We start from the raw sequence: 72,089 nt of genomic DNA on the forward strand, positions 1-72,089 counted from the left end.
AATCTTTGTAAATGTTTTCTGAACACTTTCAAGTTCAACAACATCTTTCCGTCAGCTGGGAGACCCAGACTGAATACAATATTCCAAAACTGGCCCAACCAATGTCCTGTACAGCTGCAACATGAAATCTTATACTAAATGTAGTGACCAATAAAGGCAAGCATACAAAATGCCTTCTTCACTATCCTATGTACCTGCAACTCCACTTTCAAGGAACTATGAACCTGTACTTCAAGATCTTAATACAGCAACTCTCCCCAGGACCTTACTATTAAGTGAATAAGTACTGCCCTGATTTGCCTTTCCAACATGCAGCACCTCATATTTAACTAAATTAATTTCCATCTACCACTCCTTGGCCCATTGACCTATCTAATCAAGATCCCATTGTGTTCTGAGGTAGTTATCTCAGCTGTCCAGAACACCACTGATTTTGGTGTCATCTGCAAACTTACGAACCATACCTCCTATGTTCACATCGAAATCATTGATATAAATGACAAAAAGGCAGAACCCAAAATAGTGCATTTAGATGTGCCAAGGCAGCTAAGCAAGGGGTTGTAAAGACACATTAAGATAGATATCAGAAGCATCTCTTTTCACAGAAGTAGATCAGTAGCTGGAACGGAATGCTAAGAAGATGGTTGAGGACACTGGATTCAATAAGAAACAGATACTGAGCTAAGTAGATTGTCTGGTTAATATTGTGCAAGGAAGGACCCAAATGATGTGACATACTTTCTTCATGCAAAATTAATGACTTGGATGAGGGGATTGAAGGATGGGTCAGCAAGTTTGCAGACGACACAAAGGTTGGAGGTGTCGTTGACAGTATAGAGGGCTGTTGTAGGCTGCAGCGGGACATTGACAGGATGCAGAGATGGGCTGAGAGGTGGCAGATGGAGTTCAACCTGGATAAATGCGAGGTGATGCATTTTGGAAGGTCGAATTTGAAAGCTGAGTACAGGATTAAGGATAGGATTCTTGGCAGTGTGGAGGAACAGAGGGATCTTGGTGTGCAGATACATAGATCCCTTAAAATGGCCACCCAAGTGGACAGGGTTGTTAAGAAAGCATATGGTGTTTTGGCTTTCATTAACAGGGGGATTGAGTTTAAGAGTTGTGAGATCTTGTTGCAGCTCTATAAAACTTTGGTTAGTCCGCACTTGGAATACTGCGTCCAGTTCTGGTCGCCCTATTACAGGAAAGATGTGGATGCTTTGGAGAGGGTTCAGAGGAGGTTTACCAGGATGCTGCCTGGACTGGAGGGCTTATCTTATGAAGAGAGGTTGACTGAGCTCGGACTTTTTTCATTGGAGAAAAGGAGGAGGAGAGGGGACCTAATTGAGGTATACAAGATAATGAGAGGCATAGAAAGAGTTGATAGCCAGAGACTATTTCCCAGGGCAGAAATGGCTAACACGAGGGGTCATAGTTTTAAGCTGGTTGAAGGAAAGTATAGAGGGGATGTCAGAGGCGGGTTCTTTACACAGAGAGTTGTGAGAGCATGGAATGCGTTGCCAGCAGCAGTTGTGGAAGCAAGATCATTGGGGTCATTTAAGAGACTGCTGGACATGCATATGGTCACAGAAATTTGAGGGTGTATACATGAGGATCAATGGTCGGCACAACATCGTGGACTGAAGGGCCTGTTCTGTGCTGTACTGTTCTATGTTCTATAAAACTATCTTGTAACTAATAACCATCATAAGACTAGCGTTATGACTTATTGGAGATAGGGTACTGTAAATCAAGTCTCGTTAATCCCAGAGTCATACCAAATCTTTCTTTTTTAATATGTTACATGCAGTACCCAATTTATCTGCCATTCAGATCAAGGTTGATAAATAAACACCGCCCACATTTGTGTACTAAACATAAATTATTATTTATCAGAAATAATTAGACAAAAGCTACAGGTAAACAGACATAAACGATGGGCATATAATACTAAGTAAAACTCTTAACTCCTTATAATGCATGCGCATGTACGCACACGCGCCCACACACACACATACACACACACCAAATATGGAAAATACATTATTGGTGAAGGTTAGAAAAAGTTGGAAATTTAGTTCAGTAGTCTTTGCATCTCAGTTCTGTTGCTGAACTGATACATCTTCAGCTAACCAGGCCCTTAATGTTCAGCTGTATTTAGAAACTTGCACTGGTTTGTAAGAAGTACAGAACAGTTTCAATTGGAAAATATCACTCTGACTTATCAATACAAACTCACAGCAACTTCCGCAAGAAAGGTAACCAGTCTTCATAGAATCCCTACAGTGTAGAAGCAAGCCATCCAACCCATTAAATAAACACCAAACCCCAAAGAGCATCCCACCCTATCCTTGCATTTCCCATGGCTAATTCACTCAGCCTACGCACTACCCTGGATACTGTGGGAAATTTAGCATGGCCTGTCTAACTAAGCTGGACTTCGTTGGACTGTGGGAAGAAACCAGAGCACCCAGAATAAAACCATGCAGACTCAGGCAGAATGGGCATTTTCCACACAGACCTGAGGCTAGAATTGAACCTGGGTCCCTGACACGGTGAGGCAGCAGTGCAAACCACTGCACCACCCAAAAGTAAGCATTGCAAACTTAAAGTTCCTTCAAGGCAATGGAATGGGCATACAACTCTGGCTGTGGTGGGATTTTAAACATTTTTAAACTGATTTTTCTTTTCCTGCAGAAAACTGGCAGCTTCTGGTAGGGAAAACAACAGCACACCATTCTCTGTCTGTAACTTGTTTCCTGTTCCAAGCTGCTGGGGTAGTAAGAACCAATCACTTGACCTGTAAACAACTCCTCAGCTCCTGAACATCTGCACATTGCAGAATTAAACATTTTTGTCAAAACATTTTTGTCTTGTTCTCATCAGGATTTTTTGCAAGAATTACCAAGCTAAAGGGAAAACGAATGTACTTTTTTTACATTTATACTCTATGAAAGGAGAGAATTGATTAGTTGGCACGTGGACTCTGACTGGTGGAGATATTACCACAAAGAATGCACCAGTTATCAAAGACTGATAGTTAACTACTGAGCTCAGTTTAAATTTTAGACCAGGCAAGTTAACTCTGTTTGGCCAATTTTCTCACAAGTGCCCACATCATTCAGTATCTGAAGAAATTCCACCTTCGGGCCCCGATTAGATCTGCAACTTGCAATCTGGAATTTCTGCAATGATCTTATTGAATCAAGAAGCGGGTTTGATGGGCCAAATAGACTACTTCTGTTTCTATTTCTTATAAGCTAACGTGGAGCCTAACAATGGTGGTTAAGCATGCAGTGAGAAAGATCCTTATTAAAATGATTTAAATTGCTGTACAGTAATGCATACAGTGTCCTTAATAAGACATGAGTTGGGTGGACCCACACAAGGTAGGATTTACATGTTCTGAGGAAAGGTCACTGGATCCAAAAGGTTAATTTCCATTTCTTTCCACAGATGCTGCCAGACCTGCTGAGTTTTTCAAGCAATTTCTATTTTTGTTTCTGTTTAAGGTTTACTTGAGATGGCTTGAAAAAGACCAGAACTGGAGAGTTATTCAAAGTAACTGAAGTTGGAAAGTGATGTTCCATAAGGATCATTGTTGGGGAAACTGCTGTGGTCACAATTTTCAGAAATGATTTAGACTTTTGACTGAAAAACTCACTTTCTAAATTTGCAGATGACACCAAACCAGGGGATCAAACCAAGTGGGGAGGGGATAATTAATGCGGAGGAGGTCTTCATCAGTTTACAGGAGGAAATGACCGAACTTGTAGAATGAACAAACAAATGGGAAATGTAGTTCAATACAGGTAAACATGCTCAGTGTATGCTGGAAAGGAGCACACATTATTTAGAAGGTGCAAGGCTAGCGAGGATAGCGGAACAAAGAAATGTCAGAGGGCAAATACATCAATTATTAAAACTTGTGTCACAGGTTTGCAAGCCCATATAAAAAAACAAACCAAGCACTAGTTTTTATTCACAGAGGTAAGTCATTGAAAAATAGTGAGATTGAAGCTTAATAGACCACACTTAGACTACTCTCAAGTCAAGTGAGTTTGCTTCCAGCATGGTGCTTTGTCTGATGCAGCTTTATTGTATTATCTCCTACAGCATAGGAAACTGGGCACAGAAACCATGGAATTAAGAATACAAGATTTACTGCAGCTATTACATGCAGACATTATTTTCATCAGACACACAAGTATCTTGGTTAACCCTAAACTATTAGATTATGAAGGCAAAAAGCACATTTCCGCGACAGTGTCACATTTCAAGTTATCTAAGGTAAGATAGGTTATGAGGCTTTTATACACCTCAAATCATTGCTATGATATAGTGATGATATTATGGACATGACTCTTAAAGATACACTAAGATGCGAACAGTGAAGTGTAATAGACCATCCCACTTTAGCAAAAGGTAAAAACTTATCCCAAAAAGATAAACCTGATTGTACGTTGACAAAAGCTATTGCTTCAATAATTATACAATGAGGTAAAACAGGTTTACAAGACTAACATGTTAAAGACCATATAATCCTTTGGAGGTTTGACAATTGTCTTGCTTGGTGATCATATGTCAGCCTAGAAAGGTATACTTTATTCTCTGTTGCTCTTGTTTGATAGCTTGGTTTTCATGCTACTGATTGATGTCACCGAACATTATAACTGCACAATTATCATCACAGGAGCACTCATCCTCACCCTCTTCAAGCATGTTTGGTAAGCCATCCAGTGGTCCACACTGTTTTCTGTTCTGTCGCAATGTAGTACCATGATCAGTCATGACTTTGTTTGAGTCGATGCTTTCAAGATCTTTGCTAGTATCCAAGTATTTGGATTTAGGCTTCCAGCTCACGCTCGCTGTCAAGCTCATAGTTTTGGTGGTTCTCTACCTGATCATTCATCATGTATCTCTTTCATTCTGCTGCGTTTCTGAAGAAGAATGCCTCGTGTCTCAGAGTGATTAGAGAATTAGTTGCAGGAAAAGATCTTTCATACTTGCCTTCTGAACATAAGTTATGCTGGGGATGGTAATCCCTTCTTCATTACTTTTGTGCAAAAGTGCAGCAATCCAATATGAACATCTTGTTTTGTTGCTTATACTTAAATGATTATTGGTTTGACTGTATTCGACTGGGCCATTTGAGCATAGATAATGAGATAATATGACACGGTCCACTTAGTACACCTGTCTTAAAACTGTCTTCCAGCATAATGTGGTCCATTGTCTGAGTTGTCCATTCTAGGATAACAAATAGACTGAAAATAGCACTCATTGTGTCAGTGACAGTCATGCTCATGATGTTAAGTTATCAAATGATTAGAATTTTTTACAATTCCTCAGAAGGATTTAATCCAAGCAATGTGAATGCTTACATCTAAATCATGGGTGGAGCATTGTGTGGTTGCAAAGGCTCCTCCATTCCTCCTTAGGACTGGACTGAGATGATCTAAAACCAACTTGTCATAAATTACTGGCCATCAGTATAAACTACAAGTACTCATGGTCACAACATTAAATCCTCTGGCACGCCAGTTTGTCTTCCCCAAAAATGACCCCATAACTCCTTCATTTTTCAAAACTGCAATGTAAGTTTACCAAGTATTTTCAAAGGCCTTTCAGCTACGTTAGTAATACTCCTATCTCAGATTCAGAAAATGATGGATTCAAGTTTCACTTCAAGCTGAGTGCAAAAATCAAAATTAGCACTGCAACACTTTACTGAGGTACAGTTTCACTGTTGGAGGTGGTTGTCTTTCAGATGAAATGTTAAACTGAGGCACCAACTACCCACTCAGGTAGAAATTCTTTAAAAGTTGGGAGTTACATGGGGGTGTCAACAACTGACATTTTAAGAACGGATGATCTGGTTACTACTGCATTGCTATTTACCAGTTACTACATTTCCCACATTATCGCCAGGACCATGCGTTGAAAAGTTGTCTACTGTCTGTAAACACCTTTAGAACTTACAGAGTTTATGGAAGGCATTATGCAATGGAAATTTTAATAGTGTCATAGAGTCATACAGCACAGAAACAGATCCTTCAGTCCAAATTGCCCATGCCAACCAGATTTCCCAAACTGAAGTAGTCCCATTTGCCTGTGTTTTGTCCATATACAGCTAAACCTTTCCTATTCATGCACCTGCCCAAATGTCTTTTACGTGTTGTAATAGTACTCAATTTAACCACTTTTCTTTGGCAATTTGTTCCATACACGCACCACCCTCTACATGAAAAGGTTGCCCCTTGGGTCCCTTTTAAATCTTTCCCTTCTAACTGTAAACCTGGGCTCTCTAGTTTTGGACACCCTACCCTGTGTAAAACACCTTGGCTATTCACCTTACCTATGACTCACATGATTTTGTAAACCTCAATAAAGTTACCCCTCAGCCTTCCACGCTCAAGGAAAGATGTTCCAGCCTATCTATCCTCTCCTAATAACTCAAATGATCCTGTCTCAGTAACATCATTTTATACCTTTTGTGCACTTTTTTCAGCTTAATGACATCCTTCCTATAGCAGAGTGACCAGATAAATCCTTACTAAATAAATATCATTCTTAAGGTGCCCATCAAAATTAATATCTAAATAAAATCTGACTAGTGCTACATATTGTGCAGCACATCTTTGCTTCAAATAAAATCCACCTAAAGATGGATTCTTATGACTTCTGACACCAATTAATCAGGATCAGAAAAATAACATCTTTAATCACATTGTTATCAGCACAATACACTACAGTATGGGGTACAACTATGTTACTTATTTAGATGAACAGAAGTACGTCACTTTAATATGTTTTTGATATGATTCAATTCTGACATTCAGTAGATGTGCTATATACAGTTATATCTTGTTTTAAGGGAGCAAGAAAATAATCTAATTCAGTTGTAGAAGTATCAATCCCACAGAAGAGGTTATTGTACATAACTGTACATAATGTACATATTGTACATAAATCAAAGTACATAATTGTGTGGTTATATATACTGCGTCTATTAGGAATTGGTTGGCAAACAGGAAACAGAAATGAGGGAAAAATTGGATCAGTTTCAGGGTGGAATGCAATGACGGGGTTTTGTATCACAGGGATCAGTGTTGTTCATAATATAAACAGTTTGAATGAGAGTAAAGTGCAATATTTCAAAGTTTGTTTATGGCACAAAATAAATAGGAGTGTAAATGGTGAAGAAGATGTAAGGAGTCTGCAGGAAAATTTGGACAAGTTGAGTGAGTGAACAAAAACATGGCAGATGCCACAAAATGTGGATAGAAGTAACATTGTTCACTTCAGTAGGAAAATCAGAATATTTAAATATGATAGATTGGAAAAGGTGGATACGCAAAGGTACTTGGGTATTCTTGTACACCAGTCATTGAAAGTAAGCATGCAGCTGCAGCAAGCCATTAGAAAGGAAAATTGCATGTTGGCTTTCATTGCAAGAAGTTTTAAGTACAGGAGCAAGACACTCTTCTTATTACAGCTCTGTGTGATGTTTGTGAGACCACATCTGGAGTACTGTGTGTGGTTTTGGTCTTCTAAAAAGGATAGATAAACTTTCCACAGAGTGCAATGCACCTACAGTGAATGTTCATCAGAACGATTCCTGGGATGGCAGGTTTGTCGTAGGTGGACAGATTAGGTTAACTGGGCCCATATTTATTGAAGTTCAGGAGAATGGGAGTGGATTTCATTGAACCTTGCAGAGGTCTGACCGGGCTGGTCAGACTAGAAATAGGGATAACTTTTCCTCTGGCTGGGAAGTGAAGAACAAATGCTCACAGTTCAGAATATGTGATAGGTGTTTTCAGACTAAGATGAGGAGAAAATTCTCTTCTCAGGAAGTGGTAAAACTTTGGAATTCTCTACCAAAGAAGGCTGTAGAGGCGAAATCTGTATTTGAGAAAGAAACTGATAGGTTTGTAAAAGCCAGAAGTGTCAACGATTGTGGGGGGAGCATGTGAGCATGGTGTTGAGATAAAATGCTACCCATGGTTATGTAGAATGGTGGAGTGGTTTTGATGGGCCCAGAAGCCTGTTACTCCTCCCATCTGCAACATTTCAATCCCTTATCTCACTTTTCATATAAAGACTATCTTTTGATTAATGAGTTTTGTACAAAACTAAAATGGATGTGAGTAAGAATATTAGATTATAATCAAATATACAAACAAACATTGAAGTTTTTTGGACAACTACATCATTACAGCTATTCCAGTTACATTTTTACTACTTCAGGGAATCCTGCAATTTTCCATACTAAGAAGAATAAATAGCAGTTTAACTGAACATACTGGCTAGCTTTATGCAATTTCACTGGCCCACTGTATGGCCCCGAAAAGAAATACAGTTCCCATTGTTTGCACACCCAGCTCATCCAGTGAACAGTTCAGATCTCCTCGCCATTTCCATTGTCATCATTTGTCACTGCATGCTAATTTAGGACCATCTCTTCTTTTCCTGTGTCTGGCCCCAGCATCTTTACCAATTTTGATTCAGTTGTCTCCAATTTTAAATGTCGCATTTAAGCCAATAATTTTCAGGCAGCCTTGTTATATGTCATCTGAGCAAATTTAAACTTGATGATTTCAAGAGTTGTTGTTTGGAAGTCACTGCATTCTTTCAGCACAAAAACAAAATGCAGAAGGCTTTAATCAACATGCACCTTGCAATTTTGAAATATTTCATTGATCTTTCTGTAAGAATTATAGAATTTGACATTGTCCTGGAAAATGCCATAATTCTTTAAAGCAGGCATGCACAGAAACTTGTACGATTGTTTTAGCCTCTGAATTGTGCAGCCTGATATTAGCGCTAGTAAGTAATGAAATTGTACAGGTGTTTTTTTTATTTTCTTGTGGGATGTAGGCATCGCCAGCTGGCCCAGCATTTATGGCCTGTCTCTATTTGCCCTTATTGCTTGTCTCTATTTGCCCTTGAGAAGCTGGTAGTGAGCTGCCTTCTTGAATTGCTGCAGTCCATTTGATCATCACAGATAACAGCGAAGGATTTTGGAAATCAGAAATAAAAACAATAGAGTTCCAAAGAAGTCATATTAGACTCATAAGACTCCCTCTCCACCCATGCTCCCAGATCTTTTTCTCCGGCATTTTCCATTTTTTATTCTTGGATTATAGGAGTTGGGAAGTCATGTTGAGGTTGTACGGGACATTGGTAGGGCTGCTTCTGAAATACTGTGTCCAGTTCTGGTTGGCCGATTATAGGAAGATATTATTAAGGTATAGAGGGTTCAGAAGAGATTTACCAGGATGTTGCAGTGGAACATTTAAGTTACAAAGAAAGGCTGGATAGGCTGGGACTTTTTCACTGGAGTGTAGGAGGTTGAAAGGTGACCTTGCAGAGGTTTATAAAATGATGAGGGGTATACATACCGTTAACAGTAGGTTCTTTTCCCTAGGATGGGAGATTTCAAGACTAGAGGGCACATACTTAAAGTGAGAGGTGAGAAATTTAAACAAGACATGGGGCATTTTTCTTTTACACAGGAGATGTGTAATGAGCTTTCTGAGGAAGTGGTGGGTGCGGGCACATTACAATGTTTAAAAGATACTTAGAAAAATACATGAATAGAAAAGGTTTGGAGGGATATGGGCCAGGAGCAGGCAGGTCTGACTAGTTTCGTTTCGGATTATGTTCTGCATGGACTGGTTGGGCCGAAGAGTCTTTTCCTATACTGTATGACTCTTTGATCATTGATGGCGCATCGAAGAAGAGCCTGCCTTTTGCATCATTGATTTTAGTTCTGGCACCCGAACACCCAGTAAACCTTGGTTATTATTGGAAAGTATAAAATGTGCTGAAGATTAGTTGCAGAAAAAAGCATTACTCTGCATTGTGCAAAGCGTTTGGGTGGTTGAAGTCTCTCCTGAGATGCTGCTTGGCCTGCTGTGTTCATCCAGCCTCACATTTTATTATCTGGGTGGTTGAAGTGTAGTTTTCCGTGTCTGTGACCAGGTTTAACTTCCCGGAAGAGAGATGACAATCACATTAAGGATTTTTTGAGGAAAAGAGACAGAGAAGCAAAAGGGATGGGAGAAATAACTAGAGGAGATTATTGTGTTAAACAGGTTTCATTTAGCACCTTGTTAAAATTTTTGTAAATTTTAGACTATTTGACAATCCTTTTTTTCTCCCCCTTAAATGCGTCAGCCCTGTCAATTCAGTTCTCACTCACTGATTGACTGTTCTATATTTTCTGCAGTTTCACTCGACAGAAAATATTTACAAACTTGCAGTTTCTTAAAAAAATGACACTCTTTCCCCTTCGCTGGATATTCCTCGCAGGAGGAAGTAAAGTCGCGGATTTCAACACAAGTTGTGGGGTTTCCATGGGGAATCCAAGAAAGTTACCCTCGGCAATAAATACACGGCCCAGTGCCGTGATGACACCAAAGGTCTGAGCACTCGAGCCCAAGACAGCTCCACACATCAGGATCCGGGAGACCAGGCTTGTGACCCTCAGCATGTCCTCGCTGCACTGTTAGTACAAACTGCTGCTCTCTGAGCTCTGCCTGTGGTCCCTGTCTCCGGGGAGAACCGCTACTGACTGTCTTTGTTTTCTCCATCTCCCTCTGTCTTCCAGATCTCTGCCGTTCTGTCCTACTCTTGGTGATGGGGCTAACAGCCGCCTGGATGTCTCCAGTTGCTATCACCTCGCTCCCCGAATCTTCCGGAGACTCTGCAGACGTTTATACATCTGGAACTCCCCCCAGCGCTGGAAATCTGAATCTTGAACCTTTGGCTCTCTTCGTCCGGAGCGTTGCTGTGGAACTGCGCGACCGTCAGGTGAGACTAGCCAGAACAACATCAAGAAGGGAATGCAAGTGTGGATAATTTTGTTTATTTTTTTTAAAAAACTTCTAAATGACCTCAGTCGTGCTCTCTGAGGAGGTGGACATTACTAATTCATTAGATATTGTTAGATTCACGAATATAACCTTTCTATTTTCATCTGGTCCGTAGTAGTATTGTAATAAGTGTGTCTTCTTTTCTAGTTATGTGGCTTTTTCTTCTTGTGTGACGGGGACATGAGTTCACTGCAGATGCACAACATGCAGCTGCCCCAATTGGTGAAGAGAGACAGGTGTTTCAGGAGGGCTTTCCAAAAAGTAAGATATTTTCATCTCATATTGAATATTATTGTAAATCATGTTCATTCATGTGGTAAATTTCAGTGCATTGATTCATTATTAGTGATGTTCTAGAGTGTTCCTACATACATGGATATGTATTCGTGCTTGGGTCGTTTAGCAGTGTAAGTGATCTTATTTACTTTAGGAGCCAGGATTCCTGTGGTACACTGATAGCAAACCTACCTCTGGAGTAGATGTCCTGGATTCAAGTCCCACTTGCTTCAGCGTTGTGTAATAACACTTCCAAACAGCACCTGCTTTTGGCTGTACTGCTCTGTGATTACATTTATTTTAGCCTTTTAATTCAACCAGTAAATTACTGAAGGTGTTTTTAGTAGATAAATAAGATAAATAAGAATAATAAGTTTTTGTGTATACGAGATGGGCACAGGATATATTAAACTTCAGAAACTCACTGCATGAAATCTTCAACCAGATCCTGGTAGTTGAGTCGGTGATAATATCTAAAAATATTTTACAAATGTACTTCTGCATGCACATTCTGCTCCTATAAAACTTGCTATATATTTGTTAGGCTACACTTTTATGCCAACTTACTCCCATGATACACTTATGGCCTCATTTTTAATTGATGCTGCTAATGTGAACTGTAAGTATGTTCTCTTGCCAATATTGACACTGCAGTTTAGTGAACCCAGACCCTCAGTGTGTATGATGGAGCATGTTGGTGTTGAGTAGATAGTGTTGATTAAAAACAAATACCATTTTTTGTGATCCTGAGCAACAGTCAAAATAAATCAAAAATCCGGGCTCCATTTTATTCATGATAGTACATTATTCATTGATTATCTTACAGACAACCAGTCAGCACCAAACCATTTCTCTGAACTACAAGAAACGTCTACCGCAAATAAAATAAACTTAATATATTCATAAATATAGATTGTCCAACTTAAACATTTCTAATGTTATGCTAAACAATTCATATGTTGCAAAAGTTTAATTTGTCAATTCTTTGGTATAATTTGAGCTAGATTTATGGGAATATTAATTACATAATGGGAAATCACTTACCTGTTGCAACTCTCCACAATATTTTTGAGTCTGTCATTTGATACTGAAAAACAAAATTTTCTATCTTACTGTAGCAAAGCCTTTATCTGTGAAACCACATTCAAAGTATAGAAAGAATTGGAAATGCTCAGCAGGCCATGCTGCATCTGTGGAGAAACACAGAATTAACCTGTCAGATCACTAATGTTTGGGAATTGCTAGGGAATTAACATTTAGTGATGTCAGTAACAGTTTACCCCAGCTTCGTTCCACATCTTGAAAGATAGTAATTTTTTTTAGTTCAAGTATTTCTTGAATATGTTTCTGGAATGTATGAACAAACAACACTTTATTTAAACAAACTTTATTTAAAATCTATCAAACCACAATCTCATTGCTGTTTGCAGGCCTTTTCTGTGCATACATTGGCTGCTGTTTTGCCCTACATTATAATAAGATGATTTTTAAAATGCTTTTAACTGGCATTAATGTTTAGGAATGGCTCGAGGTTCTGAAAACACTATTGAAATGCAAGGTCATTGTTTCCTTTTAAAATTGTCAAATAAATTTCCTAGATTTTCCTTGTTGCAACCAATGGTGCGCTTTGTGTGTTTCTCTTTTTGTAGAAATGTACTAGACCAGCAGCAAAGCAGTGATTCCTTTCAGGTGTTGGTAGCCTCTTTTGTAAATTTTGCTCAGATTTGAATGTATAGATTTCTCCAAGATATAATAACAACATCGTTGGCAGTGCTCAAAAACATTAGAATGCTTTGTGTTTTTTTTGTAGAAAAAATGTTTGGTAAAGATTGTCAAGGGCCTTGATGAATACAAGAAACATTTATTATTTGTGAATGAATGGATTCAAGGTGAAATGCAGCAAGTGGATTTATTGCTGGTCAGCATGAAAAATCTGGCTGATTTGCTCACTTTCCAGGTAATTGCTGTTTAAAGTGTGTGAAATATTGCTAAGCAAGAATATCAAATAGATAACCACAAATCAGTAGATAAGCCAAATTACATTTCTGCAGCAAGTTATCTAGTCTTTATAGCCAATATTCATGCAGGAACTGTAATCACTAAAGAGGGATTAATGGACAAGAATACAAATGAATTGATTCTGCTTGAAGCTATATCTGAATAACTATATCCTGTAGTTAATAGTTTCATTAATGCACGGCAGGTTGGAAATTTGGTCATACAAAGTGCTCTTCGATGTTAAAAAGTCTTACAGGGCTAAATTTGATTAAACAGTCAAGTGAATAGGTATCACTTGGGAGATGAGCTCATAAGTATTAAATTCAGCAGCCAGCATTCACTAAAACTGCATCAGAGATAATGGGAACTGCAGATGCTGGAGAACCCAAGATAACAAAGTGTAGAGCTGGATGAACACAGCAGGCCATGCAGCATCTTTGGAGCACAAAAGCTGATGTCTCGGGCCTAGACCCTTTTCTGATGAAGGGTCTAGGCCTGAAACATCAGCTTTTGTGCTCCTAAGATGCTGCTTGGCCTGCTGTGTTCATCCAGCTTTTCACTAAAACTGCTGTCAGGAAAACTGCTGCTTTTGTGTAAACTTATTGAAATGTACAGAAAAGCAGACATTGATGGATCACAATTTTCCAGCTAATTCCCCCTCTGTAAATAGCATTCCCTGCCAAAAGTGTTCAATTGTAAAAGTAGCTGTCAAGTCTCAAAAGTAAATACTTTAAACTGGAAAACTGGATTTTACAACTTTATTTTGCAAGTAACATATGTCAAGAATCATTTCAATGCAACTGACCGACTCACTGAATACTATTCCCCACTCAAATATGTAGGCAAGCAATAAAAAATGATCTCTTACATAGAAAATAGATTTTTAACTGGTTCATTATTTTTATCATAACTAGTTAGAAACTTTGGAATTCAATGATTGTCTGAAGTCAATATCCTAAGGTTTGCCCTCAGATCTTGCACAGATCCACAATATAAGACTCCGCTTGTAGACAAATAGTCAACCTGTACTTCAAAAATTATATTTCAGTTCATACAAGTGTTTTAGTACTATCCTTAGCAATATCTTTGGCTGCATGCCATGATGAGAATTAACAAACATTATAAATCAGCAATCAATGTAAATCAAGCCAGTTCCCTATCATATTAATGGGTCTATGATGAGGTGGACTAAGTAAAGGGACAAATTTTCACTTGGTGAGCAAGCCTTGGAAATCCTGCTAGATGCTATACTTGAAGCAATGGGACAGCACAGTGGCTCAGTGGTTGGCACTGCTGCCTCATAACATCAGGGACCTGGGTACCTGGGTTCAATCCTACCTTTGGGTGACTATCTGTGTGGAGTTTACACGCTTCCCCCATGTTTACATGGGTTTTCTCCCACAGTCCAAAGATGTGCAGCTTAGGTGAATTGGCCGAGCTAAATTTCCCATAGTGTGCAGGCTAGATGGAGTAGCTATGGGACATGCAGGGTTATAAGAATAATGCAGAGGGGTTGGGTCTATACTTGATGGGCCACATGGCCAGCTTCCAGTATGGGTTCTGTGATGAGAGTCAGACAAAGAGTTTGTAATTTTCTTCAATTCTGTTTGCCATTATCACAGTGTCAGTGAATCTTTGAGGCCTGAATGGTTGGGTTTTATTTTGTTGCACCGTATTGTTAGACTAGCAATTAAATTAATATTGGTTATCTCTGTTTTCTAGAACAAGGTTCAGGAAAATATTACTCACCAGCACAACGAGATTTTTGCTCCAGACAAACTTCCTAATAGTGTCTGGGAGAAGCAACTGAAAATTCACGTGATTCTTAGAAACTTTGCACTCTTCATGGAAAATACTGTTCGAGCCATTCGATTCATGAATTAACTCCCTACAGCTGTTCCTTTATCATGCAGCAATAGTAAAATTGTATGAACGTTTTAGTTCATAGAAGTTCTTGCATGAGATCTGCTTTTATAGTAGATGACAATGTTGTTCGATATTCAGAACGAAGTTTTGGTTAAATTCTGTGAAACTGAAATTCATCACACAGTTTGTTTTTTATAATATTTAAAATTAATATGTATTTATTTAAGAAGACTGTGAATCTACATTTCTTGAAGTATAATGATATTTTTGCACTTTTGCTTTTAAATCTAATGAATTAGTGGTCTTTGTACTGTGATAACTGCTGCTGGTGTCAGATTAAAAAATGATACGGCATCTAAAATGAAATTCCTACATAGAACTTCTTGTCTGAATATTTAAAATAAGTTATTATGCAGTATTTAAAACCTCTGTGTTTGAAACAAATAATAATTCAAAGGAAATAGATTTTATATATTTTATACTCAACACCATGGAACAACTTCTGTATGATGTGACAAACAGAATAAAAGAGATATTTTGACTATTCTTCCACTTGTCTGCCATTCATTCTACTTTTACATTGCTTATTTAAAACAATAGTGTACAAGGAGAATACAAAGTGGTATCAGCAACAGAAAATATTCTGTTAATAATTTAAACGTTTGGAATCAGTGTCTTCTCATGGAAAAATGATATAAAGCATTCTTTTAAGAAATGTGCTTTGCGAGTGATTTCATGGTACAATAGGTTAGAATACTGAGTCCATTTCAGCTCAAACTAAAGGACAAAAATATCTTCTCTCCTTGCTGACTTTAATGGTTGGTCGTAGCTTACATCAGCCCATTGCACAGAGTTATTCTTTATGTAGGGTAGAGTGACATTAAATTTGGCAAGTTTACACAAATTCAAAACATTGCTAATGTGAAATTTTAAAAAAAACTTTCTGATTCAAGAAGTTTGAAGTTTGGATACCTGTGGGGAAAAAACTTTGGTATGAGAAATTGATGTTGGCATGAGGGAGTAATAAATGTTGTAGGTTTCCAGCTCAAATTAACTTCCTTTAATGAATACAAAAACCTCAAAACAAAACAAAAAAAAATGCAGTGGCTTTATATATTATTGGATTACCTATTGGCAGTAATGAAGATAACATTGTAAGATTATTAAATTCAAAAGATATATGTTACTGTATTGTTTACCATTTATAAAATTATGAATGTGCAAACATATTAGCATGGAAGCAATGGGCAGTTTTTTTTTCAGTAGAAGTAGCAGCGAGGGCTAACAGCGTTCACTGTCATTTACGTGGGTTTCAGACAACAAATTCCAGATTTCAAACATTCAGATTTCACAGTTTAATATAGAAATTTGTATGTTGCTGTTCAAGGTGCTCTGCTCTTCCAAAAGCTGGAGAAAATCAGTAACCAACAGACAGACTCATCATTGAAATAGCATCATGTTATCATTGGTTATATCTCATCACAACACAACACAAAAAGTTAGAAAGCTCTCTGATGAAGGGTCTAGGCCCGAAACATCAGCTTTTGTGCTCCTGAGATGCTGCTTGGCCTGCTGTGTTCATCCAGCCTCACATTTTATTATCTACAAAAAGTTAGAACTTGCTCATTTCATTATAAGTAATCTTAACAATAATGGCAAGCCTTACTTACAGTCAAACACATCTCTGATGCTGAAAATAAAATTTTACAAAGGTGGAGTATAATTCCTTCTGATTTTATTGTTGGAGGACCAGTAAAAAAAATCATTTCTGTATATTTTGTTTCTTGCTATTAATCCATTCTTTCTTCTCTATTTCACTTTTGCCCCAAATTGACATTGAATTCAAACAACCTGAACTCTCAATTCTAGTACAAAACATTTCGTCTGGATTGGCTATCATGATTAGATAGGAATTTCATGAAAATCCAGTGTACTAACAGCTACATTAACAACCAGTTTTATTTAATCAGTTGAACTCACAACATTAATTTATTAGCAATGTTCATTCATATTCAGGGATACATTCTTTGCAAATAAAGGTATAAGTTCAAACTTTACATTTTTTATGAATACACAGGCACTTGGGAGCCTAAAGCTCCTCCTTGCTTTCTCCATGGCAATTGCTCAGTGGATTAGATATCTGTTTCTCTTTGCAGTAGTACTTAAATTCATGTAGCAACATTCATGTGTTTGTCACTAACTGGAAGCTGCCATCAAGCCAGAAAGATGTTCTATTTATTGCACAAATGAGTGATGTTGTTTATGAATTTCAGTGCCAGTGTTGCTAGATATGTAAACCATACATCCCAAAGATTGGTTGATTGTATCAAACAGCATGCCCCTTTGACTGTTCACAATAGATAATGTATTGACTATTCTCAATTAGCCACTGCTTGCGGATCTCAAAATGCGACTGTCTAACATAGGGCGTGATCTGTGATTAGACAACTCTTGCTAAATAATCATGAATCTTCAAAGGGTTATGCTGACAACCAATTTAGGATTGTCAGTTTGGCCCACAATGTGGCACATTTGGGCATTCTGGAAGATCCCTATTCTGATGCATAGGATTATGCTCTTTGCATACACAAGTAACATGCATATGAATTGAAATTGTTTAGATTGGCAAAATAAGTGACAGTCATTCACTGGTTCATTTGTCAGAATGATGTCTTCATCAGATATAATCAGCCTGGTTTAATATTTAAACACGTTTGGTAGATAACTGTCAGTCATCATTAAACTGCCATATTCTTCACAGTGACACTTCTATCAATCAGAATCCATTTGCTTATCAATTAGCATTCAACTCTCATAGAGTGTAAATGTTGTTTGTTCTTTCCTTCAGTATTTTTTGCAAATTGTTCTGATGAGCTCAAGATAAAAAGCTTTGAGAAAATCTGATTTATTTTTTCAGTAACACAAATTCCATTGTATCAAGTAACTATTGAGATTCTGCCCGATCGAAGCAACGGTTTCTTGAAATTGTTCATTGGATCTTTAAATTTTACCTTAATAAGCAGATGGAAGAACCCTGGGGCCAGATCAGATGTATCCCAGGATTTTGTGGGAATCTAGGCAAGTGTTTGCTGTCTTGCTGAGATATTTGTAGCATCAATAGCCATGGATGAGGTGCTGAAAGACCAGAGGTTGGCTACCATAGTGTCATTATTTAAGAATGGTGGTAAGAAGGCAGGAAATTGTAGACAGGTGAGCCTGACATCAACGATGGGAATCCTGAGGGACAGGATTTACATCTATTTAGAGAGGCAAGGACCAATTAGGGAGAGTCAACATGACTTTGTGCATGTGAAGTTGTGTCTCACTAACTTGATTGAGTTTTTTTGAAGTGACAAAAAGGATTGATGAAGACAAAGCATTGAATATTGTTTAAATGGACTTCAGTAAAGTGTTCGACGAGGCTAGGAATAGTCAATACATTATTTGTTGTGAACAGCCAAAGGGGTGTGCAGGTTGATTGCCAATCTTTGGGATGCATTGTCTACAGACCTAGAAACACATTGGCTTGGGAAACTGCTTAACAAGGTTAGATCACATGGAATACAGAGAGAACTAGACATTTGTATACAATATTGGCTTGAAGAGGAAGACAGAGGGTGGTGATGGAAGGTTGCTTTTCAGACTGGAGGCCTGTAACAAGCAGTGTACCACAGGGATGAATGCTGGATCCTTTGCTTTCTGTCATCAATGTAATTTATTTGGAATAAAATATAAGAGGTATGGTTTGGAAATTTGCAGATGACACCAAAATTATTGGTATAGTGGACAGCAAAGAAGGTTACCTCAGAGTACAACGGGACCATAATCAGGTGGGCCGACGGGCTGTGAAGCAGCTTATAGAGTTTAATCTAGATAAATGTGAGGTGCTACATTTTGGAAAGGCAAATCAGGGCAGGACTTATACATAGAAGGTTAAGGTTGTGGGGAATGTTGCTGAACAAAAGAACCTTGAGGTGCAGATCCATTGTTCCTTGAAAGTGGAGTCACGGGTAGATAAGATAGTGAAGGCAGTGTTTGGTAAGCTTGCCTTTATTGATCAGTGCATCGAGCATAGGTTTGAGGGGTCAGGTTGTGGCGGTACAGGACATCGGCTAGGCCACTTTTGGAATACAGTGTTCAAATCTGGTGTCCCTGCTAAGGGAAGGATTTTGTGAAACTTGAAAGGGTTCAGAAAAGAAGTACAAGGATGATGGCACAGTTGGAGGTTTTGAGCAATAGAGACAGGATGAATAGGCTGGGGCTATTTTCTCTGGAGCATCAGAGGCTGAGGGGTGTCAGTGATGCTTATAAAATCTTGAAGAGCATGGATAGGGTCAATAGGCAAGGTCTTTTCCCCAGTAGGGGAGTCCATAACTAGAGGGCATTGGTTTAAGGTGAGAGGGGAAAGATTTAAAAAGGGACCTAAGGAACAACTTTTTCATGCAGAGTGTGCTGTGAATATGGGATGAACTGCCAGGGAAAGAAATGGAGGCAGGTACAATTACAACATTTAAAAAGAACCTAGATAAATATATGAATAGGAAGGGTTGAGAGGGATATGGGCCAAATGGGACTAGATTAATTTAAGATATCTAGTCAGCATGGATGAGTTGTACCAGAGGATCTATTTCTGTTTGGTATATCTCTGTGACTTATAATATTCATTTTATTTGTAGTCTGTGTCCATTTTTGAAATGCCAAGCTTGGTAATTCAAAAAGAATTATCTCCTGATCAGGTTTTCATTTTTCCATTGACTCTTGCACAGTCCAATTTTAATCACTTCACTATTCCCTGGAGCTCTCTGTCCTAAGCTCTGGAATTCCCTCACTAACCTCTCTAGTTTCCTACCACTCTTCTAAAATACTTTGCAAAACCTTGTCTTTGGCCAAACGTTTGATCCATTATCCTTGCATCTCCTTACATGGCTTGGTATTAATGTATTTAATAATATTCCTTCAAAGCCTCTTGGAATGTTTTAGCAAGTTAAAGGCACTACTTAAAACCAAGTTGCTGGATGCATGATCATCTTTCAATTATTCTGTATGCCACTAAGTACGGAACATCTAATTGCGGAGGCTAAAACTCCACACCATCCTTGAAAAGGTGTAGGAGCTACATGGAAACCCAGTGTTTGGTTTGCTGTTGAGTTGCTGGAAGTCAGAACAGGGGAGGAGTGTGAAGCAGAGAATCATAGATTGCCCACAATGTGGTAGCAGGCCATTCAACCGATCAAGGAGAATCCCACTCAGACCCACCCGCATACCATATCTCTTACCTACATTCACCACGGCTAATCCATTCAGTCTGCACATCCCCTGGACACAATGGTCAATTTAGCACAGCCCATCTACCTGACCTAATTAAATAAGTAATTCCAGGTTGTGACTTGTTTCTCCCACTCCCTACTGAAGTTCCTTTCCAAATACTGTTTCCACCTATATTAGGTGGGGTGTACAGGAATAATTTTCATTTGGCCCCAAAATGGTAAAACTGCTCTAATTTTCTCCAAGACTTTTGCTGCCAACATTATTATTAAAACAGTGCAATAAAATACTATGTCAGGAAAGGAAATCAATATGCTTTAGGTTATCACATAATGCTTTTTGTATAATCAGTTACATAGATCAATGAGTTTATTGTTGGTTTAATGAAAAGTAATCGAACTGACAAATATCCATTTCACATTTCCATTGCAATTGTCAAATCTCAAAGCAAAACTTATAAGTACGTCATGAATTTGAAAATTACAACACTATTAAATAAAGTATAGAGAAATTAGCACTCTAGGATTAAGTCCATTATCTTAAAAATTCAAAAGTTAGCTTCTTCACCGTATGCAGGTTTATACAGCATAGTTTCACATTTTGAAGATGTGCTTATTTAGCTTTTAAATCAAGGAAACTAACAGATGTACATGATGCAAATTTTATTCAGCTGTTTTTGGACAAGGTTTCTCTTTTGTTTCTTCTCAATAAAAAATATTACTTAATAGGTTACATAAACTGAAACACTGCAGTCACAAATGCAGCTAATTTTTTTATATAGGAAAAGACAGTCCATAACTATTCCACTGGAAATTCTATTACTATAGATCAGCAAAATAGTGAACACAGACATTGAACCATCAACTGCAATGGTCGCTTCTTCCCAATTTTCCTCAGTGTTTCAAGTCAAAATGGAAATGCAGATCTTCTGTACTGTTTTCATCCCCACAGCAAACTAAAAATCAAAAATGCAGATTATTAATTTACAAGAATTCTAATACTTTAGCGTAGAAAATTGAGAATGAAACTAAGTTGTACACAAATAAACAGACTGTTCTGATGAAACAACTGTAATGAAGCTCAGTCATGAAGGACTGAATGTGTGCCCTTTTATTAATAGTTACAAGACAATGGTTAGGAGACATCTGGAGTATTGTCAAATAACTGAACAGATAGAAAATTGGCTTACTATACAGAAAGCAGAGTGCAAATGTAAATCGTACAATTTTTCAGGTTGGAAGGTAGAAAGTAGAGCTCCACAAAGAGGTGCAGGACAGTTCTTTTCAACTAAGATTAATGATTTGAACTCAGGTACAAGTAGTACAATACCAAATGGCAGTATAGCTAACAGAAGAATGAAACAAAAGGACATTAGAAAACTTACAGACTAGGCAGTTATGTGGCAAATTAACTTTCGCAGCTACATGGGAGATAATGCACTTTGGTAAGAAAAATAGAAACATCAGCTGCACCTTTGTAAATAAGAATGCAAATGAGATAGAAGAGCAAGGAAATCTAAAGATAAAGGCAAACAAATTAAACTTGAATTTTGTTCTACAAGTATGGAGGTAGGCCAATTGAAACTTGTGCTGAGCTTTGTTTTAGCTAAGGGTATTCAAATATATGAAAATCAAGGCAGATGAATGCAATTGAGATACAGCTCAGCCATGATTAACTGAATGGCAGAACAGGCTTGAAAAACTGAATATCTTATTATTGAGTTAACTACCATTAGAATGAAGTAATTAACATCTGATTATTTCACCCCACTGTTTTACTTCAAATCAGCAGGTCATGACTGTTAATTGCACAATTCATCCCTACTCCACAGGAGAAATAACACCAAAAAAGATTCTTCAGAATGAGGTCAGAAGCAAGGACATGGCTGTGGGGAGACGAAGCTTAACATCTGGCCCATTCTGCTCAAGTTGTGCTGTATAACTTAGAAGTCACAGAACAACTGATCAATTAATTGATATTTCCATTTTTGTCTGAGGGCATTCAACTGAAATCAATATAAAAAGGCCAAACTGCAACCTCAAAACAAAATTATCTAACATTTTAAGCAAATACAACAGATTTATAAAAACAAAACACATTCAGATTGTAGCATTTTTTTCCTGTCCCTGTACATGTCCCAAACAAGACTGCTTCTCTCCCAAAAGTTTTTACACTACACTGAAGCATCTCCACAGATGTATCCCTTTGTTTTTAGTCCATAGTGATGTATTTAGTTTCTGCTCTATGGTTTCAGAGAAAGGCCAGAGTGGAAAGTCAAATGTACAAAATAGGACCGCTGCTATTCATAATTTATGGTATTAATTTAGATTATGGAACCAAATATAATCTCAAAATTTGCAGATGACACAAAGTTGGGTGGAAGGGTAAGTAGTAAGAAGTATGTAGAGATATTGCAGTGTGACTTAGATAGGCTGAGTGAATGTGCAATATGTACGGCAGATATAGTATGAAATGGATAAGAGTGAGTTATCCACTTTGGTAGCGCAAAATAGGAAAACAGATTGTTATTGGCAATTCACATAACAAGAGAGGGAAATATTCAATGAGGCCTGGTCATCTTTGTGAAGCAGTCGCTGAAAGTAAACAGGCAAGTACGGCACGGAGTAAAGGCAGCAAAGTGCATGTCAGTCTTTGTAGTGAGAGGATTCAAGTAGAGGAATAAGGATGTCTTGTTGCAATTATACAGCACATTGTTGAGGTCACACCTGGAATTGTGTGCAGTTTTGCTCTCTTTATCTGAGGAAAAATGTTCTTGTTATGGAGGAAGTGCAGCAAAGGTTTACCAAATTGATTCCTAGGATGACAGGACTGATTTATGAAGGGAAATTGAGTCAGTTAGGATTCACTGGAATTTAGAAGAATGATAGGAGATTAGGAATCTCAAAGGAGCTTATAAAATTCAAACAATTCTACACAGATGCAGGAATGATGTGTCCAATGTGGGAGAGTCCAGAAGCAGTGGTCACAATAAACCTTTTAGAAAACAGATTGAGGAGAAACCACAGTTAATTTCATTCAGGTTTGCCTCGCCCAGCAGACAACTTTGTGTTTCCTGTGCAAGTGGTCCAATAGGTTATCTTCTCTGCAGCATCATGTGGCTTTTGGACATGTATCAAAAATCTGCAGTTTTATATAATTAATACAAACAACATAATACTTATTAACAGACATGGGTGCTCAATGCACCCATAATTTACAAATGTAATAATTGTCAGGAGATCCAGGGAATTTTCGGCTTAAAAATTTTTGGTTTATATTCTTCACTAAAAATCCCCTGACGAGAATTGCTTTATTACTGTAAAAGCAAAATTAAAATAGGTAATAAAAAATGATAAGATGAAGTGTTTCCCTATTTTGTCCCATCACTCAGTTTTCTTTAGATATTGTCATACCAGGCATATACTCTCTCAAGACTCATTTAACTTTAATATATAAAAGCAAGTTTGAAAATTAAATCTACATTCTTAGAGAAGTCCTGTTTGTTATGAGATGGCAGTTAAGTGGCTAAGTACAAGTTCAGACATTTTCAACCAATTACGTTTCAGGCCAACTGACATTCAAAACAAGAACAGAAATAGACCCTTCGGCCTCTCAAGCCTGCTCCACCATTCAATAAGTTCATAGCTATCTGTTTGTGTTCCAGTTTCACATTCCGATTTACCTCTCAACCTTTGGACCCTTTGCCTCACCAGAATCCATCCACTTGTGTCTTAAAATATTTACTGACCCCAACTCACTGCTTTCCATTGCAGGGAAAAGCAAGCATATCAAAAAAAGTATCCTCACCTCTATCCTGAAAGAGAAGTCCCTAATTTTAAAACACTAGTCCCTAATTCTGAACTGACCCTCAAAAAGAAACATCCTTACCATGTCCACCTTGTCAATACAAGTCAGGATCTTTTACACCTCAATCAAGTCATCCCTCACTGTTCCAAACTCTAGTGGAAATAAGCCTACAACCACCAATCTACCATCATAAGATTCATCTGAGGCCTCAATCTAACCCCTCTGAACCACCTCCAATGCATGCACATAGTATTTAAAATGTGGTCTCAGCAACAGCCTGGACAGCTGAAGCTTAATAATATCCTTACATTTATGTTCACTTCCTCTCATATCAAAGGATAGAATCCATTAAACTTCTGGATTACTGTAAAATCAAGGAGTATAAGTAGTCCATTCAGCCCATTGTCTGATCTGCTATTCAATAAGATCATGGCAGATGTGATAATCCTCAACTCCACTTTCCCGCATTTCCCCCTTAACCTTGCTTCCCTTACTAACTAAAAATTTCAACCTTGAATATACCTAGCCCAGTGTATACAACATTCTGTTTTAAAAAAATATTCCACAGAATCATGACCTTCAGATGAAATTCCTCCTCGTCCCTTATTTTGTGATTATGCCTTCTGGGTCTAGACTCTCCCACAATGGGAAACAACCATTCCGCATCTGTGCTGTCACATGTTATTAAAAATCTTACATACCTCAATGAAGTCACCTCATTCTTCTATACATCAATAAGTACATATGTAACCTACTCAACTTCTCCTCATAAGACAATTCCTCCACACCTAGGAACAATCTAGTAATCTTCTCTTGACTGCTTCCAAAACCAGTAAATCTTTCTTTAGATGAGGAGACCAAAACTGTCCAGAGTATTCCAGGTCTGGTCTAACAGGTGCCTTGGATAATTTTAGTAATACTATGCATTTTATACCCTTTGAGATAAAGACCAATATTCCATTACGTATACTAACCTTTTGTGATTCATGCCACAAGAGCACTTAAATATCTCTGCAGCTTGGAATTCTGCAGTAATCATCCATTTAAATATCCCACTTTTTGTGCCACTTGCTCACATTATTGGAGTAATACATTTTATGACAAGTGTTTTTACAGGATTCAACCATTCCTCAAGACAGCTTGTCAACTACATAATGGGACAAACACTGTCAGAACAAGTTATCTTAACAGCAATACATAAGGCTAATTCAGTGATAAAGACACAACATTATCAATTGGAGTTTGAATTTTTATTTCAACTCTAAGGGTAATGTTTTTTCAAAAAAAACAAAGTCAACTGTTATAGTAACCTAAATATATGATTTTCAAGAAAACATATGATTCAGTTAAGGATACTTGTGGTGTTAATTGGCAAAATGTTTATGCAACTGAGTTCACCATAATGGAAAAAACAGACCAGGGCCACTAGTTCAGAATTCAGTTCAGAAGAATCAGGAGTTCAGATCAGAATAAAAAGTAAACAAGCCACATTTTCAGATTAGGAAACCAATTTTCACACTAGCAAAAGCGTTTTAATTTGTAGAGTGTACAAACTGTGAGAATTTGTACAGAAATTTTCAAGTTGATGAAAGCTCATTCAAGTTGTCTGAACTGAAAGGACACTTGGTCTACCAGAATGGAAAATAAGACATAAAACTATCTCAGTTGTCCAAGGAGAACTAGAAAGAGTCCGTTAAGTAAGAAGTTATGGAATAGTGATATCAGTGTTATTTTTGTCCTGAAAACAATCGTAATACAAATAAGACATCAAAAATAATCAACAGGGGAGATTATGCAGAAACAAAGATTTAGTGATCACAGATAACAAGAGAAGTAGTGAAGTGATTAAACCAAAAATAAGAGCCATGTTAGTCCCAAATGAGGACTCTTTATACAATGCAGGAAATACAAGGAAGACATTGAATGACCTACTGGTATAAATTCAACTTGAAGGGTATGATAAAAATAAATGCGGAGAATAGACAGGCATTAGAACAGGCAGAGAGGTTTAAATTGGAACATTAACTTTCATGGTGATTAGAATAAACAGGCCAGCAGAAATCAAAGTAAACTTGTTGAGAATGTGCCATGGAAGTTCTGAGACATTTTGTTGCTGAAACTAACAAGAGACATTCCACACAGAACTCTGGTTTTGTTAATTTTAAATAACATTACAATGTGTGAACATTTACCAAGCAACAAGCATAACATCAAACTCAATAGTGTTTTACAGGAAGAAACTTAAAACATACTAAAATTCAAGATCTAGCTGAGGCCAAATTTAATATAATGAGATGGAGATTGTGCACAGTAAAGTATGCAAGCTTGCTAATAGGTAATACAACAGATAATCAGTGGGATATGTTCAAGAGAACATCAATATGATGCAGAATTAGTTCATACGCTGAAGGGACAAGAACTCTACTTGCAAAAAGCCACACTAAAAACCAACGAGTAAGAGGGAAAATAAACTAAAATGATAAACAAAAATAAACAAGACTAGGCAACTGACATCTAATTTGACAATCATGCAGACAGACAGGACAAAATTAATTTCTTTTAAAGGCAACAGAAATATGTTTTTCACTTATTTAAAAAAATTTACATTTAAATTTGAAGTAAGAGACCGTAATTACTACAACATACTCAACAGGCTTGAAAGGCAAAAAGGGAGGGTGTCAGTAGTGTCACCGACAGCAGTCTCAAGATTAGTGTTGACATGGTGAAGATGTCTCTGCTTCTCAGATAGAGCAAACCAAGCACCACAAATCAGAAAAAAATCCCATGAGCAGCTTAAACAAACCAACTCTCCACCCAGAGCGATAATAATGTGGAATATGATACAAGTAGTGGTGAGGTAGGTGGCAATGAACTTGAGGGGAATTAGCTAAACATAAAGGGAAAAGGACTAGGACAGTATGCTGCTGCTCAGGTTAGAACAGGATAGTTGGTAGGAGGCTTATGTATAGAATAAATTGAACAGCTGAGCCCAATAGACCATTGCTGTATTGGAGAATTGATACATTAGCAGTTTGTAAACATAATGATAAATTTGTTACAGTGAAGCACTGGACAGGGAAACTAGCTATTACGTCTGTTATAACCTGTACTGACTTGAGGCTGGTAATTGAGTATGAACTTCTAATCTGCATCTCCTCGAGACACACAGTAGGATTGAAAAATCACTGCAAGGAGAAGCGCAGGTATAAAAACTTTTTAACCATTCCAGAAGTATAACCTATGCAACTACAACATTTTGACACTTCATTGAAGATTTAGTGTTCCTACGTACATAATAAATACATACTAATGTCATAATTTTTTTGCAGTGCATGGTCATTCTTTTAAATGCAAGAGCCCCTTGAATCTTTTTATATAGCGCGTACAAGCAACAGCTTAAAGAGGCTGATTTGTGCTTCACCAACACAGAAATTTCAGGGGTTGCTGGGGGCTGTGCAGATAACAATATGTACATTATATCAAGTGACCTTGTCAATTACGGATATCTACCTTAGAAGATTGGGCTCTGGCATGCCTGGGTCGCCACCCCTCCTAAAACCTGGAGGAAAATAAAATAAAGTATTTACAACAATCCAAAAATCAATGACAAACCTGAAATGAAATTAAAATCTAAACACAGCAGTAAGATAGACTTACTGTCTCCAAAGGACAGCAGAAACTTCACACATCAGTTAGTGACCAGTGGACAACAAAAACACAATGTATTATATACACTTGCAAACAAAATTACAGTAATCAGTGGGTTAGTCTCTGCTTGAAGTACATAAGGGTTCATAGCCAAACTTCAAAGTCCACTGATTCAAAACACAAAAATAATTGTTTTATGTGAAACAATATAAATCACTGGCATGGTTTCAGTCACAATGAATCCCTGACTACATTTTTATTTTGTAAGAGTAAGCTGTACAGGAGATTACCGCACTGTACCTTCATTCTTAGGCAACACCTACACATCTAACACAGTGAAGTTTCTTTGCTGGAATTCAAGAGACAGATCCTATATAAAATTAACTTGACCCAAGCCGGTGGATACTCATGCAGCAGCACAAAACAACTTATGTTTTTGAAGAATGCCATCATATTCACTCAGAGGGGCCACAACGGTGCATAAGTGGAAGAATTCAATATTGGAATTATCTCAGTGTCAGGGTGAATTCATAGCTAGAATTTTATGCAGTTCTCCAGGCATGGTCTAACTTAGTTTGAAGCAAATTTACCACACATTCTTCACTTCTCAATTCTCTTTCTTAAAGTAAACCCCAACATCTTTTGATTTTTTTTTAAATTAACTTGTTAACTTGTCACTATTCTTTGTCTTTAGGATTTATACTCAGATCTTTTTGCTCCTCCATCCTATTTGAACTCTTGCCAAATAATAAACGACCTCTACATTTTTTCTAGCCAAAATGTAAAGCGTCACATACATCTAAGCTTAAAATTGCCAATGTCAATTGAAAAATTTAATATCTTTTTGTATTTTATTACAATCCTCTTCTGTATCAAGAATGCCCTCAATTCATTATTATTACAAATTTAGAAAAAGTGTTTTTTGATCCTAAAGTCTAGATTGCAACTACAAATTGTAAATAGTAATCCTACAATTGATTGTGAACTATTTTCCAACTACGTCAAGTTGAGTAACTACATTTTATCTATATTTTTTCTATCTAGCTAGCAACCCACACTGCTACTCTCTAACTCTACATTCTTTGACTTCATTCATTAGTCTATTAGATACTTCAACAGCCTTTTGAAATTTAGATAAAATATATCTATAGTATTACCGTGTTAACACATTCCATTTCTGCTTGAAATATTCCATGAAATTGGTCAAGCAGCATTTGCTCTTTGAAAATTCACTTCTTATTTATTATTGGATCGAGGCATTCTTCTTTCTCTCCTTTAGTAAAGGTTCAGTATTTTCCTTCCAGTGTTAAGCTGACTAGTTTATAGTCCCTGGGCATGTTTTATTTCCCTTCCTAAGTACAGCTAACATTTTCTATCTGCCAGCCTTCTGATGCTATATTTTTTTCAAACCAGTTATTAAAGTATGTAGTAATACCTCCAGCATTCCCTAGGTTATTTTAAAATGTGTGAATGTGTGCCATCCAAACCAGGGGGTTTATCTGTCCTTATGATCACTTTATTCAATACTTCATATTTTTATTTTAAACAGTTCTCATTTCTAATCTCACTGACCGATGTTATGTCAACTTGCCTTGTTCACTCGTAGATAGTGACTCACATTCATTATTTAATAGTTCCACCATTTCTTTGATTGTCTGTGACATTGTCCCAAATGACTCAGCACCTATTCTGACTTTATTTATGCACCAATAAAATATTTTACTGTTAGGTTTTATGCTCCTTTATAATTTAATTTCATACTTCAGTTTTAATTCAATATTTTTGACCTCTAATCTCTTCATCTTTTCCCAGGTCACTTTCTCTCTTGCTGTCCATGTACTTAGTGTATGCCTCACTTCTTATCCTACAGGTGAGAATTTGATTCCAACACCCCATATTCAATGCATAAAACCAGTTCAGTCAGAGATTCAACAACTGAGCTGTTGAATAGGAAAATAGCTTAGTAATGAATCTTGCTCCACTGCTTTGCTGTAAAAGTTGCACAAGTTCGAATAAATCAAAACTGAAAAAAGGCATTCTCGTTCATGTACATTACAAAAGCTGAAGAAAAAAAAGAGTTTCATATGTGCATTTCAAATAAAATTCTACAGAAACCAAAGACAGCATAACATCCAAAATGAACGCAAAACCAACACCAATACATCCTCACTTTTTGAGTGACCTATGTGCCACACTCGAAATTCATTGCTCTCCTAAAACATTACACAGGAAAACCTGTTCACAGACAGAGGCAAGTGGTCCAGTCATTACATCAACAAAATATCTCTTATTAAAAAAGCATCAATCCAACTGCCACTTCACAGAAGTGTTACAGCATGGAAAGGGGCCATGAAACAGTCATGTCTGCACTGTCTCTCGAAATGAGCTATTCTCCCACTTTTCCCTATATCATTGCACCTTAACCCCACTTAAATAATCATTCAGTACCCTCTCGAAAGCCTCAATTGAAACTGTCCGTCCCATTCTTCAAACTAGTGCATTCCAAACTCATACTACTCACGTGGAAAAAGATATTTTTCTCATATCACTTTTGCTTCTTTTAAAAATCATTTTAAATCTGTGTCATCCTGTTTTTTTTAATTCACTTAAAAGCAGAACAGTTTTCCCCAATCTACTGCATCGAACCACCTTATAATTTTGAAACTTCAATCATCTCTCCTCTTGGCCACCATCTCTCCAAATCGCTCATCATAACTAAAGTCTCTCATTCCTATAACTATTCTTGTAAATCTCTTCTGTGCTCTCCCTCTAATGCATTCACAACCCTTCTATAACGTGGTGACCACAACTGTACAAAATACTCCAGCTGAGGTCTAACAAGTGTCTTTTACAGGTACACCATCACCTGTTTGCTCTTGCATTCTTTGCCCCATTAATAATACCCTGGACACTGCAGATTTTATTTACTGCTGTCGCCACCTGTCCTGTCAGCTCTGATATAATCTGCGCACACAAAGACACATGTCCCTCTGCTCCTACAGCATATAATGTAGAAACAATACTCGTCACTTGTCACTAGTCAGTAGTCAGTGATCAAACTCAGCTTCTAATTAATAGGGGTCTCCTGTGACACTTCTGGGCCAGAAGGCCCAAGTTCAAGTTCTACTTGCTCTAGAGGTACGTCATAACATGTCTACATACTTTGATTAAAAATATAATTGACTATTTAATAGGGCTACTGTGCAGTTGTAGTGTCCCTACTTCTGGGTCAGGGGGTCCAGGTTCAAACCCCACCTGCCTTGGAGGTGTTTCATAACATCCAAACAGGCTGATTAAAATCACTAACTAGTTAATACAAACTAATGTTTAATGAATTTATTCATTACAGGAAATATTAATGACTGTAAAGCCAGAAATAGTCATTTACAAAGCACTCAGGAAGTGTTGTGATCAATAATCTTGCAATGATCAAGTATATGGTACAGATGTTTTACATGATGAACTGAATAATGGAATTATGATAACAGAAATTAAAATGTATATCTAAAAAGTAAGAATACAATGCTATTGCTTCAAGATACACAGACCGAATGAAAGATAAAGGTACTTGAGTGTATTCTTTACTGCAGTGAAGAAAGACCAGCAGTGAAAGCATTAACTTCCCACTGATTTGCTTTCTACACTGAATCAGCTTCATGGTTTGGAGATTGTACTTGTATGTGTAAGAGTGTACAGAACTGAGATCTGTTCTCCAACATTAGTTCCCCCAATACTTTAAGAGAACAGACAGGAATTTTGGCAATTTCAAAACATATAAATTAACTACATGAATTTATAAAGTGCCAAAGGAACTTTCTAAAACCCTGTATGACAGAACACAGTAATAATAAATCTAGGCAGTTTCCAAAGCCAACAGTACAGGACTGCCTTCCAAAGGAAGTTTCAGATTTTCTCTGTGCAGTTACACTGTTACACTTCAGCTGGTGCAAAAGACACCCAAAATATAACTACATCCTTCAATGCCATCAGAAAAATATCAAAAACAATACACAACATAAAATTGCATATTGTCATTAACAAATGGGATCAAGCAGTAGGTGCGTTCATTATTTGCGGTCCCAAACCAAAATATCTTAGCAATTAATTTCTGAAAGATATGCAAGTTACCAGAAATTAAAATAAAGACTAGACATTAAATCATGTGTGAGTTTAACAAAGTCATTAAATAGAATAACATTCTTTTAAGTAACAGTGAAGAAATTTATAAAAAGCTACCAAATCTGTTTTGTTCCTGTTTTTAAAACAGCCGATTAAGGACTAGTAATTTGTTTAATAGAATGTCCCATGACATAATGGAGATCACTCCCGTGATGGGTCATGGAATTTACCTAAGAAAGCGACAGCAGACAATATTTCTTTTTCCCCTAAATCACAATGTCACATATCTGAAAGAGGCTACTTCGAACCACTACGCATTAATACAGACTTGAAGGCACCAGCAAATGTGTAGATATCCACTTCTTAACATCTATGGACATGATTTAGCAACAGGTGTATATTGACAGTATTTTACTATAAATATTATCTTTATCAACTAAATTGGGCTGTAAATTGAACACTTTCCTACTTTTGCTAGTGCTTGATTCAAGGGCTCAGATAACTACAAGCCCAAGGAGTGTATCTTTACCCATCATGCATCAACTCCAACATGAGTACAACAACAATGGTATTTATCCACATCCAGGGAAGAGCCGATTAGATTTTAAGCAAAGATGTGGATCAGGTACTGAAATTTATACATTTTTTAAAAGAATCTGATATCCTAATGTTAAATTAAGCAGTAGTCATTTAGAACAGAGGAAAAAAATCTTCATTCACAAGCTTGCAGTTCTTTGGAATTCTGCATTTATGACCCTCTGAGATGTAAAGTTCAATATATTGAAGACATGGAATTAAGCTCAAGGAGCCAAATTAATTATTTCTGTTCTTTGGTTCCTTGTGTCCATATTAACCTGGTCTTAGAAATATGGAATCAAATTGTTTTTTAATTCATTCACAGGAGATGATCTCTGGCTCATCCCTAATTAAGAGTCAACTACATTGCCATGAGTCTAGTCTGTAGGCCAGACAATGCAAAGATGGCAGCTTCTATCCCTAAAGAGACCTTCGAATGCAGATTCATAGTTCATTGAAAGTGGAGTCGCAGGTAGATGGGTCGAAGGTGGTGTTTGGTGTTTGGTATGTTTGCCTTTGTTGGTCAGTACATTGAGTATAAGAGTTCAGAGGTCATGTTGAGGTTGTACAGGACATTGGTTAGGCCACTTCTGGAGTACACCATTAAATTCTGGTCTCCCTGCTATAGGAAAGATGTTGTGAAATTTAGAAGGGTTCAGAAAAGACTTACAATGATGTTGCCAGGGTTGGAGGGTTTCAGCTATAGGGATTGGCTGAAGAGGCCAGGTCTATGTTCCCTGGAGCAGATGCTGAGGGTCACCTTTTAGGGGTTTATAAAATCATGAGGGGTATGGATAGGGTAAATAGTCAAGGCCTTTCTCCCAGGGTATGGGACTTCAAAACTACTGGTGATAGGTTTAAGGTGAGAGGGGAAAGACTTCAAACTGATTGAAGGGATAACTTTTTCACACAGAGGGTGGTGTGTATGGAATGTGCCGCTACAGGAAATAGTGGAGGCACGTACAATTACAACATTTAAAAGGCATCTGGATGGGCATATGAATAGGAAGGGTTTAGATGGATATGGGCCAAATGAAGGCAACTGGGACTAGAATTTATTTAGGGTACCTGGTCAGCATGGATGAGTTGGGCCAAAGGGTCTGTTTCCACGCGATATATCTCTATGACTCTGACATTAGCAAACCAGGTCGGTTTTTCCAAAAATTGACAATGGATTCATGATCATCATTAGTCTTAATGCCAGGTTTTTAAAATCTAATTTAAGTTCCACCATTTGCAGGACGAGATTTGAACACAGGTCCCCAGAACATAGATCTCTGGATTAATAGCCCAGTGATAATACCATTAGGTCACTGCCTCCCCATAAAGTTATGGCACAGAGGTCATTTTTTGTGTACATGCTGAGAAAACCTTAGATTCCTTGGACTTGTAATTTTGTGGTTAGTGTGCAACATGTAGCCTTGCTGCAATCCCAATGTATAACATCAAAACACACACTACTGATAAACCCTCTTAACTCACCATGAAAATGTACAAAGCAGTCAGACTATATTTTCACTTTAAGAATCCATGCTGATTGTCCTTGATTAAGGCATGCCTTTCCAAACCATGATTTCTACCATAGAACTGTTTGCAAATAATACTGCAGCAAAGTTAAACATTTTTTTAATACTTAGGCTATTGCTTCTTCCCTTTATAAAAGAAAACTACAACATTAGTAGTCTCTGCAGTCAGAGAATTTTAAAATATTAACCTACTTCCCATTCTGGAGAGTCACTGGATCTGAAATGTTAGATTTGATTTCTGTCCACGGATGCTGCTAGACCTGCTGAGTTTTTGCAGCCATTTCTGATTTCCAGCATCTGCAGTTCTTTTGACTTTTTTAATTTTGTTATTTTCTCCCTGGCTTTGCAGTTCATTCAAACCAGAACAGTTATCACTTTCTTAGACCTTAATATGTGCCCCCTCAATAGGTTGATAGCATCCATATTACACCCTTGTCTTCCTCAATTACATATGCGCACCATCTCCCTCTCAAGAAAAAAACATGCAAAATATTCATCTAAGAGCAATGCTGTTGTCTTCACCTCTTAATTCAATGTATGTTTTTGGTCTCAACAAAGCCCTATTGTCTGTTTTGTATAGTTATAGAATATCTTTGTGTTTCTTTATCCTACTTGTCAATTTTTTTGTGCACACTCATTGGTTTCCCAAGTTCCTTTTTTAGTTCATGCAACATTTACACTCCTCTAGACTTTCTACTGTATTGAGATCCTAAAACATGAAGCAATCTTCATTATTTTTAACATTTTCCATTGTTACTGCTTTAAAATACAAAGTTGATAATCCACATGGTTTCAAGGCTCATTAGGGCCATGCATTTTTTTTTCCCCTCGTGTGTCGAGTTACAAACAGTGGTATGAGAAAGTACAGCATAACCAGGTACAGGGTAATGCCCTCTTTAGTGTGGCTGAAGCAAACAATCAGAATAAATGCACTGGGGTAAACCCTTCAGGAGGAGTGTGACAGAGAGGGCCACGTGCACTTTTGGGCATCAAAACTTAGAAAAAATATCAAAGCTTACTAAACAAATGTTTAAAATAATGAAAGGATAGAAATTAACCGCTTTCTCTCAGGATTCTGCAAGGGTAAGTGCTCGGCCTACTGCAGTTTACAAACATGCAATTTGTGATTTACACTGACAATCAAACAATTTGTACATTTACCAAGCTAAATTGATGGGCAATAGTCAATACAGAAGTTTACAACAAATTACAAAACAGCCACAATAAACTTGAGATAAACAGACATTTAATTGGTAAAAAAGCTTCAGCAGTTGTGTGATATATTACAGTTTAGTGCAAAACAGTAAGCTTGTCACTTCCTATTTGGAATGTAAGAATATAAGTGAGAGAAAAAAGTACATAAAAACATCACAAAATCTGTTCAGATTAAGACTGTAAATCAAGACAGACATAACAAAAGCAAACCAAATACTAAAGTTAATTTTCAGATGGACAGCACTGAAATCAGATAAAATATCAAAACTTATACCACACCTGGAGCACTATGAAAATTCTGGTATCCAAAAGAGGATAGAGGCATGGAACAGGATGCAAAAAAAATTAAAAAGCAATACTACACATGCAAGTTGCACCCATCGGAGAAGGATGAACTAACTGGGTCTAGTTGAGACAAGTAGCACAGATGCATTTAAGCAGAAGCTAGGTAAGCAGTTGTGACAGAGATATAGAAGGTTATGCTGGTAGACTTAAATGGAGGAGGATGGGGGAAAAGCTCAAGCTGAGCATCAATGCTCCAATGTGCTAATTGGGCTGAATGGCTTGTTTCTATGCAACACCCCGTCATGGAGATTTATCACCACCCCATTGTCACTAGACTGAAATTTTTGTATTCTCAAAAGCAGACTAGACCGCAGCAGTTCAAAAAAGTTGTTCCCTACTCATGTTTCAAGGCAGAAATAGCTCAGATGACACAAAGAAAGTAAGGAAGCAGAGAGGTTGAAAAAGACATGCTAGGCGAGTGGGCAAAGAAGCGGCAGACAAGACACAATGTAGCAAAGTATGAGGTCATGCACTTTTGTAGGAAGAATAGAGGCATAGACTATTTTCTAAATGGAAAAAGGTTTCAGAAGTCTGTAGCACAAGGGGACTTGACAGTCCTATATCAGGAGTCCCTTAAGGTTAACATGCAGGTTCATTTAACTTGCAGGTTCAGTTGGTGGTGAGGAAAACAAGTGCAACATTTGCATTCGTTTCAAGAGGGCTAGAATACGAGGGCAAAGATGTACTGCTGAGACTGTATAAGGCTCTGGTCAGACCAGAGATAATGGGAACTGCAGATGCTGGAGAATGAGCGGGGGGGAAATCCGACTTAAACTTAGAATACTGAGAGGCCTGGATACAGTGGATGTGGAGAAGAGGTTTCCACAAGTAGGTAAGACTAGGATCCGAGGGCACAGCCTTTGAGTGAAGGGACTACTGTTTAGAAGTGAGATAAAGAGGGACTTCTTCAGTCAGAGGGTGGTTAATCCATGGACCTCACTGCCACAGAAGACAGAGCAGGTCAAATCATTGAATACATTTAAGACAGATATAGGTTCTTGGTTGGTAAGGGGATCAAGGGTTGCAGGGAGGAGGCAGGAAAACCATATCAGCCATGATTGAATGACGCAACAGGCTTGATGGACTGAAGGACCATAAGCTATAGCAGCAGAATTAGGCCAGAGATGGATAATAAAGGCTGGCCTCGATAACTGCAATTCTCACTGTCTCACTGGCCACCATGTTCCAGTCCACTGACTGTGTGTGTCTCTCTGCTGCTCACCACTTTGCTCTATCACAGGAGGAAGGCAACACAGAGTCTGAGTGACAGCAGGCCAAAAAGGGAAGCAGAGAGCAGGGTGTGTCAATGGTTGCGAAGTATTCAAAGGGAAAACAATGACATCAGTGATGCCATGTCTATAAGTGGGAGTACTGACATCCGGTACAGGCACACGACAGTCAACAGGATAAACTTTCAATTTCAGTGTGTTGACAGAGGAGATACAGTGAAATAAGAAAGACTTACATACAAGCACAAGTAAACATTCTGATTCTCAGAAAAATTGCACAAGTAGACCGGATGACCCTCTCCGAATATCTCACTTCCCCAGTTGAAACATGCCAAATCTCGGTCAGTTACTAAGTGATAGCTCATGTACAAATGATCAATTACAAAGATGCCTAATCCCGGGAGCCCATGTGTAACTCAGCTCGTGATTAAAGTTTACTGTCTTTGAATTCAAAGTAAAATCTTTTGCCATATACTGCTCCCAAACAGTTTGAAGTGTACATTTTAGTTACTGCCACGTACCCATGATCATTCCCAAAGATGAAGTTCCTCAAGTACTTCAGACGTCCAAAAACCACAGATTACAAAACAATGGTATAAATGAGCAAGAAGGGAGGGCTTTCCAATGTGACACGATCAGTCACACAAGTGGCACAACTGATACTCTAATAACTAGGTCACAGCTTCTAAACAGTCCAATTGTAGCACAAGATTTTTTTAAAAACAACTCATTACCTCAGAATCAGATGATATTCAATAAAACCACTCTGTACCAATAGCACTTTGTTGCCCCAATATCAGTCTCACACCAAATTGCCAACAAAAATCCCAAAACATACTGCCCAGCAGTTCTAGGAATCAGCATAAAGGAAATTGCTAAAATATTCTTTCCAGGCTTTCATCCATGAAGAAAAGGATCTGTCATGAGAAATGGAATTTACAAAACCAAAAACGAATGCCAAATAAATTCCAGCTTAAATACAATTTCTAGCAAATGAAATTTTCATTGCAAAAGGTATAGGCAGGAACATCAGAATAAGGAGCAGGAGTAGGCAATACAGCCACAGAGTCATACAGCCCGGAAAGCGAGCCTTCGGTCCAACCAGTCCATACCAACCAGAATCCCAAACTGAACTAGTCTCGCCTGCCTGCTGGCATTTGGCCCATATCCCTGCAAACACTTCTTATTCATGTACCAATCTAAAATATCTTTTAAACATTTTAACTGTACCTACATCCACCATTTCCTCTGGATCTACATTGCTTATAAATTGGCCTTCACAACTCTTCAAAATCTCTCTCCTATCACCTTGAAAATGCGACCCCTAATCTTGAAACCCCCTATTCTAAGGAAAAGACAACTATCATTAACTATCTGTATTACTTTATAAACTTCTATCAAGTTGCCTCTCAACCTCCTATGTTCCAGTGAAGAGTCCCAGCCTATCCAGAGATAGTAGGAACTGCTGATGCTTGAGAATCAGATAACAAGGTGTAGAGCTGGATGAACATAGCAGGCCAAGCAGCAGGGGTGCAAAAAAGCTTATGTTTCAGGTCTGGACCAGACCCAAAACGACAGCTTTCCTGCTGCTGCTCGGCCTGCTGTGTTTGTCCAGCTCTACACCTTGTTATCCCAGCCTATCTTTATTACTTAAACCTTCCATATCCAGCAATATCCAGATAAATCTCTTCTGAGACCTTTCCAGCTTAATAATATCCTCCCTATAACAGAGCGACCAGAACTGGACACAGTATTTCAGAACAGGCCTCACCAAGGTTTTGTACATAACTTCCCAACTCCTGCACTCAGAAGTCTGAGCAATACAGACAAGCCCTTCCAGCCTGCTCTACCATTTGATACAATCACAACTCATCTTATATCAGCCTCAACTCCAATTTCCTGCCCACTCTCCATTACCCTTCAAAGCATTTCTAATTAAAAATCTGACACCTCAAATTTACTTGATGTCCCAGCATCCACCACACTCTGGGTAAGTGAATTCTACAGATTCATGACTCTTTGATAGAAGTAACTTCACCTGTTTTAAATCTGCCACCCCTTAACCAAATAGGCAAATCAATGGCAAAAAGAATTTAACCTGAATAAATGTGAAATGATGCACTTTAGAAGATGTAACGGGACAAGGATGTACTTAATCAATGGCAAAGCACTAGGAAGGACAGAACAGAAGGGTCTTGAGGTGCATTCCACAGATCCCCGAAGGTTACAGGACAGATTAACAGGGCACTTAAGGTGGCATAAAGGATGCTTGCTTTTATCTGCTGTGACAGATTATAAGAGCAGGGAAGTCATGCCACAGCTGTACAGCACTTTGTTTAGGCCATAGCTGGAATACTGTCTGCAGTTCTAGTCACATTATAGGAGGGATGTGATTGCATTGGAATGCAGAGGAGATTCACTAGGATGTTGCTTGGGATAGAGCATTTCAGATATGAAGAGAGGCTGGATAAGCTCAGATTTTTTTTTTGGACAGAGAAGGTTAAAGGGTTACGAGACAGACGTGTATAAGATTATGAGAGGCATGGGCAGGGTGAATAGGAAGCAGTTGTCCCCCTTAATTGAGGAGTGAAGAACAAGGGGTCATAGTTTTTAATTGAAAAGGTGGAGGTTTAGAGGGGGCTTGCAGCATAACTATTTATTCCAGGTATTGGTGGTGGGGGTCTGAAATGCATTGCCTGAGAGGATAATTGAGGCAGGAAACCCCTCTAATTAGATTATAAATTTCCTGTCTGTCATCCAACCAAAATGGAAAAACTCTCACTTATCCACATTAAGCTTCACTTGCCAAAGCATTGCCTATTCACCTAACTTATCCGTATCAATAGGCAAATTTCATCATTGCAACTTACTTTTCCACCTACATCATCTGCAAACTTGGCTACAGTATTTTCTACCTCCACATCCAGGTCATTAAAACAGATTGTAAATAGTTGGGGCCTCAAGGGCCAAATGCTGTGTCTCTGCCTTGGATACATCTTGCCAGAGAGAAAAAAATTATCCCAATTCTCTGCTTTCTGTTGCTTAGGAACAGTTTGTTCAGTATTTTTTCCCTCGAGTGTTCCTCCCGTTCTATTATCTCTGCATTACCTGTCATTATTGGGATGATACTAGTGTTCTCCACTGTGAAAACTGAAGACTATCCTTTCTGTGTTCCCTACTATTAATTCCCCTGCCTCACCCTACAAGGGATCAACATTCACTTTAGCTACTGTCTTCCCTCTAATATACTTATAGAAGCTCTTTCTATCCATTTTTTCTTTCATAATTTACCTTAGCTCTTTTTATGACTTTTTAATAACCCTTTGGAATTTTTTTTAATATAAATTTCATCAGTTTTCCAGCCTGTCACTCCCTCTGCAACATGGTATCTCTTATTTTGTCTTTACATTATCTTGAACTTTGTTCTTTAACCATGGTTGGTTCCCCACCCTCTTACAATCTTCCTGAAATATATTTTAGCTGGGAACCATTACTTCCTTAAACATTTGCCACTGCTCATCAACTGTCCTGCCTTTTAGTCTTCACACCCAGTCCACTAGGACTAAATCGATCCTCGTGCCTGTGTAATTACTTTTGTTTAAGTTCAGAACGCTAGCAATGGACTCCAGTTTCTTATCCTCCAACTGAATCTGAAATTCTGGTATATGATCACTCTTTTCTGAAAAACTGTTTACTAAGAAACAAATTAATCCCATCTCATTACACAGTACCAAATCCAGAACAGCCAGTTCCTGGTTGGCTCCCCAACGCACTGCTGAGAAATAATCTCTAATATGGTCTATCAACTCTCCCTTCAGGCTACTTTTGTCAATTTGATTAATCCAGTCTGCGCGCATTTTAAAATCACTCATGATAATTGCTAACCTTTCTTACAAGCCCCAAGTTTTCCTGGTTTATACTGAGTCCCACTCCAGGACTACCATTTGGGAACTTATAGATTACTTCTACCAGGGACTTCTTCCCCTTGCTATTTCCTATTTCTAACCAGACTGACTCAACATCTTGACCTCCAATATTGATATCATTTCTCACTACAGCATTGATCTCTTCTTTTACTAAAAGATGCTACACTACTCCTTTTCCTTCCTGCCTATTCTTCCAAAACACTGAATATCCTTGAACATTCAATTCCCAAACCTGGCCTTCCTGAAACCACATCTCAGTCGTCACCATCAAATCATACCAATTTGTCTTTAATTGCATTGTTAACTCATTAATTTTATTCCAAAATGCTTCATGCAGACAGGTACGAAACAATTCTCTAATGCACCGGGATGTTCATACATTCTGTCCCTTCTTTTCTGGTAAAAAAAAAATCAGACATTACTAACCTCCACCCCAGCCTTCTCCTTTAACTTTGACATTCTCATTTTACATGTAACTGAATCTTTCCCCACCCTCCCACCGTTTAGTTTAAAACCCTATCCTCATTTTATTCCTTAAATACAAATTTAAAATTGTTAAAATGTTATGCAAACAAATAATAAGAAAAGGTCATGTCTTTGCTAATGGAAAAACAAATATCCCAATCTATAATAATATTTTTTGACTCCCTTGTCAGTCAAGTATTTATCTAACCTAGTCTTAAAAATATGCAATGGCCTAGCCTCCACTGCTCAATAGGGAAAAGAATTCAGATCAACGATCCTCAGAAGAAAACTCTCATCCTCAAATTAAATAGGAGACACCTTATTTTAAAGTTATTAGTTCTAGTATCTCTCGAAAGGAAAACCATCCTGTCAAGTCCCTTTAGAATCTTAGATAAGAGATAATGGGAACTGCAGATGCTGGAGAATCCAAGATAACAAAGTGTGGAGCTGGATGAACACAGCAGGCCAAGCAGCATCTTAGGAGCACAAAAGCTGACGTTTCTGATGAAGGATCTAGGCCCGAACCGTCAGCTTTTGTGCTCCTAAGATGCTGCTTGGCCTGCTGTGTTCATCCAGCTCCACACTTTGTTATCTTTAGAATCTTACATGGTTAAATAAGATCATCTCTCATTCTTCTTAACTCCGATAGAGAAACAGGCTAGACCTATCCAATCTTCCTTGCCAAGTGAACTTCTCAGAACGGCTTCTAATGCCACTACTGTAGCTCCTTCCTTAAGTAAGGAGACTCAAACTCTATGGTACTCTGTATAGTTTCAGCAAAATTACAACAGGTTTACATTCCATTCTCTTTGCAACGGACATCTAATTTGCAATCCCATTTTCAGGTATGGAACTAGATTTTGCCCATTTAATTTCTTTAAGGATTTTGCACTGAAACTTGAGGTTACTGAGAGATCGAAAAAAAAAATCGCACTGCATTGTCCACAATACATAGTGTGAACAGGGGGAGCAACAACAAATCTACAAAAATCAGAATGGCTCACAGTCTGAAGCAAGAGTAAAAGTTTAAAATAGTGAATGCAAGTTTGAATTAAGAATTAAAAGCAAAACAAAAAGAAACTTTGACTTGCGAAATAAGTTTTACGGGAAAAAAACATTTAAAATTGTGTGTTGGAAATCCCAAATGAGACTCTACACATATAAATGGCAATTTTCTGTGGCAGACTGATAATTCAGCCGTTGTTAAGATATACACAATACTAAAACTTGAACTGCACCAAAATGGATGAGCCCTAATTTTTGGACGAGTTTACTGGAAATCGAGCATGGTAGTACAGTAACTTCATTGTATTCCAGGTGTTTCAATGCAGCGTCTCTATGAGATACCAACATAACACAACTTTCAGAGAAGGAAGCTACCTTGGGATAATAAGGCCACAATTTCCAAACTTAACCATAAAGTGATATCCAGGTTATACTTTTAAGGGTCGTGAGCACCATATCATTTCTACAGCTAATACCAGCTCAATATAATGCCATATTTTCCCCATGGCAAAATTTATGCTGACTTAAAACACATGCTGAATCTGGGACCATGTAGTCTGTTATAATAGATCTTGTTGAGCCATGTAAACAGACAACCAAGACATTAATTTTCAAAATATTCATACACTGGCTGAAAAGAAATGTTGTAGACAAAGCAAAAATCAAATGTGTATTTGCTAAATGAGTATTCCATCCTAACACTTTCTCCACCCATATAGAGGATTTTATTGTACTATTTCCCCATCAATAAAACAAAACACTTCTTATACCTTAGCAAAAGTCATCTTAATCTGTTACAGCATTAACTACAGCATATGCATTCATAAATCTTCTTTAAAGTAAAAAAACTTCTAGGGAATTCCACAAACATGTGATCAGACTAAAATGAACAGCCAAACAAAAGAAATATTAAACAGGAGGGTTCAGGTCCAAGTAGCAGCTTTCAGATGCCAGAGAAAACTAGAGAGATAATGGATTATGAAGGGAATTCCATTGTTTAGGGCCTTGACAACTAAATGTAACACCACTAATGGCAGAATGAAAGAAGTGGATGCATAAATGGCCAGAGTGCCAGGAATGAGAGATGGTCATAAAAGTTTCTAAATACAAGAATTTGAAATTGGTTAAAAACCAAAAGAACCGCAGATGTTGTAAATCAGAACTGAGGAAGGGTCACCAGACCCAAAAGTTCTCTGTTTTCTCCTCCACAGATACTGCCAGAACTGGTGAGCTTTTCCAGCAACTTTGTTTTTGAATGTGAAATTGGAGGCATGGAGGAAGTCAAGGCGAATTTTCAGCATCTCAAATGGAGAGATTTTGACAGTAAAGGAACGATTAGTGAGTGAGACAATTCAAAACAAGATATGGACAGAAGGGCGTTGATAAACTGAAGTTTGCAGGGCATGATACATAAAGGTAGTTAATGGGAAGTACAAAAAGAAGACATGAAATGAGAGTTTCAGTAGAGACGTATTGAGCAGGAATGATGAGAATGTGAGTGATGAAGGAATTAGGATGGGAGTTCAACTGAGGTCCAACACAATACCAAAGGCCAGAGCTTTCCGACCGTCGACACAGCAGTGAATCTCACGTAGGCTGAACTCCAGGAGAGGCCCTTCACCTTCCACCCGGAGTCTCCCGGCACATGACCTCCCCAACCCTCCCTCTTTCCCTAATCACCCAGACTGACCCAGGTACAGGATGGTCGGGATGAAACCCCAACGGATGACGAACTGTCCGCAGCGGAATACCTGCTGCAGCCGCTGCTTAGCCTCTTTACTCATTTTGACCATCCTCGCTCGGCTTTCCCTGCACGCTGCCGACAACAGGAAATGCTTCAGCGGAAAGGAAAATTGCAAACAGATATGAGCCGCCGGGAACAGCGCCGCCTACAGGCTGGGAGGAGGAGGAGGCATTTTCCGTTTCCATCCGTGGGTCACAGCGCCCCTCCAGCCAAGTTACTGCAGCGCCGCCTATTGGGGAACTCAATCGCAAATTGAATCGGTCCTCGGGTTTACTTGGAGTTTGGGGAGTGATGGTTTTTTGATATCACAGGGCAAACCTGGAAGTTAACAGTCGTGTTAAAACTAGTAATAGAATCAATGTCAGAAGTAGTAACAGAGATAATGGGAACTGCAGATGCTGGAGAATCCAAGATAATAAAGTGTGAAGCTGGATGAACACAGCAGGCCAAGCAGCATCTCTGCTTGGCCTGCTGTGTTCATCCAACTTCACACTTCATTATCTCAGAAGTAGTAACCATTGGTAGAGCGTGCACAGACGAACATAAAATGCTGGCTTAATAGAAAATCGCTTCAACTTCTCCCCGTTCCGCTCCTGTTCAAAATTACTGGAGATATGAGGCAAAACTGACAATTCTTGCATAAACAGTTGCAGAATTATACAGAGATAATGGGAACTGCAGATGCTGGAGATTCCAAGATAATAAAATGTGAGGCTGGATGAACACAGCAGGCCAAGCAGCATCTCAACCTCTTTGTAGGTTACGTGGAACAGTCCATCTTCCGCACCTACACAGGCCCCAAACCCCACCTCTTCCTCCGGTACATTGATGACTGTATCGGCGCCGCCTCTTGCTCCCCAGAGGAGCTCGAACAGTTCATCCACTTCACCAACACCTTCCACCCCAACCTTCAGTTCACCTGGGCCATCTCCAGCACATCCCTCACCTTCCTGGACCTCTCAGTCTCCATCTCAGGCAACCAGCTTGTAACTGATGTCCATTTCAAGCCCACCGACTCCCACAGCTACCTAGAATACACCTCCTCCCACCCACCCTCCTGCAAAAATTCCATCCCCTATTCCCAATTCCTCCGCCTCCGCCGCATCTGCTCCCACGATAAGACATTCCACTCCCGCACATCCCAGATGTCCAAGTTCTTTAAGGACCGCAACTTTCCCCCCACGGTGATTGAGAACGCCCTTGACCGCGTCTCCCGCATTTCCCGCGACACATCCCTCACACCCCGCCCCCGCCACAACCGCCCCAAGAGGATCCCCCTCGTTCTCACACACCACCCTACCAACCTCCGGATACAACGCATTATCCTCCGACACTTCCGCCATTTACAATCCGACCCCACCACCCAAGACATTTTTCCATCCCCTCCCCTGTCTGCTTTCCGGAGAGACCACTCTCTCCGTGACTCCCTTGTTCGCTCCACACTGCCCTCCAACCCCACCACACCCGGCACCTTCCCCTGCAACCGCAGGAAATGCTACACTTGTCCCCACACCTCCTCCCTCACCCCCATCCCAGGCCCCAAGATGACATTCCACATTAAGCAGAGGTTCACCTGCACATCTGCCAATGTGGTATACTGCATCCACTGTACCCGGTGCGGCTTCCTCTACATTGGGGAAACCAAGCGGAGGCTTGGGGACCGCTTTGCAGAACACCTCCGCTCAGTTCGCAACACACAACTGCACCTCCCAGTCGCAAACCATTTCCACTCCCCCTCCCATTCTCTTGATGACATGTCCATCATGGGCCTCCTGCACTGCCACAATGATGCCACCCGAAGGTTGCAGGAACAGCAACTCATATTCCGCCTGGGAACCCTGCAGCCATATGGTATCAATGTGGACTTCACCAGTTTCAAAATCTCCCCTTCCCCCACTGCATCCCTAAACCAGCCCAGTTCATCCCCTCCCCCCACTGCACCACACAACCAGCCCAGCTCTTCCCCCCCACCCACTGCATCCCAAAACCAGTCCAACCTGTCTCTGCCTCCCTAACCGGTTCTTCCTCTCACCCATCCCTTCCTCCCACCCCAAGCCGCACCCCCAGCTACCTACTAACCTCATCCCACCTCCTTGACCTGTCCGTCTTCCCTGGACTGACCTATCCCCTCCCTACCTCCCCACCTACACCCTCTCCACCTATCTTCTTTACTCTCCATCTTCGGTCCGCCTCCCCCTCTCTCCCTATTTATTCCAGTTCCCTCCCCCCATCCCCCTCTCTGATGAAGGGTCTAGGCCCGAAACGTAAGCTTTTGTGCTCCTGAGAAGCTGCTTGGCCTGCTGTGTTCATCCAGCCTCACATTTACTGCAGAATTATACAATCCATTTATTGGACAAACCAGAACAAATATAGGTGCTACGCTTTTACCATTCTTGGGAAAAGACTGTTTCAAAATATGTTCCACCCTAAGTCCCTCTGAAGAGAAAAAAAAGGCAGAAATTTTAAAAGCTGTGAAGGCATGCTTTGAGCCCAAAATGAAAGGAACACATGAATGGCCCGTATTCAATATTTAGGAACAAAGTGTAAAAGGATCTATTGATCAATATGCAACATAACTAACTCAGCTTGCAGAGACCTGTGAATCTGCAAAATTGAGCTGATTAAAGATAAAATTGTATGAGGAATAAAGGATCCAAAGGTGGAAACACATCTACTGAGAGAAGACATGCAGCAGAGCATTTGAACTGTACAGAAGTTACACAATGTGGAACTGGAGGAACACGGCAGGTCAGGCAGCATCGGAGAGTAGGAATGTTGATGTTTCGGGTCGGGACCCTTCTTCAGAACTCCTCCGATATTGCCTGACCTGCTGTGTTCCTCCAGCTCTACACTGTGTTGTCTCTGACTCCAGCATCTGCAGTTCTTGCTATCTCTGAGGAACTGTGGAGAAGCACCAAGATTGTAAGATAATGCAAATTCATGGCAGATAAACTAGATCTAGCATGATAGTGTTAAATACTCCAGGGACACAGGGCAGAACAGTCTCAAACAAAAGACACAATGCAAACACTTTAGAAGACATCGTGAAAAGATGAGTCTTGTTCAGCAAGACAAGCAATGTTCTCACTGCAAAAATCTGAATCATTTTGCACACAAGTGTATGACAGAAAGCAGTATGACAAACAGGTACAGATAGCCATTGGAGAGATAGCAGCTACATGTGATGAGGAATCACTGTACACCACACAATAGGTTGGTTCAATTGAGTCAATAAGTGAGGCATTGTTTGTGAATGTTGGAATGGCATGCAGAAGGAGAATATCAGATCAACACAGAGAGGCAGACTTTCTGCTGGCTAGACAGGGGTTATGCCAGCGCAGGCAAGAGTTACACATAGGGGCCCTGCAGATTTCCCATTGTAGCTCACTCTGAAAGGACTGCTCAGGGAGTTGAGTTTTCCACTGGGCAATCCCACTAGGCCTGGAACCCTCTGAAAGTGTCCATTTAAATTAGAGACTTCAGAGGATCTGATGAAATTAAGTAAAATAGTTACTCAAGAAAAGTTAGACTCTCAAGTATATAAATGAAACAAAGAACTGTGAATGCCGGAGATCTGAAAATGAAAACAAAAATTGCCCACGAAACTCGGCAGATCTGCCAGCATCTGTGGAGAGAAACCAGAGTCAATCATCCTTCTTCTGAACCCTGGACTTGAAGCATTATTTCTGCTTTCTTCCCAAGGATGCAGCCAGATCTGCTGAGTTTTGCCAGCAATCTGATTTTGTCTTTCAAATATCCTGAGGTAATCATTAAATTGAGCACCCATTACCTCACACATACTGAACTACACCACCCATGGGTAACTTACGTAGCCCAGACCCTGAGCTGACACCCCAACCCAGAGAACCAGCACCCAGGAAACAGGCTCTGGATCTAACACCCACATCTAGGTTCAGAAACCAACAACCCCTCACTCCCCAGATGCAGGCTCAGAACACCACCCTCCCAGCACCCCACTCCACTGCCACCATTCAACTCGAATCCCCACCATCACCGCTCTGAGATTGTACCACCAGACCTGGCCACCATTCCCCTTCTCCACATGGCACCCACCCCACCCCAGTCCTGACCTGACCCCACACTCCAAAATCCCAGATCCAATGTCTAAGTGTCAGAATACCAGAGCTGACTGCTGTAAAAAGGCTGTGCTGAAAGGTCTGTGCTACAAAAAACTGTTAGAATGGAAGTACGGGTTCACATTTCTGAGAGAATCTAACGTTAAATCTCCTCTCAGAAACATGGATCTCCCTTCTTTCTTAAAATGAAAGGAGGGTTGAAGACCAGAAATCTGTCTGACATTCCCACAGCCTGGAAAATCCGGCCCAAAATGTCAGATTGGTAACATCATGATCTTTATAGACTTGTGCAAAGAGGCTCAATATGGCAACCCAATAATGAAGCTCTTGACAGCAAGGAAAAGACTGCAAGATGTCACCATACTTATTCTAAGACATTATGAGGCTACGGCAACAACATAATTAGAATCTACAGTTTTAGATCATAAGGCTGCCCACGACCAAGCAGCGTAAAATGGTCGATGACTGCTCCTGACAAGCTGTGAAGGACATGGCTTATATAAGTTAGAGGATGTGGGAAAACACTGCCTAATGTAGTTTCAGCAAGTAAAACAAAAGCTGGTCTGTCTTAAATATGACAGGATGTACAGCTGCAATTGCCACAACAGATAAGGACATTTCACAATAATTAGTTGTCTTCCTTGAATTACTGACAATACTAAGATTTGAGTTAAAGATTCTTCAGATAATCACCGAGATAGATTCTGATGCAGTTAAGGATCCACATACGCACAAAAATCACTGAAAACAGAGGAAAAGATTCAAATAAAATTATGAGAGAAAACCAGTCTCAGTAACAGCAACACCCATATCATTAAAAGAAGAAATGAGTTATTGGTCCACTGACTAGTAGATGTTGGAATGTGGATTGAATGAACACATTATAAGACACTCAAGGATAAAGATGGGGGTGCCAAGTGAATACAGTAAAAAATAAATTGTCCACTATTTTGCTAAGGAATGCTAACTGTAGGTATAAACATAATGTTTTACATAGAAATAACTTTATAATAAAACTAATACTATGAATTTTATAGCAGTTAGTAAGAACTAACTTCTTTTGTATCTCCTGTGATTAGGGCAATGGGAAATATAAAATGACAACAGAATTCGAGCAGTGTTTAGAGATAAGCAAGCCTGGAAAGTGTCTGAATGATTATAATCATTAACCTTGGAATGTGAATTAATGGAATGCATTGAAAGATCCCAAGACCTGGTGATAACAATGTCTGGTAAACATCATGAGATCATGGGGAACCTAAGGCTGTCCATAGGGGTGTCCATCATTGATTAGCCGTTTCACGGGATTGGATGTATAGATTAAGGGGGAAGGAACAATGACAATGTTGCATGTAATTATTGCAATGCAAAATGCCTAAAAATGCCAAACCACACTGAGAAAATCAGAGCATCATTGACTTCTCTACTGATCTGAGCCAAAGACTAAGAGGGCAACTGAGCCACATATCAAGGCCAGGTTCAGAGTAGTCTGTGACCTCTCCCTGCATGATCAGTGTTTGCTTGAATAAACAGCCACGTGCCTGAACTCGTCTCCTGAACTTTGTCCTGGCCTGGTCACTCCTACAGATGCCAAACAAAAACTATTCATCACAGCAGAGCAAGTTTAACTTGGCGTGATAACTCTCAATGTGGCAAAAGAGATTTGCAATGTTCAATAAACCATTGACCATGGAACAGACCCAAAATGCGTTTGAAGATGTGTTTGTGTTTGCAGGGTTAGGATGTCCCCCAGAGGAATATCATCCTGAAGTCAATGACAATGCATGACCAATTTAGCATCTGTTGAGGAGAATTCCACCTGCCTTCCAGACCTGCCTGAAAGTAAAGACAGAAGATCTGGATAAACAGGAAGTAATCAAGAAAGTAACCACTCCTACTAAATTGATGAGCAGCTTGGTAGCAGTGAAGAAAGCCTGGAAAGTTGTGAGTATGCAAACAACCCAAAGAAAGCCCTAAAGAGATCTCACTGCTCCCTGCTAACCATCGAAGGAATTTTGCTACAACTTGTAAAGTTAAAAATCTTCACCATCCTAGATGTGAAGACTGGTCACTACCAAGGCAAGCTGTGTGAAAGCGGCAGCTTTCTATCTACAATCTGGATGCCCTTCAAGAGATACAGATGGTTGAGTTTGCCATTCGGCACATATCGGTAGTGATCTTCCCGGAGTGGAAGCTATTGTGGATTACAAATATGGAGAAACAATGGAAGAATACATTGCTGACCATGATCACATGACAGAGTTCACCAGGTGAACCTGAAGGTGAACAAGAGAAAGGTTCAATTAAAGATGCCCAAAATCAAGTGTACAGGCTATTCACTGACAGGAAAATGTCTTTGCCTGGATCCCAAAACGGTGGGAGCTGTAGCAGTTATACAGTAGCCAACAGATACAAAAGCAGTACAGCAATTTCAAAAACAAAAACAAAAATTGCTGGAAAAGCTCAACAGATTTGGCAGCATCTGTGGAGAGAAATCAGAGTTAACATTTTATAACAAGTGACCGTTCCTCAGAAGCCGTCTTCCTCCACAGATTTTGCCAGACCTGCTGAGCTTTTCCAGTAATTTCTATCTTTGTTTCTGATTTCCAGCATCCACAGAGCTTTTGGTATTTATTCAGTACAATGATTTGTTTGATTCAGCAGCTCTTCAGCAAAATTCTTCCCCTATTAGTCATCAGAATGTGAACCATGATGTCAACTCTGTCAAAGACATGCAGTAGTACTGGGGCACAGAACAAGAAGCAGAACTCGTTAAAACCAATCAACTAGTAATGGAAAGGCCAGTGCTGAAAGACTCAAACATAAATGATGAAATGACCCTGCTGATGAAACGAACAATGACACCTACACACATCAGTCATGAGGTTCAGAGATCAACACCAACGTAACGATAGAAATAGAGCAACAGTGGCTGTCATAGCAACAAATGACACAGGAGCCAGTGTCCCTTGCAAAACAATATTACTCAGATGCACAGCCAATGACAGTAACACGCACATTGTTATTGACTAATTCAACACCCTCAAAATATATTGAGAAGGTAGTCTACACCCCAACTTTTTCTTACTGTAGAAGGCAAGTGCAAGGCTTTGTATCCCAGGTGTAATTTGATTAGCCAAACTAACAGGCTCAAAGCAAAATACACTTCATTCTTATACTACAGTTGAAATACAGACAAAATAGGAAATAAAAAACAGCTCAAATGTAACTCTATCAAAATACTTAACAAGATAATATATATGCTAACTGCCACTGATTAGCTGTTCCATTGCAGTAACATCCCATAAACACACCCTTGGCAGAGGCAAATTCAGTAAAATAGATTGTCTCATATGCAAGTCTAGCAGCAGGAAGAGAACCCAAAATTTTAGCACTAACAGAGAGAGTAATAACAGTCTGCATATCCAGCTTCAAGATCCCAGCAATTACTGACAGTTAAATTAATACCCTGGTTCTGTTGGAGTCTGACATGATCTTAACGTCAGCTTTTGTGGTCCTAAGATGCTGCTTGGTCTGCTGCGTTCATCCAGCTCCACACTTTGTTATCTCGGATTCTCCAGCATCTACAGTTCCTATTATTTCTATGCTCTTCTATTGTTCTATTTTTGAAATAAAAAACCCAAGACCTCATAAGCTGTGTACATATTTTCATTTGAAACAAACTGCTTAGAACCTCTGTCTCAACTTTTCTTCACAAAAAAGGCAGGACAAAATACAGCTCTTAAAGCCATAGCATCATCACAACGCATACCACAAACATACTGGGATGATTTAAAGACATAAAGGGACTAATACTTACGGCCGATCAGAAATTTTTCCAGGATGCCGGGACTATCCTTTGAAGAGAGTTGCCCCTGGTTTGGGAGTCTAGAACCAAAGAGAGCAATTTAAAAATCAGGGGATCCACTTAGTTCTGAGATAAGGATACTTTTTATTACTCAAAGATTACTCTATTACAGAGGGCCATAGAAACTAAGATTTTGCATATGCTCAAGTTAGAGTTTAATAAATTTCTGATTACCAATAGTTTACAGGGTAAAAGAAACTGGAGTGTTTAATCAGCTATGTTTGTCTTGAATTGTAGAGCATGTTGATGGGCTGAATGGCCTACTCGTGTTCCTATGTTTTTAAGGACCATGTGTGCAATGCATTTGCAGAGATTGATGGAATTAACAAACTGCTAAGGCATGAGAATGATGGTGTATAAACTTGGTAAGTTGGGAACCCAATGTGCATGACAAAAAGCAATACAACAATTTATTGGACTCATCAGCTATTTAGTAAAATTCTTGTGTGATTATTTTTCCTTTGTTTTATATATAAAGAGGACGTATGGAGTGTAATACAATCATTCTCAAATATCTATTCCAGTCTTCTGTGTTGATGTGACCTCTGCAAAGAGGCATAGGCCTGTTAGACAGACATTTTAGGCTTCACTACAAAAAAGTGTTGATCACACTCAGAACACACTGCACACCGTGGAATTCTGCAGTCATTTTCCAGCATGACATGCCAGTACACCTAGGACCATAAGATGTAGGAACAAAAGTAGGCTATTCAACCATCAAGTCCACAACAGCATTCAATGACATTTGGCTAATCTGACAATCTTCAACTTTCAGAAAGCACCTCCCACAGAGGCTGAAGGTGGGGTCCAGGCTCCAGACTAGCTGCCAGCAAAATCCTGCAGTCAGAAACCAGAGATTCCTTTCAAAATCATGAGTAAATAAGAACAAAATATTTCCACCTCTAAAAGGATTGAGAATGAAGGGGCATAGACTTAAAGTAGTTAGTAAAAAGAAGCAAAAGTGATATGGCAGAAAGACATCATTTACACAGCAAGCAGTTAGGCTGTGGAATGCACCGCAGACAGCTTGTGAAGAGAGGTTCAAATCAGCCTTGAGGGAATCAGGTGGTATTTTTTGGAAGGAAACAGTGTGTTGCATTACAGGGGGAAAGCAGGAGAATGACAACAGGTATGATGCTTATATGGGTGGCCAGAGTAGACATGATGGTCTGAACAGTGTTTCTCTGTACTGTAACAATTCTGTGAGCAAAAAGTAGCTAGCATTAAACTTTAAAATTGAATTTCCTTCTGGCATTGTTTACAAATAACAGACAATAGTGAAAAGAATATATATGAAAATGCAGCAGCTTTCTCCCTTGAAGAAATTGTGATTTAATTGCTTTATTGCTGGTACCACTGTTAATTTCCCTTTGGCAATTCCTCAAAAATTTTATCTTTGCTACCTAGATCATCACTCTATGATTAGAGGCTTCTGGGATATGTACTGTAGGGTAGCACTGATGAGTCCGGATAGGTAAAGCATTGCTTCTAGATACCTATATGCCTTTCATAAAGCTAACTATAGAACGAGATTCAATATATCTACACTTGACTCAGCCTTAGTGCATGGGTGTCACAAATCAATATTACATGAGCTCACCATGCTGTATTTCCACTCTTTATTCCGCTTTAAATAAGGGTACCTCCAAACTAAAAACACAATACCATGTATATGAAGGCAAATATTATTTTGTGCTGTTAGCTATGTGGCCTATGAAATACCCTTTGAATGTTGTATGTCAAGGCGCAAAGCATAGATAATGACCCTCAGGACTGTAGGAATGCCAGAAATTCAGAGAAATTATCTTGCACATTTATTTTGCTGCTTTAGTCAGTAGCAAAAGTGAAGAAGATATTGGCTGTACTGAACTATGCAAAATGTGACCTTCATCACCACCTTTAGGCAACACATCAACTGACACTGCAAACATCATCACCAGTGCTAGCCTGACAAAGCCGAAAATATTATGCTATCTTGAACAGCACTGCCTATACATGCAAAATCTGGATGTTGTCCACAGGTGCTGCTGAAGGAGATAGTCCAGCCTCCACGTGAAACATCAACAGCCTGAGACACATCTCTTTTGCAATTACCAGATACCTGTGGTTAGCATAGGAAATGTATGATGTAGCAGAGCAATGAGACTCTATAGTGGCAAAAGTAAGCAGTCATTACCGGCAGCCTTTTCCACAAGCTTTTTCTCCTTGGCCAAATTCAGTGCAATGAATGCAGTTGGCACAATGCACAAAAAAGTAACACAGTAAAGAGCAGTGAAATTCACCCTTCAAATGAAGACTGCCAGGGAGTGATTTTAACTTTCAATGAAAACATAAGGTAGGCAACATTGAATCGGCAAACTTACCGAAAAAGAAAATTGGGCAAATTGCATAATGGGCGATCGGATCATAACAGCCATTTTATGCAATCACTAAAAGTTGAAATAACCCTCACTGTTCTTTCTCAAACTTCTCCAGTAAGTTATACTAAGTGAATGAGACAAAATTTACTCCCCCATAGACTTCTTACTGCTGTGATGTGGGGCACTCCCCACTGAGAAATCCAAAATGCACAAATGGAAGAAATCAGTACTCATGTTTCCATTTTTTAACACTAACAAAGTTGATGGTAAGCAAACCCTATGGAGTGAGTCTTCTCATTTTGAAATGAATTGTTTTTTCTGAGTAAGATTCACAGGACCTGGTACACCATGATTCACAGCAACTTTTCTAATGCAATCTTCCACTTTTCATTGGATAGCTAACAGGAAACAGAATAGGCATAAATGGATCATTTTCTGCTAGGCAAGATGTAGCAAGTATTGTATCACAGAGATCAGTGCTAGGGTCTCAACATTTTAGAATTTGTACAAATGATTTGGGTGAAGGGACCACAGGTGTGGCAGCAAAATTTGCAGATGGAACAAAAACAGGTAGAAAATTAAGTTGTAAGGAAGACATAGGAAGCTATAAAGGGACATAAATAGGTTAAGTGAATGTGCAAAGATTTGGTAAATGGAGTATATTGTTGAAAAATTTTAAAATGTTCATTTTGGTGCAAAGAATAAAGTGCAAGCAAATGATCTAAATGGTGTGTGCTTGCAGAGCTCTGAGATGCAACAAAAGAGGTTGTTTTGATCCTTGAATTGCAAAAGATTAGTATTCAAGTACTGTAAGTAATTAGGAATCTAATAGAACATTATTGTGTACCAAGAGAAAAATGTAATATAGAAGCAAGGGTCTAGGCCCGAAACGTCAGCTTTCCTGTTCCTCTGATGCTCCCTGGCCTACTGTGTTCATCCAGCTCTACACCTTGTTATCTCAGATTCTCCGTCATCTGCAGTTCCTACTATCTCTAATATAGAAGCATGCAAGTTATGCTACAAGGCACAGGTGAGATCACATTAGCATTACTGTACAGTTTCGGTCTCTTTATTTTAAGGAAGGATGTAAATGCTTTGGAAGAAGTTTACAGAAGGCTTGCTAGACTAATGCCTGGCATGAGCAGGTTGTCTCATAAGGAAAGTTTGGACTTTTATTGTTAGAGTGTAGAAGAGTAAGAGGTGCCTTGATTGAAACATGTTAAAATTCTCAAGGGGTTTAAGAGGATGGATGTGAAAAAGACATTTCCTCTTGTGGATGAATCTAGAACTATCAATTTAAAAATGAGGGTTTCCTACTTAAGACAGAAAAGCAGTTTGTTTCCTTTCAAAGGTAAGGAGCCTTTGGCACTGAAAAGGTAGTGGAAGCTGAGTATTTTTGTTGGATGGATTCTTCTAATCATGGGGTGAATTTTTTTTGAGATAGTCAAGAATGTGGAGTTGAGATTATAGTCACATCAGTCATAGTCTTGTTAAATGCCTGGACAGGCTCAATGGGCCAAATGGCCTACTCATGCTGCTAACTGATACTTAGAACTACATATATGACTGCATTCTTGCATATCATATCCACACCCTGATTTCTGTGCAATGTGACAAAATAGAATAACTGCCCAAGAAGAGGAGACTTAGACACCATCTGAACCATGAACTTGCAAGCTGTAAGTGTGGTCCAGGGGTGGAGAAGGTGGGTAAAAAGGAGAAATTTGGCAATCAAATGGCAAAGCTTGACGGCATCATTACTTTAGTAGGAATAACAACAAAATGGACTATTATTTAATTGGCAAAAAATTGCAGCATGCTGCTGTGCAGAGGAACCTGGGTGTCCTTGTTCATGAATCATAAAATGTTGGTCCGCAGGTGTAGCAGGTAATCAAGAAGCAAATGGAATACTGTCCTTCATTGCTAGAGGGACGGAGTTTAAAAGTAGGGATTTCATGCTGCAGCTGATAGGGTGCTGGTGAGTCCACACATGGAGTACTGTGTACAGTTTTGACCTTCTTACTTGAGAAAGGATGTACTGGCACTGAAGGAGGTGCAGGGAAGATTCACTAGGTTGATTCCAGACTTGTGAGCATTGGCTTATGAGGAGAGATTGACTATACTCACTGGAATTTAGCAGAATGAGTGGGGGTGCGGGATCTTATAGAAACATATAAAATTATGAAAGGAATAGAGAAAAATAAAAGCAGGGAGGCTGTTTCCACTGGTGGGTGAAACTAGAACTAGGGGGCATAGCCTCAAAATAAGGAGGAGCAGATTTAACACTGAGTTGAGGAGTAACTACTTCACCCTAGGGTTGTGAATGTATGGAAATCCCTGCCCAGTGAAGATGTTGAGGCTATATTGTTAAATATTTTTCAGGCAAACATAGGTAGATTTTTGGACAGTAAAGGAGTAAAGGGTTCTGGTGAGTGGGTGGGTAAGTGGATCTGAGTCTGTGAAAAGATCAGCCACGATATTATTGAATGGTGGAGCAGGCTCGAGGGGCTACAGGCCTACTCCAGTTCGTATTTCTGTTGTTCTTACATTCATATATGCAACTCTTCACACAAAGTCAGACTTCACAAGGAGTTGGTGATTATGATCCAAACAGGTGGGAAAATAAGAGATTCTCAAAGCAGGTCTCACTGTAACCAGTTGTAAGGTGCAAATATTAGAGGACTGGAAGATCATCAGCCCATTGTTTTGACAAGGACACTACTTAGGAGAGGGAGAACAGAAAAATATGTTTCTCTCCAAGGAAGAACCAATGCTAAATGTTTAATAAACAGACAGTCATTTCACTTAAACTCACCTACTCTTGCAGCTATAACACCAGAGAAAAGTAAACGGATGAAGACAAACAAGCCTGGATAACCTGCAGCTGGAAGACTGACATATAGCAAAGTGCTATTTGTCCAGTGAGTAGATGAATGACCAGACAACAAATGGCTGATTCATATTGGTGTTGGGGAGTGAGGAATGCAGTCAACTCACATCTGGGTTTGGAGCAGTCTGGTTTGTTAGTGAAACATCAGTATGTGGAGAAACCAGATTATTGCTCATATCCAAGGGACTGCCTGGTGCAAAAACTGAAAACATACAAAGTAACAAACAGCCAAAATGCAGGCAGCTAGTTATGACTCCAGTAAATACCTGTCCATAACATTGCCATAACAAAGTGAATAAAACTATTCCCATTAGTCTAACACTGGTAGAAATGCTTTTGAGGAGGCTAAGGAGTGGACCACCTGTGCCTTGTGCAAATCCTAAAACTGTGGTGTGCAGAAGCACTAAGTCATTCCAACTAGGAAAGGAGATTGATGATAGTATGCATTCCAACTATTTCTGGTGATGTACAGCATCTACAATACAGTCTATGTTATATTTTAGTATAAATGCCAAGAAAATTTTGCTGAACTAGTAACCTAGCATTCCAGTCCATATTGGTTGAAGAGTTTGGGGTCATTTCTGATCTGCTTTCACATCCATGCTCGGTACAACTGCTGAGCATCTATGAACTACATACAGTAATACTCAGCAAACAATCTAACATACAGTTCGATAATGAAACTTTCCATTACTTTCAAGTTGTCTTTTTCAAACTTTTTTTACAAATTGAATCTTCTTATTATGATTAAAAAGCAAAGTCACAAGAGATTTATTTGAATAATTTTATTCAAACTAGAACAGACCTATTAGAAATTGCTTGGCAAAAAATTTACCACGACCCTAAATGCAATGAAGGTTAATTTGTGGTTAACATAAGTAATCTTCCAATTTCTCTGTCCAGAATCATTGTGCAGAGTGTGAAAATGATCTGAACAAACCAAAATAATTCCAAGTTCATCTCCTCAATGTCTCTGGACTAATGAGGAGGGACAATTCAGTCAGTGCAGCATATCGCAATGCCGAAGTCAACTTTTTGGTGCCTATTCTGGACGGTGAACATGTGTGAAACGCTTTGCAATTTCTACCACAGTGTTTCTCATGTCTACATATTAGAATAGATTATGAAGAATGTTTAGATTGTAGTAAAAATGTAGTTCTGATGATGAAAAAATAACAAACTTACTATTCTTTATCATGCTTTTACGTTATCCCAAAGCACATCAGTCATTACATTACTTTTGAAGTGCTGTCACTGTTGCTTTGCAGCAGCCAATTTGCACACAGCAAGGCCATGTAAATAGAAAATGAGATAAATAACCTTTTATCTTTTGTGCTGGTTGTTGGTGTGGGCTTGCTCTTTCAAAATGGTTAAACTGGTTTTCTTACCGTTCTGGTCCAGCATTAAATGTGACAGCAGGGGTCATTCTGTAAACTCTTGACAGACATAAATTCAACAGTGAAACTAAGGTTCCTGCCAAGAATAAAGACACAACTAATTACATTTGATGCTGAAGACGTGATCTGGTCCATAGTCATTGCAGCAGGACAATGACAACTTGGACTATTCTTCTCATAACACCATTCATTCATGTAACTAATACATGAAATTAGGGCAAGATAATAATACTAGCCATATATTTAGGCATCACGTTGTCAGGAGAAATGAACTGTTTACACTCTGTGCTGTAATGGGAAATCCTCTTAGGACCTTAGTGAGTTATGAGTGGATTTCTGCAATTCAGTCCTCATTTCAAAATTCATGATCATTCAATATGCTTTCATTATAACTTGAAATATCTTAATGACAAAAGGTAAAGCATGGAGTTAATATCCTGCAACATAATTGTCTGGATTTTGTTCTGTGGTTTTTGCCATTCACCTCTTGAACAATTACCGAGAGACTCTTTGCAGACTTGTTAGTGAGGAATTTCCACTCATCTGACGTATGTTTCAGTAGGGAATCAATGAACTGGACGTGCAACAGCAAGACTCTTCAACTAATTGTGTTATAGTAACCATACTTAACAAATCAGACTGCAAACCAGGAGAAAAAAAATAGGAAATGTTCTGTTTAAGTTGTGTACAAATGAAATAAAGACGAGGAAATATAGATGGAAATAAGGAAAGAAAGTGATGATAAAGGCAAACAGAAAAACTGAAAAAAGAAATTTGCAACATTACTTTTAGGGAAATTAAATTCCACACAAATAAAAATACTTTTCCTGGCTCAAAAAGGGTTTCTGCATTAACGATCAATTATCATGCTATTAAAAACCCACTTAGAGTGAAACACACTCGTCCTAATGTTTTCAGTCACCTTTAAAGCAGAACTGTTGCATATTAATAAGTTTAATATAAACATATGGCTTATAGCAAACAGGTTTATTCATTATAATGGTTTAATTGCAGAGTTAACTGATAAATCATAGAATCCCTACAGTGTGGAAACAGATCCTTTTGCCCAACAAATCCACACCAACTATCAGAGCATCCCACCCAGACCCATCCCCCAGTAACCCACCTAATCTACATAGCCCTGAATACTATGGCCAATTTAGCATGGCCAATCTACACATCTTTGGACTGTGGGAGGGAACTGGAAAACCTGGAGGAAACCCACACAGACAAAGGGAAAATGTGAAAACTCCACACAGACAGTCACTTGAGGGTGGAATTGAACCCAGGTCCCTGGCACTGTGAGGCATCAGTGCTAACCATTGAGCCATTGTGCCAAAACAAAGCACTCTGAGGAGGGATTGTTATATCTGACAGAAATACTTGGAATTCCAAACTTAACTGTGAATTTGCAGGTGATAGATGTTGTCAAATAACAACCTGGTGTCATGACATTTCTGACCTTACCCACCGCAGTCCAACACTGGGGCCTCCACATTATGATTCACCCTGTGAGAATGATGGCTGCTGGTAACTGCTTTGTTATTACATCAACACTGTCAGGAGCATTATTTTAATGACTAGTCATAAGCATAGTTTATTGCAACAAACAAAACTAAATTTTAAAAAATGATTTAAGGGAGAAGTTTTTTTTCACGCCTGGAACAGATGAAAAAGGACACGGCAAGCAAGTAGATAGAGACTTTTTTCCCCTTTATTCATTCATGGGATGAGGGCATCACTGGCTAGGCCAGCATTTATTGCCCAGACAGCAGTTATTAGTCATCCATATTGCTGTGGGTCTGGAGTCACATGTAGGCCAGACCAGGTAAGGATGGCAGTTCCCTTCCCTAAAGAACACTACTGAATTTGATGGGTTTTTCACAACATTCAGCACCATTTGATTCTTAACTTCAAATATTTATTGAATCCAATTCAATTCAACACCTGCCAGGGTTGGATTTGAACCAAAACATTACCCGGGTCTCTGGATTAACAGTCCAGCAATAATACCACTAGGCCATTGCCAGCCCTGTATACCCAGGCAGTGAGTGTATAAAGAAGTCAGCAGATAAATCCTTGTCCATCATCAAGGCAATGAGAGCATTGATGCCATGTGAGTTGGCAGAATTGATGGATGGCCGTGTATGTAGGTTAGGAGAATATAAAGGGAAAGTTGACCTGAGTTGGAGTTTCAAATCATGAACAGAAGTTAGAAAGGAAAGGACTGAGGATAACTGAGTAGAAATCCCAGGAGAGAGAATTGGGGCAAGGCACAGTAGACAACAAGGACAATGAAGAGAAGGGAAAAATAAGTAGAACAATGTGAATTGCTCAGAGAAGGATAAAGTGCTATACATGTGGTGACGTAGAGAGTTAGGAGAACAAAGTGTAATGTTGAGCAGATGGAGAAGTATAACAAGTCAGGAAAATTCAGTAGGATGTGTAATATTACCCTTTAGAGCCAGGATATCACCACTTTTCCATAATAAGTCAAGGTCTAGTTTCTCAATCCTGGACGCCAATGTAGGGCGTGGTAGGACATTGATTACAGCTCTGTGGCATATTTTAAGGGAAAAGCAGAAAATGGGATGCTTAGGAAGGAATGAGAGATTATCCCACAGAGGTATTGTTCTCCAGAAGGTCAATAAGATAGGAAGACTGCAATTGGAGTTACGACGCTTTAGGTAAAAGCAAGAGCTTCCTGAATGGTCTAATCAAGGAAGACTGAGTGGTGTGCACATTTATCAGCTTATTCAAAGGGATTCAACCCATTAGAGTTCTGATATATATGTGCAAGGTTTAATCGCATTAATTCACACAGAAGATTACAAGATAATAAGAACATGAATTTCCATGAACAAAATCCAGAGACATTAACAATGTTGAAAATTTATTTAAAATTATTTGGCAACAGAATGTTATTTATTTCCTGTAAGTATATAAAACAAAACAAATTTCATAAAAACACAATTTCAACTTCAAGAAAAAATAATTAATTCATAATAGCATTTTCCTCACCATGGTGTTCATTATGAACATAACATTAACATTATTAGTCAGTCAGACCAATTACCTGTCATGAATGTGGGAAAGGGTTGTAATTATCACCAACTATGTATTTTGCATAACCAAATTTCAGATGAAGGAAATATAAGACTTTCAGATTCAGCTCAGGAGACAAACCATTAATTACTCTCAACAGCTTCAGCTACACTTAGGTAAAAGGATTCAGCATTTTTATCCCCTTAGAGAAACAATAAAGTCAGCTCCAGTCACAATAAACTTAAAGACAGAAGATGATAGAATTTTATCACCATTACCACATACGTAGAATAGAAAAGAAGAGTAGAATATCCTTCACTGTCACATATGCTGCAATGCAGAAGTATAGGAGTACAGTGAAAAGATTTCACAATGGCTGCCTTTAAATATACTTACCTACTTACAAATCTTGGATACAAAAGAGGAATAAAAGGAAAACGTAGCAACATTGCTTACAATGTCTAAAAAATAAATTAGGGAAAAAATAGTCATAACATAGTTAAAGGATTGACATCACAGTCCTGTAAAGAGTTTCAAACAGCAACAGCTCAGTGCGTGGTCTGACCACCTGCACCAGACCCCAGTCCAACAACTGTTCTGCTGCGCTCCAAGCCTCCAGTATACTCCACACTGGCACTCAGCTGCACCAAGGTAAGCTGTTCTGGCCCAGCACTCGCTTTCCCCTCATGCTGCTCAGGGACTACTTAAATAGTTAATACATTGACACATTAACCTAAAAATATTTTTGTTTAGCACCTACAGTTAGGTAAGCACAAGATGAATGCAAAGAAATAAGCAGTGAATTTGAAACATGGAGTTAAACTGATCTGAATGAATGGAGTCTCTTCAGAACAGTTTGCAAGTATTCAAATTTCTGTCCTTACAAGCAATTAGCTCAGGCTGCTGAGGAAGTGTCAATTCAATTTTCTACACAGAAAGTTTCAATCTGCCAAACGATTTCCAAAGGGAATAGATGAGGGCCAGTTACATTTTATTTTATAATTAGTATTACTGTAACTTGAGCCACACAGCATAATTTTAATTCTAAACCTAAAGACTAACCTCAAGGAACAATGTAGAGATTTTGGAGGCCTTATTGTTTATATTACACCATTCTAATCCCAGCAGGCTAATGGAAAAGGCTTGAAAGTGTCATAAACTTCCACCACGTTCTCATTTCTGCCAAAGTCTATCCTTCACTGCAATAGGAAAAGGATAATCAGCCCTTGTGCCTGTTATAATCAATCAATTAAATCATGGTTGATCAGTAGTTAAAATCCAATACAGCCAGCTTTTACCCAATAGAAATTAATACTTTTAGTCTTAAACATTTCAATTGATATAATTTCCATAGCCTTTTGAGGAAAGATTGTTTCAAAGTCTTACTTTCAGCTGCTTTCTGATTTCACTCAAGAGAGCTGCCTCTAAGTTTGAGAATATGCGTTTATCACTCCCAATCGGATCATATGTTCCTCCTATCCTTCACTGTTCATAATTTAGTCTTCTCAACACAACATGGTTCACATGTATCTAAATAAACATATGGACCATGCCCTCCTTGCTGACCACAATGTCACTTACGCTGACGTCCATTCATTTGATTTCTCAGAATTAAGCTTCCTGTCCCTGACTTTCAATCTCTCCAAGTCTTGATTCTTTTAGTATCTAAGCTCCTACAGCTCAAGTATGCCATCATGTACACCTCCACCTACACTCCCTTCAGCCCACTACTGGAAGTTGCACCTTCAACCGCTTCCACTTTCTGCATAACCCATTCTAAACCCTTCCAGCATTTCATCTTCTTGTCAAGGTGGCAAATAAGAGGCATAGATTACAATATTGCTTCCAAGTTAACTGATGGCGACTCGCCTTTGCTTTTCCCCATTACCTGGCACTGTTGTCTATAGAAGTAAATTTGTCCTAAAGTTATGCTTAACATTTGTAAATGCAAATGATGTAAAGTTTTTGACATAATGTACGAATAAGATTTATATATGTGGTTCTTTGTAGCTGACTTACCTGCAAGTCCACTCCTGTTGCATCCTGTGATTACAATCATCAAGTCTCTATGAATGACAATTGTCAAAGCTGTACTTGCAAGGTTTGCTGCATCTGCTAGACCAATGACCACCATATAATAGACCTCCTTGTGTGAGTTACACTAAACAAATAGACAATAGATAACAGAAAATAAAATGTGAGACTGGATGAACACAGCAGGCCAAGCAGCATCTCAGGAGCAAAAAAGCTGACGTTTCGGGCCTAGACCCTTCATCAGAGAGGGGGATGGGGAGAGGGAACTGGAATAAATAGGGAGAGAGGGGGAGGCGGACCGAAGATGGAGAGTAAAGAAGATAGGTGGAGAGAGTACAGGTGGGGAGGTAGAGAGGGGATAGGTCAGTCCAGGGAAGACGGACAGGTCAAGGAGGTGGGATGAGGTTAGCAGGTAGATGGGGGTGCGGCTTGGGGTGGGAGGAAGGGATGGGTGAGAGGAAGAACCGGTTAGGGAGGCAGAGACAGGTTGGACTGGTTTTGGGATGCAGTGGGTGGGGGGGAAGAGCTGGGCTGGTTGTGTGGTGCAGTGGGGGGAGGGGACAAACTGGGCTGGTTTAGGGATGCAGTAGGGGAAGGGGAGATTTTGAAACTGGTGAAGTCCACATTGATACCATTAGGCTGCAGGGTTCCCAGGCGGAATATGAGTTGCTGTTCCTGCAACCTTCGGGTGGCATCATTGTGGCAGTGCAGGAGGCCCATGATGGACATGTCATCGAGAGAATGGGAGGGGGTGTGGAAATGGTTTGCAACTGGGAGGTGCAGTTGTTTGTTGCGAAATGAGCGGAGGTGTTCTGCAAAGCGGTCTCCAAGCCTCCGCTTGGTTTCCCCAATGTAGAGGAAGCCGCACCGGGTACAATGGATGCAGTATACCACATTGGCAGATGTGCAGGTGAACCTCTGCTTAATGTGGAATGTCATCTTGGGGCCTGGGATAGGGGTGAGGGAGGAGGTGTGGGGGCAAGTGTAGCATTTCCTGCGGTTGCAGGGGAAGGTGCCGGGTGTGGTGGGGTTGGAGGGCAGTGTGGAGCGAACAAGGGAGTCATGGAGAGAGTGGTCTCTCCGGAAAGCAGACAGGGGAGGGGATGGAAAAATGTCTTGGGTGGTGGGGTCAGATTGTAAATGGCGAAAGTGTCGGAGGATGATGCGTTGTATCCGGAGGTTGGTAGGGTGGTGTGTGAGAACGAGGGGGATCCTCTTAGGGCGGTTGTGGCGGGGGCGGGGTGTGAGGGATGTGTTGCGGGAAATACGGGAGACGCGATCAAGGGCGTGCTCGATCACTGTGGGGGGAAAGTTGCGGTCCTTAAAGAACTTGGACATCTGGGATGTGCGGGAGTGGAATGTCTTATCGTGGGAGCAGATGCGGTGGAGGCGGAGGAATTGGGAATAGGGGATGGAATTTTTGCAGGAGGGTGGGTGAGAGGAGGTGTATTCTAGGTAGCTGTGGGAGTCGGTGGGCTTGAAATGGACATCAGCTACAAGCTGGTTGCCTGAGACCACCACCCTACCAACACCACCCTACCAACCTCCGGATACAACGCATCATCCTCCGACACTTTCGCCATTTACAATCCGACCCCACCACCCAAGACATTTTTCCATCCCCACCCCTGTCTGCTTTCCGGAGAGACCACTCTCTCCGTGACTCCCTTGTTCGCTCCACACTGCCCTCCAACCCCACCACACCCGGCACCTTCCCCTGCAACCGCAGGAAATGCTACACTTGCCCCCACACCTCCTCCCTTACCCCTATCCCAGGCCCCAAGATGACATTCCACATTAAGCAGAGGTTCACCTGCACATCTGCCAATGTGGTATACTGCATCCACTGTACCCGGTGCGGCTTCCTCTACATTGGGGAAACCAAGCGGAGGCTTGGAGACCGCTTTGCAGAACACCTCCGCTCAGTTCGCAACAAACAACTGCACCTCCCAGTCGCAAACCATTTCCACTCCCCCTCCCATTCTCTGGATGACATGTCCATCATGGGCCTCCTGCACTGCCACAATGATGCCACCCGAAGGTTGCAGGAACAGCAACTCATATTCCGCCTGGGAACCCTGCAGCCTAATGGTATCAATGTGGACTTCACCAGTTTCAAAATCTCCCCTTCCCCTACTGCATCCCTAAACCAGCCCAGTTCGTCCCCTCCCCCCACTGCACCACACAACCAGCCCAGCTCTTCCCCCCCCCACCCACTGCATCCCAAAACCAGTCCAACCTGTCTCTGCCTCCCTAACCTGTTCTTCCTCTCACCCATCCCTTCCTCCCACCCCAAGCCGCACCCCCATCTACCTACTAACCTCATCCCACCTCCTTGACCTGTCCGTCTTCCCTGGACTGACCTATCCCCTCCCTACCTCCCCACCTATACTCTCTCCACCTATCTTCTTTACTCTCCATCTTCGGTCCGCCTCCCCCTCTCTCCCTATTTATTCCAGTTCCCTCTCCCCATCCCCCTCTCTGATGAAGGGTCTAGGCCCGAAACGTCAGCTTTTGTGCTCCTGAGATGCTGCTTGGCCTGCTGTGTTCATCCAGCCTCACATTTTATTATCTTGGAATTCTCCATCATCTGCAGTTCCCATTATCTCCAATAGATAACAGAAAAACTAGTTATCTACATGTATATACAGTAACTAACATCATTCTTAGCTTTGATCCTTACCTTAAAAAATACAGTAATTTATCTAAACTTTTGAATTGCAATGGATAGAATGGGAATTAAACATACATGCTTTATTTCTAAAATTTATATACAACTTCTCTATCAACATCAAGGCAATACGCTCAAAAATCAATTTTCAGCTTTAATTGTTAGGTTGCTAGCTCTCATAGTAAATTCTGACAAAAAAATTTTTTTTGTCTGTTCGTACATTAGGGAAAGGTTCTTCTAGTTAAAAGGATGTACAGTATTTCAACTATTACTGCTGTTAGTTGTGTGAGTTCCAGGAGTACACATCAGCTGGCCTGCCAACCTTAGTTCACAGATTACTTTTCCTTTTCAAAGATTTTATACAGCAGGGAAGTTGGGAGTCCATCCAACCTGTCTGCAAGCTTTGAGTGAATTTTTAACAGAACCACAACACTATCACCCTGCTTCTGGAATTCTGATACAGCCAGTGAGCCAAGAAGAGTGAAAACCCATTCATCGAATAGGTTCAGAACAGCTGTCCTGAGTTCTGTGACTCTTTCCAGCAAGTTAATCTGGTAGTGGATGGGAGGCAGAGCCGCGTCATGCAATGTGGGGCATTGGTGCAGTTGTGGAGACTGTGGGGAGTCAAGTGGTGCTCATGACCTGGAAGCAAATGTTGAAGAAGGTTTAATGAAGTCATTAGGTCAGGAAAGGGGTGCATTTTGACACTCCCATGTACCATGTCTTACTGTCAGATCTCCCTAGCATTCTTCTCTGAACAATACCGTTTGTGGTTCCATACATCTCTTTTCTGTGAATGCACCTTCTTGAATTTCCATCTGAAAAGCCAAACTCTTGGTATTGCCATTGTACCCAGACCCCCACTATCACTTTATAAGTCACTGAAGGAGCAAAGCACGCCTACAGCTACAGAGGGAGGGAGAGAACCGTGGTTATAGCCGCCCTCACCGTATGGAGGACAACATCCTGGAGATGAGCAGACGGGCATACACGCCACGTGTCAGTAACAGAGACTTGGGACTATTGAGCAAACTCAGTGATGGCATCAGATGATACATTCCATTTAGCAATTAACACTAACTCAAGTTGAACTGATATCACCTGTAACTGAAATATGTTGGCATGCATTATGTTGGATCTATACCGTTTTCAATATCAGTTTGAGAGTACATGCTTCATCACCCTCAGGACTGAAAGCATGGCAGCAGATTTGCTGTGGGAGTCCCAGCACTCTAAAGAAGCGCTGCCACATGACTCCTATGTATCCTGCTCCAGCCCCCAGATACACAGCTTCGTGGCTACAGGTGTCAGGGTAACTAAATTGTCATGTGCCACGGTATGCATCACATCTTGTCATGAGTTGGTCCTGAAGGCAGGAACAGCAGTGAACAGTTGCTTCGCATTCTCTGAATAGTCAAATGTAGGTGCTAATCTAAAGAACGGCAACAACTGGAAATATGTGAGGCCTTGCCATCATTTTCAAGAGCAGTGCGCATCCTTGAGATAGAGACTGGAAGAGTTAATCTATGGCATGAATGGTATGATTTCTCAGAAAATTGTACTCTGTTCACAACCCTGCAGAGTGGCCACTGTTTGGAGTATCAAAGACACAGATCAACCCAGCACATCCTAGTTTTGACTGATGGCCTGCTCACCCTGTCTGTTTAACAATGGCAGTGAAAAACTGTGCCATGACCATTCGGCACCTCAGTGAAATGGAGCAAAACACTTCTCAGCTCTTGTTGGTAGCAGCAAGTGCAGATGGATCACTTGACAGAGAAAGAACAAATGGCACCTGAAAACCTTCTTAGAGAAGTTTCATCTGTTGCCAATCCACACGCCCCGAGCATTGCCCCACATGCCATCTCCTGATGATCATTGGAATAGCTGGAGCAGCTTATTTGCCAGGGCTGTCACAGCCCCCAAAACCTACACCTCAGAAATCTCAATATTCAAAGTAAACAGTCTGCCTCTTTCCGTGCTGCAGTAACAGCGTTAGAGCAACAGGAAGTGGATTTTGTTTTAATGATTTACACAAGGGGATTTGCTTGGGTGTGTCTTCCAATGTTAATAATTGTTTGGTAGTTCAGAACCTGATGTTAGCTGAAAAAAAGAATTTCTGAAGAAGAGTCCCGACCTGAAATGTTAACTTTCCTACTCCTCTGATGCTGCCTGACCTGCTGAGCTCCTCCAGCTCCTTGCTGTGTTATTCTGCATTTTGTCAAAGCTTTTCATCTTGCACTCTTCAGAACAATTTACAAGAATACCAATTCAGTGGGCAAGTCAATATTTATACTACATGAGAGAAGAGAGTGCTGAACAGTTCACACGTTGGTTCTGATTGGTAGAGGGCTTGCCATTGAGAATGTACCCATTAATGCTGATTGATAGTTAACTACAAGTGCAAGATGGAAAGTTTTAACAAATGTGTATTTTTTCAACAATGTTCAATGTTCATAGAGTTACATTAATATCTACTGTATTAAAATAAAACACAATTTGGAACAAACCATTCTTCTGACCTTTATTTTGTTGCAACCCCCATTCCAGATGAACTGTTGCCACCAGTTCTCCTTCATTATTGAAGAAAACCGTTTCTTGAGTGCATAGAGTCATCTGTTGTGCATTCTAAACTCGCTGTGGAGGCACAGTGAAGGCAAGGATGAAATTGTTTCATTTTGTTAAGACTGCTCACTCTCTCTTTCTTGCCTTTCGAGCCACCTGGATTCTTTGCTGTCCAAAGAGAGCAACACGACCTGAGATCACTCCTCCATTATTTCCTTTTGGGGCATTGTTCTCCTGATCTGTGGAGGGGATGCCACATTTCCTGAGATTCATCTTATACAAACCTCCATCTCAATTTACTTCACAAGCAGTGTTCAGCTTTAAGCTATGAACGCAACAGCCTTAGAGATTTTATCACCAGTTATTCATACTGCATGCTGACTCCATCTGAACTGGGGGGTGGGGGGTGGGGGAGGTCAAAAGCAGCTGTAAGGCCTTTTCTTTTGATTTTTCATCATCCAATTGTGCCAAAACAAACTTCCCAGAATCTGCAGATGGCAATAGAATGCATCTCCTCCACTAGAAGCCAACTCCTCTCACATTTGGCAGCATTAGCTCATAGTATCGAGAAGCTATTTCTCTGCTGACCACAGAAAACCAACTGTCATTCCTGTCTAAGATAACAAAGTGTGGAGCTGGATAAACACAGCAGGCCAAGCAGCATCTCAGGAGCAGGAAAGCTGACATTTTGGGCCTAGACCCTTCATCAATTATTTCCTGATGAGGGGTCTAGGCCCGAAACGTCAGCCTTCCTGCTCCTAAGATGCTGCTTGGCCTGCTGTGTTCATCCAGCTCCACACCTTATCATCTCGGATTCTCCAGCGTCTGCAGTTCCTACTATCTCTGTCATTCCTAAACCAGTCTTCACCTTTGCCCAAAAGCCTGGGACCACTGTACTTCAGCAGTGCATCAGTCCTGGTTCACGCCTTTCAGCAACTTCCCTGATTTGGGCCTCTTATTCCCATAGCAGCTCAACAAAGCTTGTTATATGGAGCACCATTCCAAATAATTCACATTAATTCCTTTCTTTTCCTTATCCAACATCAAACATACTGTGTGGACCCAACCAAACCTACTCAAAATATATTAAGAAGATAGCCTAGACCCTAAATCTTTCTTATTTGAAAGGTAAGTGTAAGGCATTGCATTCCAGATGCAATCTAATTGGTCAAACTACTCAACTTTAAGCAAAATATGCTTTATTTTACAGTACAGTTACAATACAAAAAAGACAAAACTAAGAGTTGGCTTAACTATAACTCCATTGAAATACTTAACAAAATTATACACATATACAATATGTATACACAATAAAAACTACTACTAATTGACTGTTCCAATATAGTAACATTCCATAATCATATCTTTCGCAAAAGAAAATTCAGTAAAATTGATTTGTCTCACATGCACTTCTAACGGCAGGAAGACAGCCCCAGCTTTCAGCTGTAACAGAGAAAGGAATAAGAGCTTCCACATCGAGTTTCAAGAGTCCAGCAAATGCCGAAAGCTAAACTAAAAATTTTGGTTCTATGCGAGCTTGACCACACTTATCCAAGCTGTTTCTAATCTTCTGGAAGGCTGATGTTTCGGGCTTAGACCCTTCTTTGGGTTGCCTGTGACAAATGGATTTTGAAATGTTGCAACAGTAAAGTTGGATGAATCTAATAACACTGACTTTGGTGATTGATTGATTGGAGGCTCTAGTTCATCAGTTAGCTGAAATGAGTTTATCTGATTTCTTTCCACCGTGCCTTTGTTGACTTGCTTTCAGTAATCGGAAAGAGAGACTTTTATTTAGCTGCACATGCAGAGTGTCCAGTGGATGTTTTCAGCTGTGCCCTGTTGCAGTAGATGGTGAAACTCAAAAAATCAAGGTAGTGCACTGGGATATTGGCACTCTAGTGCCAGAGATGCCAGGTTTCATATGGTTTTTTTTAAAACCACCTTCGGTGTTTACTGAAAGGGTATAAAACACCTTTTTCACTCAGATATGCCTTTCTTTCAACTCATATCATGTCCGTAGTTAGGGACGCAACTCTCTGGTTTTCTGCTGAGAAGGGGTCATTTGTTCCCCATCATCTCTGTAGCCATATACCCATTTTCAGTCTTTTTTGCTCCCTTTGAATTGTTGCTGTCTGAAGTTCCCTTAACTTTGTTCAAGTGTGGTGTCCTTGCTTCCCCTCAGGACTGTGCAGTCTACACAGATGTTACAGACAGCCATGGAATTTACATTGTCATTTTTGACTTGTATGACTTTTAAGAAAACGAATGACATACTTAAAATTTCAGTACATCCCTAAGTAATTCTGGCTGGTGATCCATTGTCATAATCTCAAATCAGATCAGAGAGCAGGTTTATACAATTGCAGGCTCCCATTCCCTCATCAAGACATCATTTTTAAAGCAGTAACATGCCAGGATACACTCAGATTCTTCTTGTTTGTATGCTTTTTGATACACCTTCTTTCATTTTCCCTCATTCTTTTGTAATTCAGCTAATTTCTCTGAACTAAAAATATCCACTTTGTCCTCCATCTGTCCTTGTATTTTTTTTCTCTCAACCATTTGATCAAACATAGCCTCTGATAATTGTACTTCAATTTCCTTATCTTTATTTTTTGATTTTTCCTCCAGTATTTACCTGTTGCTTTGTGATCTTGCTACCGTACAGTCAGGAAAAATTCCAGATATACTTCCCATAACACCTCAGTTGTCTGATTTTCTGCATGCTTTTCAACCACAGTAGGCATCATTCCCACCTGTGATCCAGGTGTATCATTATCAAACTGTACTTCTGGAAACAAGAACTTCTTTATTACTCCTATCACCTTCATCACTTTTCATCGGACTCTCCAACCCCACTTTATATGATGGAGCACTCCTTTCTCACCATGAATTTCCCATACTACTACTTTTCCTGGCAATAGTCCTTCTGAATTGCATAATCTCATCGTCTCTCACCATCAAAAATTGGCTTGCTCATTTATGTCTTAAAATCTTGATTTCTTTACCTGATTCTCCCAGTATACATGAGTAAACCTCACCCGCAAAAGTAAATTCTTTAAAGAGATCTGGAACTTTCCTCTCAACCAACCCCTCATCAGGTTATACATTATTTTGCTGCTTTTTTTTGCTTCAGCTATGCTTGCCTTCATCACTTCATTGACTGGCTTATCCTGCTTTCCCACATCCATCTTCCCAGTGAGTTTTCTAAACCAACAACACTGTGACTTTATGTGGCCTACTTTATTACAGTGAAAGCATGCAAG

At 39.6% G+C, this 72,089-nt stretch overlaps 2 protein-coding genes and 1 pseudogene across 2 annotated transcripts; 1 reads left to right on the plus strand and 2 right to left on the minus strand.

Moving 5' to 3' along the window:
* The first annotated feature begins 10,647 nt into the window (after positions 1-10,647).
* Positions 10,648-15,041, plus strand: LOC125461101 (interleukin-6-like). The gene is made up of 3 exons (XM_048549488.1): positions 10,648-10,821; positions 12,970-13,116; positions 14,880-15,041. The coding sequence occupies exons 1-3, from the start codon at positions 10,648-10,650 to the stop codon at positions 15,039-15,041; spliced, it is 483 nt and encodes a 160-aa protein (XP_048405445.1).
* Positions 15,042-43,721: 28,680 nt separating this feature from the next.
* tomm7 (translocase of outer mitochondrial membrane 7 homolog (yeast)) lies at positions 43,722-43,997 on the minus strand. The gene is made up of 2 exons (XM_048523918.2): positions 43,830-43,997; positions 43,722-43,764 (listed from the first exon to the last, which is right to left on the minus strand). Exons 1-2 carry the CDS (start codon positions 43,940-43,942, stop codon positions 43,737-43,739), a joined length of 141 nt encoding a protein of 46 aa, XP_048379875.1. The 5' UTR covers positions 43,943-43,997; the 3' UTR covers positions 43,722-43,736.
* Positions 43,998-50,117: 6,120 nt separating this feature from the next.
* LOC125461107 (solute carrier family 40 member 1-like) lies at positions 50,118-57,583 on the minus strand (annotated as a pseudogene).
* Between the last annotated feature and the right edge of the window lie 14,506 nt (positions 57,584-72,089).

This window comes from Stegostoma tigrinum, chromosome 2 (assembly GCF_030684315.1).
Source record: "Stegostoma tigrinum isolate sSteTig4 chromosome 2, sSteTig4.hap1, whole genome shotgun sequence".
NCBI lineage: Eukaryota > Metazoa > Chordata > Chondrichthyes > Orectolobiformes > Stegostomatidae > Stegostoma > Stegostoma tigrinum.

What these genes read in the sequence shown, in the direction of transcription:
- tomm7 (XM_048523918.2), bottom strand. Translation starts at nt 43,942, where the DNA reads ATGGTCAAAATGAGTAAAGAGGCTAAGCAGCGGCTGCAGCAGGTATTC. An exon ending in CTGTACCTGGGTCAGTCTGG is followed by an intron (nt 43,765 to 43,829) that starts GTGATTAGGGAA and finishes TGGAAGGTGAAG; the next exon opens with GGCCTCTCCTGGAGTTCAGC.
- LOC125461101 (XM_048549488.1), top strand. Translation starts at nt 10,648, where the DNA reads ATGGGGCTAACAGCCGCCTGGATGTCTCCAGTTGCTATCACCTCGCTC. An exon ending in TGGAACTGCGCGACCGTCAG is followed by an intron (nt 10,822 to 12,969) that starts GTGAGACTAGCC and finishes TTTTTTTTGTAG; the next exon opens with AAAAAATGTTTGGTAAAGAT. An exon ending in CTGATTTGCTCACTTTCCAG is followed by an intron (nt 13,117 to 14,879) that starts GTAATTGCTGTT and finishes TCTGTTTTCTAG; the next exon opens with AACAAGGTTCAGGAAAATAT.